Source organism: Acartia tonsa, chromosome 13 (assembly GCF_053477335.1).
Source record: "Acartia tonsa isolate MP-2025a chromosome 13, ASM5347733v1, whole genome shotgun sequence".
In the NCBI taxonomy this organism is placed as follows: Eukaryota; Metazoa; Arthropoda; class Copepoda; order Calanoida; family Acartiidae; genus Acartia; species Acartia tonsa.
The window spans coordinates 14,785,019-14,857,107 of NC_137272.1; the positions used below are offsets into that span (position 1 = coordinate 14,785,019).

The following is a 72,089-nucleotide window of genomic DNA, read 5'->3' on the forward strand; positions in this document are numbered from 1 at the left end:
AATTTAAAAATAGCTCTTTCAATATTTTCTATAATTTTCCATCGACAAATACAAATCTACTATGGAAATCAGTTTAGCCGTTTTCGGGATCTAAATGAAAAATATATTTTGTCGTTATAACAAAATTTGCTTATTATTTTTACGCAATTTTAAACGTAAAGTTATGTTTTTTAACGGATTTTTTTGATAAAAGTACCATAGGAGGGTTTTTGGGACCTCTCTCCTTTTGAAATATTTCCATTTTGAGATTAATCATTTGATCATGGAAAAAAGACGAGGTAGCGGTTTTCGTTGAATTTTCAAAGTAGCTTTTCTCCTATTTCTAGACCCTGTGGGTGGCTCTAACCCTGCTTGGCAATCATAAACGTATACCTAACCTAAAATAACCTATTAAAAGCTTCCGTTAAAATACGACGAAACCCTCTACTTCGTTATTTTCCATGATACTGTAATCTTTTTGCTACTTTTTACACAAACAGAAATCAGCTGTTTTGCAAGAATACTCTTACTGGGTGAATATTTGGTTGTGCTAGTGGTAAGAAAACCAGAAAGAAGTAAAGGTAGACTTGTAACGCTCTGCTTAGTCCTTATTCATATATACCTGCCCATTCAGTGCCCAATCATACGGCCTACAGTGGTGTACCCATTATAGTTGTATCAACATATAACTAACATATACTAATGTAAATACCCCGAAAAAAAGTGATTCATTAAGTGAATTAAAGAAAAAAACTGTGAAAAAATGGCATTTTTGTGCCCTGTTAGAATTAAAAGAAGCAAGAAAAAGAAACGTAAGTTTTGATTTTTTTTGTAGATTTTTTGATACTTTAGAAACAAATTATAAGTTTATATATTCAGTATTTAAAAAAATTGTATGTATAAAATACTCAAATTTTTTTTTTATGAATTCTCTTTAGAGACTTCTAAAGTAAATTGAAAAATAGCATAAAACATGCCTCGTTTTAGCTAATAAACCAACGCCCTCATAAACATCCAAATCAGGATGAGATGAGAAATTTATTTGGCTGTTTATTTATAAATCTTCCCTTGACCTATGAGAAGCTACTCTGTAAAAGAGAACCCGATCGGTCTAGCGGTTAGCGAGATCCTTCGCTACGAATAAACAGACAAACAAACAGACAGACATTACTTTGTACTACTTACTTTGTACTACTTTGTATTATAGATTACCAAAGTTTTAATATTTACCTAGTTTTCTTATCTTGTTGGCTTAACAACTTCTGGGACTTTTAATGAGCTTTGATTGGTTGCTTTAGTAAGTTGAGTGTCTTGACGTTTCATTCAACCACTAATTGTAATCTACAAAAGGGGTAATTTTGTGTATTAAATTGGGGATGTAGATTGATTTTTATCGTCTATTTATCACTTTAGATCCCTTCCAAAAACCTGTGCACGTTCTTATATCCTTTTATATAAAGTTGTATAGGTTTGTTTTGTTTCCTATAAGATCTCACAAACCACTCAATCCCTTTTAAAATTAGTATAGCACAAGGCAAAGACGTCCAAGCTTTTTTTTAGAGGGGGGTATTATATAATTAGGGATTTCAAAAGTTCAAGGGGGTAATCAAATGTTTTTTTTTTAATTTGAGGGGGGTGTAATGAGGATTTCAAAGTTTGGAGGGGGGGGGGGGGGGGTGGGGGGTAATAACACCCTATTACCCTCACCCTCTCCCTATGACGTCTATGCCTACAAAGTGGTTTAAGACTATATTTTTTTTTGATTGAAGTCTACGGACGTTTATTGACTATTTTATAACACCCCTCCTCTCCTTCTATTTTAAAATAATAGGGGCGAAGCCACTATCATTTGATGGTGTTAGGATATGCTTACAACAGACAGACAGACAGACAGACACAAACACATCTTATATCTAAATGTTAATAAAATGATAAAAATGTTAAGATATGTTTACGATAGCGTGTTTACGGCGTTAATTACACTTTTTTGCAATAGGGAGGAAGGGATCAGAATTCTGATAAATATTTCAGGGATCTAAATGGATAAGACAATGGCTGATAAATTGATGTATATACCCAATGATAATACACATAATTAATCCTTATGTAGATCAAAATTAGTGGTTGAAACGATTAAACACTCATCTTAATGAATCAAAATTCACTTAAGACCCCAATGTTGTTAAGCCAACAAATTAAACGTTATAAAACTTTGGGGACTAACAGCCCATTGACCCCCCCCCTCTCTCTCTATAAATACATATTTAGTACTACAATCATATTAAAAATGATTTTAGTATCCTATCAAATAAACTAGTAAGGTTTTTTTTGTTTGTAGCGAAGGATCTTGCTAACCGCTCAATTGATATGGTTCTCCTTTGTAGCTTCTCATAGATCCTGGGAAGAATTATAACTATTTTGTGGAAGGGTACCACCACCTTCCTAAGATAAATCGCCCCTAGTAATAAATAAAGTAACAGAAGGCCTGTGAGTGTCTGTTGCCTTACTAGCCTCTCAACTGTTATGGTTCTCCTTTACAATGAGGCTTGGAAAATCCCCTCCCCCTAATTTTTTTCTTCTTTTTTTCTGAAAACTAAATGATCGACCATTCATGTGTAAATAACATAGGATTGATTCTCTACTGCTAGCGTGTTTATGTTTTATAGGATCGTGCGTGTGTTTTTGTATTGGCCTGATGGTTGATTGGTTGGTTAATTCAGATGAGTGTTCAAACGTTTCAACCACTAGTTTGATTTACAGAAGGGGTAATTTTATAGGGTTATATACCTAGCATCTGCGCTACTTATCTCCAGCTAATCATTTTTGTGAACACTTTTCCCTATCTCGCCTGTTCTTTCAAATTTGTTTGTGTTAAATTCAAAAATAAAGACATTAACAATAAAAAAAATTAAGTTGAAAAAAATCGTCATAAACTGATAACGGCCAAACGGATGAATGATAAGATCCTGGGCGCGCGGATAAAGAAAACTCGCGTAAAATTCGTCTATCTTGTGCACAGAGAGAGGGAACAATGGGTTGTTTATTACACTAGTCCCCATAATTTTATAATAACCTTTTCTTATTCGTTGGCATAACATTTTTGGGGATAGTGAATTTTGATTGGTTGGTTAATTAAGTTGAGTGTTCAAACGTTTCAATCACTAATTGTAATCTACAGAAGGGGAAATTTAGTGCATCATCATTGGAGATGTTCATAAATTAATCAGTCATTGTCTTATCCCTATATATCCCTGATTAGTGTATGATATGAAAATTATTCCATATGGCAAATTTCACGCATTTATGCAGTCGGCAATTCATTTTAGCAAAAAAATTATTATTTTTTAGCAAATTCTTGTGTACCACAACGTTAAAAACACCAAAAGGACATCCAATAATATAAAGTTTTTTTAAAATCGAAGCTTTTCTATAATTAGGGTCGGTCCATCCGTACTTTCTGACACTATACAAGTGTTTATGTTCGTTTGTCTTACCGTTTCAGTGCTTCGCGTTTATTGATGTTGTCATCCTTGTTTTGTCTGTAGCTTAAGATTTCGATAACGAACGAACCGATTGAGTTCCCAATTTTATGGAAGCTTCTTATAGGTCCCAAGATGAATTTAGGCTATTTAATTTTTACATCTAAGTTTTATGCTTTTTCCTACTTTCTTATTATTTCGAATACAGAGCTCCTAGATGCTAGGAGCGCAGCCGCTAGTAAATTAAAAAATTATGTTTTCTTGCTTTTTTAAATTTTTAATTTGCATTAATGTATTTTAACTATTTATTGCAAATTATTCGTTACAAACAATTCTAGTTTTAGGACCTTCTATAAAGTGCTTAAAAATTATCAGTATTTTTAAAGCGCAGCAAATAAATAATACAAAGTAGCTTTATGACTGTCTGTCCGTCCCTTAAAATCTCGGTAATCACTTAACCGATCGGATTCTACTCTTCAGGGAATATACCTACTGGTCCTGTGGTAGGGTTTAAGCTATTTTCCTGGGGGGTGGGACACCCCCCCTCACCCCAAAAAATCCCCCTAATTTTTTAAAAGTATATTTATAAATTCCTGAATGATAACTTTTTGACGACTATTTTTATATTTTTAATGATTCTTTCAAACTATTTTATTATTAGATTTAAACTACGAAATATTGAAATTTGTTTATCATTATTGGGGTTGTATATCAATATGATATAGAAATTTTTAAAAATTACAACAATTTACAATTACATTTTGTAACAACCTTATAGTGTTTATAATTGATATATACATGTTTTTTGACGTTTTAGTAAACGGACTTACCGACCCTAATTAGTAATTATAAAAAGCTTCGCTTCTTCTAAAATTCTTTATTTATTTATTTATAATACATTTTAGATTACAATATAATAAATCATTTATTAAATTATGTGAAATATTTGTTGGTAGTTTTAGAAGCGTAGCTACCCTATAACTAGCTCTATTCGTCCACTTGTCCGTCCGTTTGTTCTAAGGAAGTAATATAGTGTTATTGGCTTCAATATAAGATAGATGATTGTATTTATTTTGACGATTCTCCCATTTAACAACTGAATTTGTCCGTTTGTCAAACTATCACATTCTTATGTATTTGTATTATAAATTTTTGTTCTGGGCTTTTCATGGATATTGCCTTCCTTGTTAAAAAAAATAATTTGCTTTTTCTAGTAGAGTTTTCTTAATGAAACAGCTATAAAAACAGGGATGACAACATCCATAAAACGAGGCTTAATAAAACAGAAATATAACAAGGTTTTTTTTTATGGCATGACCGACAGACCAACGGACCAAATAAGTTGTATACTTGATCTTGGATCTAAAGGCATAAGACAAAGGCTGATAAATTTATGTACATCCCCAATGATGATCTACAAAATAACTTTATCTGTGGATTACAATTAGCAGTTGAAACATTTAGACACTCCACTTAATGAACCAATCAATCGAAATTCAATAAAAGTCCCCCAAGTTGTTGAGCCAACGAATAATAAAACATTCTTATAAGACTTTGGGGATTAGTGTATTAAAAAGACCAACATTCCCTCCCTCCATGTTTTATTTATCTTCTATTATCCAATCCCTGCAATAAATAATTGCAAAAAAATGAAATGAAAAAATTAAATTTCTAGACTTGTTAATTATCCATGGCGTTAGGAATAAGACAATGGATGATAAATCAATCTTTCTCCAATTATTGAGTCATGAATTACAGAGGGAAAGTGGACAGTGGGCTGTTAATTACTCTAGTTTTCTTATTCGTTGGGTTAAAAACTTTGGGATCTTGGGTGAATTTTGATAAGTTGAGTATTCAAACGTGTCAACCACTAATTGTAATCTACAGAAGGCGTAATTTTGTGTATCATCAATGGGGATGTAAATCTATTTTTCGACTATTCTCTCATCCCTTCAGATCCTTGCTTTGATTAAGTCTTCGATAGCTGGTAATTTTAGTTAGCTAGAAGATTAATTTAAATCTCATTGTCCTCTCCCTTTCTGATAATTAGTAAAGAAAAACTAACTGCCGTTAACTCAGGGAGGGAGGGGACAATGGGCTGTAAATTACACTTGTATAATATCTTCCAATCAAACCTTTTTACCTATAGAAATAACATGTATCGAGACAAAATGTATTGTTGACAAGAAAGAAAATTTATAATGCTGCGAATTTTTTTGACATGATTGTATGTCCGTTTAGTATTTCATGAAATTTAATAATAAGAATATTATCAATAAATTGAAGTACATCCCCGATAAAGTTCTTAAGTCAACAAATAATAAAACGTTATTATAAAACTTTGGGGACTAATATAAAATAAACAGTCCATTGTTCTCCTCTCTCTGATTCCATGAAATTCCTAAGGGATTATTTTTCTAAAAAACAATTTTTTATTGTAATTGTTGGAATATCACAAGGATCTTAAGCGATAAGTCTATGGAAATAAATCAATTTACATCATGATAAACAAAATTAACTCTTCTCTAAGGTAAGATTATTGTTTGAAAAGCTTGACTACTACTAATGGAAGAACATGCTTTAAAATTAAGTTATCTTATTTTTTAGTTCCATCTAGCAGTGTCTAAACTTTTCAACCATTTCTTTAATCTACATAAGTTGTAATTTTGTTTATTGTCATTGGTGATGTACATCAATTCATCTTCCATTGTCTTATCCCTTAACATCCAACTCACGCATCAACTCAAGGTATCAACCAGTGTTTTTTCTTGTATAAACCCCTCCCTACAGTTGACACAAGGTGAAAGGTGTTTATGGAATTCATAGGATTAGCCAACAAGTATCAGCACATTCAAAACCGTTTAAAATTTAATATTTAGATTTTTCAATGAATATATATATATATATAAAGTAAAAAATATATTTTAGGGAGATTTCTCTAGGGAGGATGGAGGTTTCCTCCCTCCAAAATGATATACAAAACTACCCATTCTGTAGATTTCAATTAGGTGTTTAAACGTTTGGACACTCAATTTAATGAATCAACCAATCAAAATTGCGTAAGAGTCCTCAAAGTTGTTAAGAAAACGTCAGGTATTATTAAACTTTTGGGACTAGTGATACAGACAGCCTATTAAACCCTCTCTCTCTGCTGTATTGCATATTTTGCCGGCCAGTCAAAAATAAGTTTTAGAGTAGCTGCGCTTATATCGCTTGTTATTTTATTTATGTGACACCTTTAAGCAAAGCTAGACGTGTAAAATTGAGTGTGCAAACTAAACTTCAAGTCAGTATTTTTTAGCTACAACTAGCGGCTACGCCCAAAAGAAGACTCTAGAGGTACTAAAGGTGGGAGGGGGAAAATTCGACCTCTTCCCATTTTCAATTTGAGATTAAAAAGAAGTATTAAAGAAAATTTTTTTTTTGGAGTGTTCATTATTTTTAATCGGAGGCTGAAGATACCTCCCCCCCCCCTGGACCAAAAAAAAACTAGCTGTTTGTGAGATTTTGATGAACATACATACATTAGAATAAAACTGTGGAGGTGAAAGTGGTTAAATAACACGAGGACCCTGTGCAGAATTCAATTGGGTCCTTGAAAATCAACCAATAGGGTCGGGAATATTAACACAGCCAAGTCGCTACAAAGAGAAGAAAGCAATATACTAGCAGACGGAAAAGGTCTCTAATTGGGGCATCCAAGTAGTTGTCTGGTTATGCATATTTATTGATTTATTTGACATACATCCAGCTACTAAAGTATTTGTTTGCGTAATTGTATGGTAACTATTTAAGATTTCATAACATTATTATTTATGTTGACACATAGAATTTCTAGCCAGGGATCCAAAGGGATAAGACAATGGCCGATAAATTGGTATACATCCACAATGATGATACACAAATGTATATCTACTGAAGATTACAAATATAATTCATTGAAAGTCCCAAAGTTATTAAGCTTACGAATAAGAAAACGTTATTAAAAATTTTGGGGACTAGTGTAATAAACAGCCCTTAGTCCTCTTCCTTCCTGATTTCTAGGTGTGCATTCACCTTCACATATTATCCATATTATCCATATTCACACTATTTTGTCTGTCTGTGTGTAACAAAGGATCTTGCTAACCACTGAACCGATATGGTTATCTTTAAAATAGAAAGAGCCCCTAGAAGAAAAATACTCTACCCTATAATTTTACTTTAAAAATAAAATATAAGTGACCCTAGAGGCCTTTAGGGGCGTAGCCGTTAGTAAACAATATATGAGAGGCGATCTATAGACACGAATTATGCAAAATGGAATGGTTGTAATGATATGCGTTTTGGGTGATTTGATTGCACACCGAATTCCTTAACACTGTGCGGTTAATTTCATTATTTAGAGATGGTGCCTTGCTAACTTTTGTGCTGTTATTGAACAAACATAAGACTAGTCACATTGCTATGCAATATTTAGAAAAGCTTTGCACTGTAGAATGTTTAGTTTAGAGATTATTTTCTATGGCCGATTTCTCTTAGAATTGTGGTGGTACACTCTCTCAAAATAGTTTTAAACCATCAAAGGGCTTATGAGAAGCTATACTTTGTAAAGGAGAACTATATCGGTTCAGCGGTAAGCGAGATCCTTTGGTACATGCATACAGACAAGAACATCCTGTTACTTTTTAAAAAAAGAATAAAAAATAATCTTGTCCCCTGATGTGTGTAAAGGATCAAAGGGCAGAAAGAGAGTTATTTGAGTAATAGGGAGGTATAGTTTGTCTTTAAATTAAATGTAAAATTTGTCCATTTTTGGAATGTATTGTAATTGTAAATAAATCACTGGATATTAAGTATTTATCAAAAACATTTGTAAAATTACATTTTGAATTTTTATAAATCCGCCAACCAATAAAACACATGATGTAAAAGACAATTTTGAAGTAAGGCAACAAGTTATTTTGTAGTATAAAGATCCCTTCCATGCTTGAAAAAGGGTTTCAAATTTTGAAGGGGTCATTTTTAGTAAGTTTTTGCTGTAGTGGCCATTTAAATTTTAAATCGACATACATTTTAACTAAATATTTTAGATATTTGCTTCAAAATATAAAAGTTATTTACAGGACTGTTATAATTTAGTATATTTCTACCAAAGATAGTAGCAGCAATTATAATTTGTAAAGACAGTGACATACGTAGGGTGGGGTGGTAGGGTGGAAAACAAATTTTTAGGGTGCCTTACCCTATATATTTATGGAAACACATTGGATAACCCTACCCCCAATTTTACTCACTCCCTTTTATAGTTTTCAAAATTACTTTACTGTAGCATAAAACTAAGATTTTGAAGTTTTGTACTGATCAATCAAGCTATAATGTAAGCACCCAAAGTTTTTAAGCCAACAAATGAGAGTTCGTGTTTATATAAGTTAGGATAATAATTTACAGTATCTCTCCGCTATTTTGGAAGTTGTCATCCTTGTTCTTTTTCACAAACCGCGCATTCACGGCATTTTTGTTGTAATTTGTCACGAATTGTTTTTTTCCAACTAGCAAAGATATTCAGTTATTATTTGAATACTTAAGCTATACAAATAAACAAGGATGACGTTATTCACAATTGCAAAGGTTCACAAATCTGCTAGAGAGACAAACGAACATTAGGAAGCAAATATAGAGTAAATGTACTTTAAATATTGATCTTAAAGAAACATTATATCAAATTAGGTATGTTTAGCTGTTTTAAAAATGCCTAAATTAATTAGGTGCTTCCACATAACGCCCCTGTTAACCATTTATAAACCCCACTCCTTATTTTGATAATGAATTGAAATAAATGGGTAGTTTTTTTCCCTATGCCTGCTTAACCTCTGCAAGGGACCCTAACCCTGCTGGGAAACCAATTACCCAACACAACCTAACCTGACCTAACCTAAAGTGATTAACAAACAAACTAAAAACCACCCCTCTCTTATATTTTAATTAATTCCACAAATAAGGGAAGAATTTGGTTATGATACATAAAATTAACACTTCTATAGATAAAATTAGTGGTTAAAATGTTTAAGCACTCCACTTTTTGAACCAACCAATCAAAATTCAACAAAAGCTTCCAAAGTTGTTAAGGCGACGAATAAGAAAACGTTATTATAAAACTTTGGGGACTAGAATAATAAACAGCCCAGTGTCCCCTCTCTCTGTACTTAATGTGTAAGTGCCTCTAATTGATACCTGTTTAATTTATCTTGTTTTTGCTGCGCTACTTATGTATATTATTATCCTTGTATGTTTATATTTTGTATAAAAGCCCCATAACTCAAAAACAATGTTTCTTTTTGACTAATGCATCTTTCACAGGAGAATCAGGCATGGGTTAATGAACAATAAATTATTTCTCCCCAAAAAAGTCGTTTGAGGTAAAAGTCTGCTTAATGTAGACGGTAAATTTATGGGGGAAAGAAGAAATGTAAAGTGTATTTAGTCTTAAAAATAAAAAAAAATGTATGATCTTTTACAAAATGAGTTAAATGATATTTTGGAGATGCTTAATTTAAAGTAAGTTAGGTTAAAGAAAGGGGAAGTAGAACAAAGGAGGGATAGGGTTTTTGCAGGGTTAGAGACAAATTTTGGATGATTTTAAAAATTAAAATTATTTGAATTGTCAGAATACGTCTCTCCATGAGTATGCAACCAAACTGAATGGTAAAGAGACAAAGCGATGTCTTTTTTTGTTGAAAAGGAGCGCAGCTCCTCATCATATTTTTGTATTTTTCTCTCTCTCACTTTCTCACTTTCTCACTTTCTCTAGCTATATATCTCTCTTTCTCTTTTCTCTCTCTGTCTCTCTCTTCCTCTCATTCTCTCTCTGTCTATCTCTCACTCTCTCTACCTATCTATCTCTTTCTTTTCCTTTCTTTCTCTCTCTCTATATATCTCTCTCTATATCTCTCTATCTTTATCTCTCTCTTTCTCTCTCTTTCTCTTTATCTCTCTTTATCTCTCTCTCTCTTGCTCACTCTTGCTCACTCTTGCTCTCTCTTTCTCACTCTTTCTTACTCTCTCTAGCTATCTATCTCTTTCTTTTTCTTTCTCTCTCTCTCTTTCTCTCTCTCTCTATTTCTTTCTCTCTCTCTCCCTCTCTTCCCCCCCTTTCTCTAGCTATCTATCTCTTTCTTTCTCTCTCTATCTATCTATCTATCTCTCTTTCTTTCTCTCTCTCTTTAATTTTTCTATCTCTTATTATCGTTTCAAAATGCTTCGCCATTTCTTGATGTAATCGCACTTGTATTAAAAGCATGTCACTTTCCTTCAGAGAAGGAGGGGACATTAGGCTGTTTATTACACTAGTCCCTTGGCCTAAAAACTTAATGGACTTTTATTTAATTTTGGTTTGTTGGTTTACTAAGTTTAGTTTCCAAACGTTTTAACCAATAAATGTATAATACTGAAGGGGATATTTTGATTAATTATCATTGGGTAAGTTCATCAATTTATCGGCCTTTGTCATAACCCTTTAGATCCCTGACTACCCTTACTGCATTACTGCACGCGTCTTCTATCTTTTTAATGTAACCTGTTTTGTCACATTTTTTTTGGAAGAATCCCTCTAAGCGATGAATGGACCGCAACCCCCCTTCATTTACCTGTTGAAAAACTTCATTCTAGCCCCTGCTGAAAGATGTAACCCTACGTGGTTATCCAAAAAAATATCTTCACCTAATATTATTAAGAATGTTTTTTTACACAGCTTTCAGTTGGGGGAAAAAAAAATTATTTTAAAGTTGAAATACTTTTGTAAGCTTTGATACAAAGAATTTCTTAATTAGACAAAGTAAGGTCTATTTACTTTATTGTTCGTTTGAATATTTTTTTTTTTTTTAAAAAAGCATGTTTCCTTTCTTATGTAAAAGTTATAGGATGTCTCTGTGTTTGTACGTATGTTTTTTACAGAAGGTTCCCCTTTACAATGTAGCTTCTCATAGGTCCTGGGAATTTTATTAACTATTTTTTTTATATTTAATAACTAGGTATTTGTTGGAGATTACCACCAACCTCTGAAGATAAATTGCTCTGGAAAAAAATGATCCTCTTCCCATTTTTAAGAAAAAATGCACAAAAATGGTCGCTTATGATCGAAAATATAAATGCAAATATTTCTTTCCCAGGTGCTATATCCCTCTCAATCTTTATGCGTACGAACCAGGGATCTAAAGGGATTAGACAATGGCTGATAAATTTATGTACATCCACAATTTTGATACACAAAATTACCTCTTTTGTAAATTACAATTAGTACCTAGTTGAAACTTTGGTCAACCAACTAAATGAACCACCAACCAATCAAAGTCTAGTGAAAGTCCCCAAAGTTGTTGAGCCAGAGAAAAAGAAAACGTTATTATAAAACTTTGTAGACTAGTGGAAAAAACAGCTCAATGTCTCCTCTCTCCCTGGTACGAACACGCTTTGTTATGCGTCACTAAACAAGAACAAAGACACACATTCATGCGCAGCGTAGAAACTTTCTATTTAGTAGCGCAGGTACTCTTTACCTAGGGCATGTCCGTCGATGCAAGTTAGAAAAGAGGTGAGTTATACAATAATGGACGATAAATTGGTGTACGTAATCAATGCTGATAGACAAAATAACCCTTCTGTACATTTTAATAATTAGTTAAATAGATAGGACTCTGAAAGTTTAAATTAACCATTAAAATTTATCCAATGTGTTTAAGTTAAATATACATTCAAATGTCCTTATCCTCCTTGAGGGTACCAAAAGTTTTATAAATGCGTTATCTAATTCGTTGGCTTAAAAACTTTGGTGACTTGAGTAAGCTTTCACAAAACTATCTATATGTAAAAGAATGTCTATAATCTATATGCCAGTTAGGTAAAGCTTGGTAACTACTGGACCATTTGGGCTTAACTTTTCAGGGAAAAACTCCACTGGTCTATTTTCATATTTTAAAAAGTGAATTTATAATTTATTATTCCACCTAAAATTTTAATACAAATGACTTAAAGTCGAGCTTTATTCTGAAAAGGTGTTGGAAAAAATAATTTGTTGTTAAGGGGGGGGGGGGAAGTTTGTATAGTTATAGGAAATGAAATTCAGTACCAAATTTTGCCCTGGCCGTTTGGGCTTGTTTTTATAGTTATCAACCTAATTCTTTTTGTAAGCGCTCTTATATGATTGGATCTACCTGTAAAACTTTAAAAAATGAAATTTGGGACTTTCCCTTAAAGGGGCTAGTGGAGCAAAAGACCCCCAAACATTAAAATTTTAAGTTCTGAGCCTATTTTCAGAGATATTGAGACGATTTTTTTTAATGAAAACACTTTTTAACAAAACCGAACTAAGTAGCCAATACAAATTTCATTTTGGGACTTTCCTTCTAGGGGCTAGTAGAGCAAAAGGCCCCCAAACACTAAAATTTTAAGTTCTGAGCCTATTTTCAGAGATATTGTGACGATTTTTTTAATGAAAACATTTTTCACAAAAACGAACTAAGTAGCCAATACAAATTTCATTTTGGGACTTTCCTTCTATGGGCTAGTGGAGCAAAAGGCCCCCCAAACACTAAAATTTTAAGTTCTGAGCCTATTTTTAGAGATATTGAGACGATTTTTTTAATTAAAAAAATTTAAGAAAACCGAACTAAGTAGCCATTACAAATTTCATTTTGGGACTTTCCTTCTATGGGCTAGTTGAGCAAAAGACCCCCCAAACACTGAAATTTTAAGTTCTGAGCCTATTTTTAGAAATATTGAGACGATTTTTTTAATAAAAGCATTTTTAACAAAACCGAACTAAGTAGCCATTACAAATTTCATTTTGGGACTTTCCTTCTAGGGACTAGTGGAGCAAAAGACCCCAAAACACTAAAATTTTAAGTTCTGAGCCTATTTTTAGAGATATTGAGATGATTTTTTTAATGAAAACATTTTTAACAAAACCGATCTAAGTAGCCAATACAAATTTCATTTTGAAACTTTCCTTCCAAGGGCTAGTGGAGCAAAAGACCCCCAAACACTAAAATTTTATCTTCTGATTATTTATTTCAGTTATTTGAAAAAAAATTTCATTACAAAAATCAGCCATAATATCTTTAAAAATAAGCTCAGAACTTAAAATTCTAGTGTTTGGGGGTCTTTTGCTCCACTAGTCCCTAGAAGGAAAGTCCCAAAATGGAATTTGCAATGGCTACTTAGTTTGGTTTTGTTAAAAATATTTTCATTTAAAAAAATCATCTCAATATCTCTAAAAATAGGCTCAGAACTTAAAATTTTAGTGTTTGGGGGTCTTTTGCTCTACTAGCCCCTAGAAGGAAAGTCCCAAAATGAAATTTGCAATGGTTCCTTAATTCGGTTTTGTTAAAAATGTTTTCATTAAAAAAAGGATCTCATATCTCAAAATATAGGCTCAGAACTTAAAATTTTAGTGTTTGGGGGTCTTTTGCTCTACTAGCCCCTAGAAGGAAAGTCCCAAAATGAAATTTGCAATGGTTCCTTAATTCGGTTTTGTTAAAAATGTTTTCATTAAAAAAAGGATCTCATATCTCAAAATATAGGCTCAGAACTTAAAATTTTAGTGTTTGGGGGGTCTTTTGCTTAACTAGCCCCTAGAAGGAAAGTTCCAAAATGAAATTTGTAATGGCTACTTAGTTCGGTTTTGTTAAAAATATTTTCATTTTAAAAAATCATCTCAATATCTCTAAAAATATGCTCAGAACTTAAAATTTCAGTGTTTGGGGGGCCTTTTGCTCCACTAGCCCCAAGAAGGAAAGTCCCAAAATGAAATTTGTATTGGCTACTTAGTTCGGTTTTGTTAAAAAGTGTTTTCATTAAAAAAAATCGTCTCAATATCTCTGAAAATAGGCTCAGAATTTAAAATTTTAGTGTTTGGGGGTCTTTTGCTCCACTAGACCCTTTAAGGGAAAGTCTCAAAATGAAATTTGTAATGGCTACTTAGTTCGGTTTTGTGAAAAAAGTTTTCATAAAAAAAATCATCTCAATATCTCTGAAAATAGGCTCAGAACTTAAAATTTTAGTGTTTGGGGGGCCTTTTGCTCCACTAGCCCCTAGAAGGAAAGTCCCAAAATGAAATTTGTATTGGCTACTTAGTTCGGTTTTGTTAAAAAGTGTTTTCATTAAAAATCATAAAAATACATATATGCTTTGTTCGTTCATATGTTTCTTGATGACTTACTAGAATAGAGGGTTAGTGAATAGAGAGAGGGGACAATTGGCTGTTTATTACACTATTACCCAAAATGTTAAAATAACGTTATCTTATTGGTTGGCTTAATAAATCTGGGGACTTTAATGAATTTTGATTGGTTGGCTTATTAAGTTGGGTGTTCAAATGTTTTAACCACTAATCGAGCGCTAAAGAAGGGATAATATTGTGTATCATAATTGGTGATGTACATTTTTTTATCGACCTTTAGATTCCTGTCATACTTATATATAATAGAAAATTTCCTTGGATCTCAAGAGATATGTATAATTTATGTATACCCAATCATGATAAACACAAATACCCCTTTTCTAGATTAAAATTATTGGTGACAAAGCTTGGATACACTGTGGCAGATTTAATGAAAGTCTTCAAAGTTTTTAAGTCTACTAATAAACAAACTTTGGGGACCAGTATCATTACAGTTCATTACAGTCGTTACCCCTTCCTTTCTTAATTCTTTTACTATACAAATAAACCCCGAACTAAAAAGAGAGATAAAACAGATTTATGACACAAAGGGGTAGTTTCACGAAAGGCATTTGAACTTGATTTAGTGAACCGCATATTTTTTCCTGGTTAATTGGTTAAACTACATTTATATAGCATATATTTGAAAGAATTACGATTTTCTACAACGTAGTTTTTAAAATATCAAGACTTTAAAATCGTCTTTTAAATTGCATATATCACAAAAAGACGATTTTCCAGTCTTGATATTTTCAAAACTACGTGGTAGAAAATTAAAATTCTTTTAAATATATGCCATATAAATATAGTTTAACCCATTAACTAGCAAAAAATATGCGGTTCACTAAATTAAGTACTAATTCATTTCGTGAAACTACCCCTTTATATCCAATATCTTTATTATTTACGAGTGCTTATGAAAGATAGAGAGGGATGGGAAGAATGGATGAAAGGGTAATTCAGTGTTGAATTTTGTACTTTACATCATAGTATAGAGAAATATAAAGGAAAGGGGGAAAGAAACATCCGAGAAAAGAGATGGTGTATGGGGTATTTCCTGACGTTAATAGAGTATTTAGGCCAAAAGCAGTGCCATCTATCCCAATTTTGCTAGGGCACTATAGGCAGCCACAAACTTACATATACATAAACAATACATTCTTAGTCTTCTAGGTAATTGTAATCAAGGAGATATGTTAGGACATACAGAAATTGATTAGGCTCCAAAAAGGTGTCAGGTGTGCTTTGCGCACGCACATACACTCTATGAGCGCACATACATACTATGTACGGACATACAGACTATGATCGCACATACGCACTAAACTATGACACACACACACCGCCAGTGCTTTATGAGCTTTTATCTTCAGGGAAAAGGGATAGGCAGTGAGAGAGAGAGAGAGATGGGGAGGGGACAATGAGATGTCTATTACACTATACTAGTCCCCAAAGTTTATAGACATTTTATTGAATTTTGATTGTTTGATTTATGTGTTCAAACGTTTCAACCACTTATTTTAATCTGCAGTAATTTTGTGTTTCACCATTGCATTGGGGATGTACATCAATTTATCGGCTTGGGGATAGGACAACGATAATAAATCAATATACTTCCTAGTTTTATATCAATTAGCTTTTAGAAGATATTATAACAAACTTTGAGTTTATGAATTAATTTATTTTCCTGCCATTTATCTCTCACTCCCTGATATAAATTATTGTTTAATTAAACAAATATGAGGACAAGTTGGTTTTTGGGATGGGGTACTTTTCCAGAAAGTTACAGGATGTCTGTCTGTCTATACAAATATGTGTCCTTTTCTAGCCCATTAATAACTCTGGGTACTATGATCAAATATTGATTGGTTGTAACAAACTATTGTGATTGGTTGGTGCTAGTGCCCAAACTTTTTCACCAAATGGTTTGAATATACAAATGGGAGATTTATAGATTATTGTTTTGGGGTGTTCACATTAATTTATCGTACATTGTCTTATAACTTATGATTCCTGATTTTGCTACATTGGAGAATAACTTTTTTCGTGTGTAGGGGACAAAAAGGGGAATGTGCGATATCAATATCATATGATTTTTAGAGTTTGATAATCCAACCATTGCAGGACCGAAATGATTCTAATTTACAGTGAAGAATCTTAAGTTCCAGGGAATGTTAATAATTATTTTTTGGAGGGTACCGCAACCGTACCAAGAAAAATTGTCTGTAAGGGCGAAGATATTTGTTTTTGATATACTAATATCTCCAGAAGGGAGGGGACATTGGGCTGTTTATAACACTAGTCCACAAAGTTTTAAAGTTTTAAGGGATTTTAGTGAATTTTGATTGGTTGAGTTAAGTGTTCAAACGTTGCAACCACTAACTTTGAATTGCAGAAGGGGTACTTTTTGTATCATTATTGGGAATGTACATCTATTTATCGTCCATTGTATTATCCCTTTAGATCCCTGGGTTGATGAACAAATATCTGGCTATTTTGATATGAGCTGCTCTCGTCTTTTTATGGTTGTGATGACACACCATACAATTGATTTGAGTGATTATTAGGGAAGTTATATTTTGACAAAGAATTATTCTTTCAAGTTATTTTGTAGTTATGAAACTATTCTATAAATATCTGTATTTTCTTTTAAATTTGGTTCAATTTTTATTTTTTAAAAATTTAATTAATTTAAACCTAGCGAAAAGCTCTGAATTTGAGGATACCTTTTCATTTTGGTACTTTTCGAACTTTTACTTGACCTAACCTAATGAAGATTAACTTATTGTCAACAAACGTCAGAACGTGTTTACACCTTTGAGGGTAAGTATAATTTAGAGTTCAGTGTCCCTTCCCTTCATCCTCCAAACAAGTAGTTTTCAATTCTTAGGTGTACTATCACTTCCGCTTATTTTTATACAATATATCATAAATTTTCTAATAGGAAAAGAGTCCTATTTTAGTTTGAAAGGAGCACTAACCCTGCCAGGACCTAAGCTATGCTTATCCAACCTGAAAATAATAATGAAAATACGTCAAAGAAGATAAAGTATAGAATAGAATCCAGGTAGAAGATTCTGCCTGGCTAGCCTGAAGTAAAATTGGAACATTTGAAAGACCAAAACGGCTATTAGGCTCTTAGTAAATAACATGATTTCAGTAATCATTCAGAAAAAATATTTAAAATAAATTCCTTTTGCAATAATTTACTAAAAGCCTTGTAGCCAAGCTTTCAGCTTTCTCTTCCCTATTCACAATGGATTGAAAATGAATTTGATGTGCATTTTAAGCCTTAAAAAGTTTAATTATGTTAGAAAATTTACCAAAAATATTGGTCTCAGTATTTATATTATAAAACTAGGTTGCGCTCTTATGTATGTTTTTAAACAGCTAATTTGTACATGATAGCAACTACATCCATACATTAACTTGTGGTAGGGGGCATTAACTTGTGGTAGGAGGAGATGGGAGGAAGGGTCAGTACCCATTTAACTGACCCTTGAAAATTACAAATGTGGTCAATCGTACTTACCAAAATTAAAACACCATATCATAAGGGACTTTCCATCTTTGGATATTTATGTCAATGGGTAAATAATTACCTTCTGATTACAGATAATTATTTGAAATTGTTCTAAAGGCAAGCGTGTTACACTACAATACATAATGTTAAATCATGAAGATCAAAAAAAATTTTAACATTATATATTGGATTTTGCTTCAAATTAAATTTTTCTAATTTTGTCCAACTAGTCATTGTGATTTACATTTGTCTTTACTGCGCATGGCAAAGATTCCTTCTAATTTCCCAGAAACTTTTATGGTTTTCACTTCTATTCCTCCTTATTCTATGAAATACGTTTGACTGTGCAGGGGTACGTATTTTTGCGAATATGTCAATATGATATGCGTAAATTATAACACACAACCAGATTATTGACAGTCTTTGTATCTTTGCCAACTTCCAATAAACCAAGAAATTGGATATTATTATGTGTAATACAATTACATTATGAATAGACTCAGGGAATGGAAAGGACAACATATCCTACTTTAAAGAATTTTTGGAAAACGAAGTATTGGGTTTTGTCGTATTTTCACAGTAACTTTTGATAGGTTATTTTAGGTTAGGTAAATGTTAATGAATGCCCCGTATGGTTAGAAAATTAGCCCCGCATTAGCCGGATATATGACGAAACCCGCTACTTCGTTTTCTTTCCATGATCCAAATTTTGTAAGAAAGGTTAGGGGGGGGGGGATTCCTCTGACTAACCCTCCTGAGGTGTGTGGGGGGGGGGGTAGTTGAATTCGATAACCGTTTTTTTTTATTTATTTTATTGAAAAATAAAAAGTAAATAAATGATTTATAGGGAGATATTTTTTTTTTTTTTTTTTTTGGGGGGGGGGGGTAATTTATTTTTTTTAAGTGATTTCTCTTGGGAGGGTGATGGTACCTTTTCCTAAAATAGTTATAAACCCTCTCTATTTATCACGCTATTTCTTTCTTTATCTTTCTAACAACTTTTTATAAAACAAATTTTGGTTGGTCGTAATCATTGTAAAGGCATCATAAATCATTTAAAGTTTCTTTTAGTTTAACATATGGGCGACTTTCATTTTATGTACTCAAAACTGTAATTAATTCTCAACATTTTAACAAGGATGACAATATTCTTAAAGAGAAGCTCATAAATAATACATCCATATATTATTTGAGTGTCCTATCATTAAGGGGCTACACCCCTAGAGGCCTCTAGGGGCACTTGAGTTGAATTTGATAGCCTATTTTTTATTTTAGATTTAAAAAGAAAAAAACAGCAAATTTTTGGGGAGTGGGCCTTTTATCTTGGGTAGGTTGTTGTACTCTCCCCAAAAATAGTTATAAACTTTTCTAGGACCTGTAAGAAGCTACCCTGTAAATAAGAACCTTATTAGCGAGATCCTTTGGTACAAACATACAGACAAACACATTGTAAAGATACATGATATTTAACATTCCTCAACACCTGTAAGCAAAGCCCATTTCGGCTATGGGCGCAAGCCTTGCCTACATAAATAATTATTTTATTTTTAGAACAATATATAATCATATATATTATTAGTAGCGCAGCTACTCTTCTGTTTGTTTTTCCTTCAAAGATGCAATTATTTGTTATCAAACCTTTAAATTTAGCTGAGCTGGATCTTTAAATCATTTTAGTGGTGAGCAAGATCAGGGTGAGCCGAATTTCAGTTAATCATGGCGCGGCATTTCATAAAATGCTGTGATCTCATTGGTTGAAAGTTGGCTCACCCCGATCTGGCTCACTACTAAAATGATTTACAGATCCAGCCCTGTATTGTCATTTAAACATAATACTTACTTAACATACTATTATCTTTATTTTTACTGTATCATACTTTACTTAATCATCTTATTCATCAAATTGATATTTCAGCTTTTCCCTAACTATCCCCCTTATTTCAAAATAAATATCAAATAAAGGGGGGGGGGGGATTAAAATATGTAAGAATTGGCCTATTTATTTCAAACTTGACAGGATGGTTCATGTAACAGCTAGGTACAATTTAGAAAACATAGTAACTCTATTATTATTACTAGAAAACCCACAATTCAATTTGTTGAGCTATACTTTTATGGATGTGTCATCCTTGTTAATACTACATCAAGTATTTGGATTGCCAAAGAAATGTCTCTTATGAAAAAGCAGTACAAGAGACAGACCTTATCTATTTTTATATTTAGAAGCGCAGCTACTCTATAATTCACTTTGTCTGTTTGATAGTGACGATTTGAAGAAAATGTGATTTTCTTGGCTGCTATAGAAAACAGAAAACGAAAACTTTCAGTAACATGCGCAGCTTGTCTATATTTTGTCCATCTGTCTGTCTCTTCAAGAGACATAAAGATTCATTTTTAAAGATTTCATGGTTTTCATATTTTTTGCAATAGAATTATTAGATCTAGAAGCACAATGTAAAGTAAGACATTTGTCATAATTAACTATTAGATGGTTTCTTTATTAAGATTTTTTTTTACAGTTGAAACCTTATCAGAATCAGCTAATATCATGCAATTAAAAAACAAATAAAAAAACTGCTTAATTAAAAGGATTTAAAAATCATATATTCTTATTTTTTATGTTTTATTTAAAACTAAAATGTATTTTTTAGTCATCCAAGTTTCTTTTTATAGTAAGCTTCTTTGCCTATTAATATAAATTAGTGGTATACTAATTAAACATAGATTGCCAGACTTTATTTCCAGTATGACTTCAAACCGATTAATATCCGTTGGATTAGAACCAGTTCTCAGGCAAACTAAAAAAATCATGTATAGGATCATATTACAGACAATGTCCACGAATATTGAAATTAAAATATAAAACTGGTTTTTAATATATATATTTTTTTCATCTTATTATCCGTGGAAACTGTCTATAATATGACGCGATAAATGACTATTCTGATTTATAAAATATTTTAATTTTTTTTTTATTATAGGTAAGTTGTTTAGAAGAAATTTAGATATTGGACTAGATAACTGTCTGATGTTAAAAGTAAAGTGTTGATGTCATTGCTAGAAAAAACTGAATTTCAAAAGATATAAACGTAAAAATTCATGGTCTATCTTTTTCAGAACAATAAATTATCTGTTCATTTCAGGGGAGGGGGGTATTTTAGTGTAAATTGGTAACCAAAATCGTTAGCCCAAACACTTTTGGTTCTTTTTATAGAAATTTGATTTAAACAAGAAGTTTAAACTTTTACTTTAATCTACAGAAGGGTTAATATTGTTACGTGCATCAATATATAGTTCATTGTCGTATCTCTAAATTCCCTGCTTCATTTAAACTTATGGGGTTTAAAGGACCGAGATTTCAGTGAACGGCAAAAAAGTAATTGGTATTTTGTTAAACACCAAAAGAAACATCCTTGTGTCAATTAAATAGGATTTTTGCTGATTTTTCAAGACAAAGTTGTAATTAAACACATAATTATCCTAGTTTTTTAAGAAATCCGTCAAAAAGATTTATTTCTTATGATAAAATAAATATTGGACAATTTTTTAATAAGACAAAAGATAGTTTTTAATACTTTGAGCGGTGGTAAAATTGCCAAAGTTAGAGTTATGACCAAAGATTTTCTGGTCATACTTCAAATACAGTTACTGCTCTACTTAAAGACAAAAGATAATTTGGAGACTTTTAACGGTGGTAAAATTGGCAAATACCCAAGATTTTCTGGTCATAAAAACACTAAAATTACTGCTCAACTTATAGACAAACTAGTTCTTGTTTTTTAAAAGGACAAAAGATAGTTTTTAATACTTTTGACGGTGGGAAAATTGCCAGATTCTCAAAGTTAGTTACTGCTCTACTTATAGATAAACTTGTTCTTAGTTTTTAATAAGACAAAAGTTGGCATTCGTACTTTTGACGGTGGTAGAATTGACAAATACGCAAAGTTATAGTCATGACCAAAGATTTTCTGGTCATAATCACACTAATATTAATGTTCTATATATAGACACACTTGTCTTTGTTTTATAATAGGACAAAAGATAGTTTTTAATACTTTTGACGGTTATAAAATTGCCAAATAACCCAAAGTCCATTATGATTAAATTAGATATTTTAATAATAGTTACATTAATCTTGAGTTATGGTAATCTTTTTGTTTAAGTTTAAGTTTAAGTTTAAGTTATGAAGAAAGATTATCTGATCATAATCACACTAAAATTACTGCTCTACTTATAGACACACTTGTTCTTGTTTTTTAAAAGGACAAAAGATAGTTTTTAATACTTTTGACGGTGGGAAAATTGCCAGATTCTCAAAGTTAGTTACTGCTCTACTTATAGATAAACTTGTTCTTAGTTTTTAATAAGACAAAAGACGCCATTCGTACTTTTGACGGTGGTAAAATTGCCAAATTCGCAAAGTTAAAGTCATGACCAAAGATTTTCTGGTCATAAAAACACTGATCATAAGTATAATATTTCTAGGAATACATTCACTTCCTCACTTGTATCTAATGATCAAATTGTCAGAACCGCATATCAATACAAACTTTTGCTATAGTCATCATGGGGGTAAAGTGGTGATTACTCCCCAAAGGTATCTTTTTTTTAAGAGGGAGGGGGGAAATAGGATATAGTCTCTTCATTAAAAAAATACCCAATCCCCCCACGAGGCATTAAAAAAAAAACTAAGTATACCCCTCTCGCCACAACAAATTTTAATTACCTCCCTCATTAAGATTTGTACCCCCCTCTCTTCAATAAAAAATAAAAAGCTTGGACAATAACATCCTTGATTGGACTCAGACGAACTCAAATAATTTATATTCTATCTTTTTTGCTATTATAAAACACTATGCGAATGTTATAATATTCGGAAGTGAAGGCACGCCATATTATACACATTACATAAATGTAAAAGGATTTAAAAGCACGAATATTTTAAAAGCGCAGCTACTCTATAGTTAGTTTGATATGTCCTTAATAAACCTGAGATAAATAAAGCAAACCTTCCCAGGGTTAAAAAAGGAAAAATAGATTGGTCCAGATACACAGAAAAAAAATATTGATAAGATAACATTTTTGGTTTAGACTTTTAAAGGATCGTAAAGGACAGACATATGGACATAGACAATTAGGCGATAGACAAATTAACGATAGACAGAAAAAAAGACAGATAGAATCCTTTCGATTTGAATATTGAAAACTACTAAGATACCTAAAAAACTTGAAATTGTTAAATTATTCTTAAAATAATCTATTAAAAGCCTACTTGACCTTTCAAACAGGAAAGGTAAAATCTCTATAATTGACAACCAATACAATCCACTCCCCTAAAACTTTAATTTTGATATGCGGATTTTCTCCATAAGTGAACCCATCTGTTTGTCTGTTGGCCTTAATCTGTAATGCTGAATTTCTGTAAGTATCATATAATTTATAATTTTTTTCTGCATCCCTTTAATGCATGTGCAAAATTTTCTTTTTTAACTAAAGATGGAGGGGATATTGGACTGGTATTAAGCTATAAAAATTGAAAAGAATTTTAATGAATATAATAGATTTGAAATCTGCATAAAATTTTAAGGAATTTTTATAAAATTCGTTTTTTGTATAATTCTTTATCTATAAGCGCAAATACAAATTAAGTTAAATAATTTTGACATCTGTGATAGGTGGATTAAAAAATATCTGCGCCCTGATTGGAGAAGCTTAAGTGACGTACATCATTCAACCAATTAGAGCGCAGGTAGTTTCCAATCCACCTATCCTATTGGTCAAAATTTATTAACTTAAATTGGATTTGCGCTTTTAAATAATGAATTATATAAAAAACGAATTTTATAAAAAAAATCCTTAAAATTTTATGCAGATTTCAAATCTATTGTATTCATTAAAATTCTTTCCAATTTTTATAGCTTAACTGGTATCCCAAAATTTGTAAATTCATTCATTCTTTAAATCTTTATTGGTTGATTCAAACCATGACTGTCCAATCTTTTCAACCAATAAATTGAATATAATGCCCTAAGAGGTTAATTTTTTATTTCATCATTGTATATCAATGTATAGTCAATGGTTTTTAAGTTCAAGTTAATGATTTAATTTATTCAACTTTGCACAGTATTTTCTATATTTTTCTCGTATTCATTCGAATCCGGTGGATAAGAACCGGTTCTCATCCATACGAAAAAACTATGTCTAGCATCGTATTATATCCAGCTTTCTAAGAACATACAAATGTACAATCATAAGATTAAAACCAGTTTATGTAGCCCGTGCTATCGGCACCTCGGGGCCAAAAAAACTGGTTTTTATCTTTTAATTGTACATTTTATATCCGCGGAAAGCTGTTTATAATACGATGCGAAAAATAACTATTATTGTATTATTAATTGTCTAATCTTACTGCAAAAATAAAATAGAATTGGGATGTATATGGTCCACTAAAATTTAAAGGTAAATTGGCATGAGATTTTATCATAATTTCAATTAGCAATACCTTTAAAGTTGTGCATCACTTCCGTATACTATTACATTTACATTTAGTATATTTATTTTATTTTTTTAAAAAAAATTACAAGGTTTAACAGTAAGATTTTGGATTAGATTGACAAGATTAATATCTGGTGTTTTTAATTTGTAACAAAAAGGGTTGTAGAGTATTTATATTTATGGACCGTTAGTAAATCTTTCTCATTTAAATGTCTTTCAATTTAAAAATCAGATTCAAGCACTTTTAAAAGTCAGCCTTAAAAAAATGAGAAATTTCTTATAGAATTTAAAATATCTATCTTATACAACAGCCGAGTTAATTACATTATTCCTTGTAGATCCTTACTGGCAGACAGACGTGCTTATTAGACTATAGAATATTATCTTTAAGAAATATTCAAGTTTTTATTCTCTTGGATGTTGATATCAATGTTTTATTTAAATCCATATAGTTTAACCTTATAATTAAAAAGCCGACAGACAAATTTTCAAATCAAGAATCTTTTGACTTAACCCTATTTAAGGTGGTTCTGTTTTGGAGGGGTGGGGGGAGGGGGGTATAGGACCATTTGGGGAGCTTATTAAAAGCAATTTTTACCTATAAAACTTGAGATTTATAACACATTTTATTTTTTAAGGGGGGGGGGGGGGAATCAATAATCCCCCCATACAAATGGTTTTCATGACTTTTTGTGCCTCAAAGACATACATATGATTTCTTTTGAATATTTATTTCAGTAATACATACAACTAGAGTAATACGTATAGACCAATCAAAAAAGTTTCATACAAATGAAGTGATGAATGATAAGGTAATACAAAGGATGATGAGTTAATGTACATACATTAATTAGGATGATAAACAAAATTACCCCTTAAGCTTAAGTAGATTGAAACTAATAATTTGAAGGTCTGAACATTACTATTTTATACCGACAAATTAATATTTGATGAAAATACCCAAAGTTTTTAAATCCAACAAATGAAAGATATAACCAAATAAGGTTGTAACTGCATATATGTAAATGAGTTGCGCCTGTTGATGTGTCAAGACAATCAATCTTTCTGGGGGTAAAATTTATGAAATTTAATGAATAATCTATCCAAACAAACTCTATTGTAATGATAAATATATGGAATATGTCGCCAAAGGTCCCGGAGTTCTAGGGCAAAGTTAAAAGACTAAATTTAGACTTAACCTTCCCCGTTAGTTGTCGGGGAAATTTTGGCTGCGCCCCTGGCCTCAATAGTGCCTTATACAAGTTATTTATCGCATCGTATTATAGACAGTTTTCCGCAAATAGTAAAATTGATAGAAATTACAGGACTAATTCCAATTTTGTTTTCCCTAAAGCTTTTATTTTTTTCATGAAATTTGTCTATATATGATACGATAAATCGTTTTCCAGTATGGCTTTGAAACCGATTAATATCCGGTGGATTAGAATCAATTCTCAGCCATACTGAAAAATTATGCATAGCATCGTATTATATCCAGTTTTTTACGAACATAAAAATGTACAATCATAAGATTGAAACCAGTTTTAGGTTTTAATCTTTATATCCGCAGACAGCTGTTTATAATACGATGCGATGAATTACTATTTTAGCATAACTCAAAGCCGGTTTTAATCCAGCGGAAATTAATCGGATTTGGAGCCATAATAAAACGTACCAAGGACCAATATGAACCTTCCCGAATAATTAACTATTTTTGAGATTTTATTATATGAATACTTAACCCCATTTCAGGCTTTGGCCTTAAATTTGCATCTTGATGAAGAATAAATATATTCACGTGTCTTGAAATCTTTGCAAAACATCATTTGAGAAAAAAACTCTTCCAGGTTGTTTTTGTATCTAGAACTTTAAACACATCTTTCAGTTCAAAGGAGAGGGTTGGTTGAGTTTAATAATTTCCTTTGATATTTTAATAAGCTTTTATAGATTAAATTACAAAAATGTAATAAGAGAAAATATGATTTTTCTTGCTTTTGCCTAGACCTATATTTCACACATTTTTTAAACTACCACAAAACAGAGAGGAACATAGAAAGTATTTATAGGCCTAAAGATGTCAATGTTTTTTTTTTTTTTTTTTGGGGGGGGGGGTGTTTCAATTTTTTTGGGGTGACAATACTCCTTTACCCAATCCCATGTACGCGCCAAACAAATTTAGACTAATTTTCCATTCTACAGAAAGTTCAAAATTAAAAAAAAATTAGTCCTTGGTTTTCCCCTAGGGAGGGAGGAGACTTTGGGATGTTTATTACACTAGTTTTATAAGAATCATTTCTTATTCATTAGCTTAACAACTTTGGGGACTTTCAATGAATTTTGATTGGTTTGTTCATTAAGTTGAGTGTCCAAACGTTTCAACCACCCATCTACAGAATGGCTTAGTTTGTTTATAATAATTGGTGATGATCATAAATTAATCGGATATTGTCTTATCCCTTTAGATCCTTGGTTTACCCCACTTTGCACTGCAAGGATTGAAAGATAATTTTGATATATATTGCTAGCTCTGCGAATAACACAGGGTGGCAAGGATAGGACACTTGAAAGATTATTTTCCTCGAAAATTTCTCAATGACCTATATACAGAGAGAGAGGAGACAATGACAATAGTCCCTAAAGTTTTATATTAACGCTTTTTTATTCGTTGGCTTTACAACTTTGGTTTATTTTTGAAACGTTCCAACCACTAATTTTAACCTACAGAAGGTGTAATTTTATGTATCATCATTGATGATGTTCATCAATTTTTCCCTTTAGATCCCTGCCATGTATGCCTATTAAGGAAAGTTTGAGGGGAAATATTATTTTGTTGAGTTGGCATATCCCTAATCTCTGATACCATATAACATCGTGGACTTGGTACAATACACCTGATATACTTTTAAACGTTTATCCAACTAAAACAACCCAAAAAATAACATTTTGATTTTGTCCGTCTGCCCGCCATGGATTTATAAAATTGTCCTAACTATTTGAAACCTTGCATTACGGGTTCCTGTAAGAATTTGAAAAAATCTTAGTATTGTAGCAACTTTTTAGAAGGTTCTTTTAGTTTGATAGAATTGCCCCAAAATTTTGAAATCTTGGCGTTATCCTCTTTGGAATTTTTTCCTTCAATTTTTAAAAAAATTTATATACCCCCCCCCTCCCCGACTAAATGACTGGGTTAGGTTAGGCTAGGTTAGGTTATATGGCTAAGGGGCCGAGCGCCCGCGGCTATGCAGGCCGGGGGGGGGGGGGGGGGGGGAATAAAAATTGTCAAATTTTGAGAAAAATTTCCTAAGAGGATAATACCGAAATCTCATAGGCGATTTCTAGCAGCTAGGTAATTACGTCTTTTAATGCAAATAACTACGTAATTTTTAAAGACTTTTAAATATTACAATCTGTCGAGTCTCCTTTGAGTGGGGGGGGGGGGGACAGCTTGGTTTTAAATCCCTGAAAGCATAGGGGATAAGCTAAGATAATGGACGATAAATTATTGTACATCCCCATTGATGATGCACAAAATTACCCCTTAAAATTAATGATTGAAAAGTTTAGACAACCAAACAATATTCAAAAAATGAACCACATTTTTTAAAGCCAACGATTAAGATAACGTAGTTAAAAATGTAAAAACAGATATTCGTCCTTGTATATTATTTGGTGCTAGTGGATACACCTCTAGAAGCCTTTAGGGGCACTTATGGTGGGAGTGGGAAAAGACCCATTTACAATTAAAGTTTTAAAAAGAAAAAGGCATTTTGGGGGAGTAATTTTTTATTGGGAGGGTGGAGATACCCTTAAAAACCTTCCCTGGGCCTATAATAAGCTTCACTGTAAATAAGAACCATATGAGTTCAGCAGTTAGCGAGCACCTTTGTTACCTACAAAATACCTTACTACTTTATATGATGGATGATACGATATTAAATTACAATATATGAACACTGCATGTATGCATGTAAGGACATATGTACATGGGTAACATAGAAATACATAACACATATGTACATCTCGTGGTGTGGATTCATTTCAGCACATACTTACATACCACATCCAACTATTTGAACTAATCAGGAAGGTAGGAGACAATGGGTTATATATTACACTAGTCCCCAAAGTTTTATAGTAACGTTTTTTTATTCATTAGCTTCACAACTTTAGGGACTTTTACTGAGTAGATTTCAACCACTTGTTCTAATCTACAGAAAGGGTAATTTTGTGTATCATCATAGGGGAAGTATATCGATATTTATCGATATCGATATTTAGTCTTTAGATCCCTGTAGACCTCTTATTTTTAAAGTAATTTAGGTTTTAAAAAAAAATTAAGTCGATTTTAAGGTACTAAAACGCAACAAAAAAAAGGAAGAAAATGGCCATTATGTACAAAAATAGTAAGATCTTTAATTTTACACCTTACTTTTTGAATTTTGTCAGGTAGGTAATTATTGAAAAAATTAATTTTTTTAAACCCACGAGAATAAAAACTTTGAACTTAATTTTATCATTTCACAGGTAAAAAAAATATGGGTTCATATATATATACCTTTAGAATCAGAAAAATATTATGAATCCATTGTAAGCAAAATTGAAAAAAAGTAAAAAAATAAAAAATAAAAAAATGGCCTATTATATTTTTTTTGTTCAGGCAACACTTTCTTCATCCCCTCAATAATTACCTGACAGAATTGAAAAAGTAAGGTGTCAAATTAAAGATCTTACTATTTTTGTTCATAATGGCCATTTTCTTTCTTTTTTTTGTTGCATTTTAATACCTTAAAATTCGACTTAATTTTAAAAAAAACTTAAATTACTTAAAAAATAAGAGGTCTACAAAAAAACCGATTGCATATCTGAATTCTATTGAAAAATTTACATCTACTACTTACTAAAAGAACCGGCTAGCTATAAAAAAAGTTAAGACGGCTTCTTTTACTCTGTCTGTTAATCCGTCCGAAATGCTATGGAGGAAATATGAATTTCTCAGCTGCTAAATTTTTACTTGTGCAAATGAGCAAATTATTTGTTCCGTCTGTCAGCCTTCAAAAGACATAAATTTATTAAGACTTAATTTTCATAAAGGCTTAGTGATTTATCGCACTCTTTTATTTTATGACAACCGAAAACCTGCTCTATAATTCACTTTGTCTGTTTTTCAATCCATACTTTTTTGCAGGGATCTAAAGGTATAAGAGAATGGCAGATAAATTGATGTACATTCTCAATAATAATGCACCTAATTACCCCTTTTGTAGTGTAAAATTAGTTGTTGGAACGTTTAAACATTTAACTTAATAAACTAACCAATCAAAATTCACTAAAGTCCCCAAAATTGTTAAGCCAATGAATAAGACACCTTTATTACCTATAAAACTTTGGGGACTAGTGTAATAAACAGCCCAATGCCTCCACCCTCCCTGGAAAGCACACCATTTATAACACACATATGTATCTATATGGTTTGGGTTTATATCAGCTAAAACCATTTAAATTGAAGAAGGTAGGTATGGATTCAAAATTTCATTTTCATTTTTATGCTCTATAACCTTAGATATGTAGGAAACAATGGGCTGTTTATTATAATGGTCCCCATTTTTTCATATATCTTTTTCTTATTTGTTGGCTTAACAACTTTGGGGAATTTTGATTAGTTGATCCATTAAGTTGAGTGTTCAATCGTTTCAATCACCAATTTTAATCTACAGATGGGGTAATTTTGTTTTTATCATAAGGGATGTACATTAATTTATCTTCCATTGTCTTATCCCTTCAGATACCTGTGTAAATTAGTGTTTTTGCTGTGTAAAACCCAATGGCATGCATGTAACACTCTACCGTCTTCACATGCCTCAAATGTAAATAGGGTGTTTAATCACTTCTGCAAAAATCCAGGGATCTAAAGGGATAAGACAATGGCCGATAAATTACACTAAATCCCAAATGAAGATACATGAAATTAGTGGTTAAAACATTTGAACACTAAACTTAATGAATCAACCAATTAAAATTTATTAAAAGTCCACAAAGTTGTTAAGCCAACGAATAAGAAAACGTTATTATAAACCTTTGGGGACTAGTGTAATAAAAAATACATTGTCCCCTCTTTTTATGGAAAACACAAAAAAATACTGTTATTTTAACTTTAGCAGATGTGAGTGAACACCTATATGTAAATATTTTTGATGTGAGGGCGTTCATTCACTTCCGCTGATAAATCACAACATCAATAAATCAGAATCGTTATTATTATCGTTTGCTCTTCGGGCCTATCTATAGGTGGGGGAGGGGGGAGTTAACCCCTTCCACCCATTTTATGTTTTAATTTCATCAGGGAATTTTTTGGGTGGGCTTGCATTTTCTAGGGAGGTTACTTTTACCCTCCACGAAAATGGTTATAAATCTTCATGAAATTATGCGAAGCCACATTGTAAAGGAGAACCATATCGGTTCAATGGTCAGAGTTAACCTTTGGTACAGACAGACACACATATAGACATCCTGTTACATTTATATTAGGAAGAGTACAAAATAATCTCCTTTCTCTTTTGTGAATTTTGCGATTTTGATCATCTTGTAAATATTTTGATATGCGGCAGTGAAAGGACACCAAATGTGAAATATGGCACATTGCAGGGACAGAGACATGGTATCTCAACAAAAACTTAATTGTTGTTGCCATCTCGTTATCAGGGATCTAAAGTGCTAGGACAATGGCCGATTAATTGTAGTACATCCCCAACGATGATTCACAAAATTATCCCTACTGTAGATTACAATAAGTGGATGAAACGTTTTATCACTCAACTTGATGAAAGAATTAATCAAAATTCACGAAAGTCTCTGGAGTTGTTAATCCAACAAATTTAAAAAGGGATAAAAAAGGACATTGGGGACTAGTGTAATAAACAGCCCATTGTCCCCTTTCTCTCTGTCTGTTATACTTTACTAAATTGGACTTTATTGTACTTTTTTGTCATAGATTTTTTTACAAATATATTTTTTTAAAGATTTAGAGATTTAAATCACTAAAAAATTTAACTATGCATTAGGTTATAGGATGTTTTTACAACTTACCATTTTTTGTCTTTAATTCTCAAAATAGTAAACCGTGCTCTTGTAACATAAACGATGTATGGGTTAATAGGGTTGATATAGATAACATTAATAAATGACTGTTACCATTCATGCCTAACATTTTATTTATTTATGGTTTGTCTGTCCGTCAATTAGGACTATCTTTTTATTAGGTAAGAGCGGCTTTTCCCCTAGAGGCCTCTAGGAGCACTTGAGGGAAGGGCTAGGGGGGGGGGGAGATGATCCTCCACTTTCAATTTAGTTACCCCCCCCCCCCCACAAAATATTTAAAAACTTTCCCTGGACAGTTGGAAAGCTTCACTGTAACGAAAGTTACCGAGATCCTTTTATAAACACAGACAAACAGCCTGTCACTTTTATGTAAGGATAAAATATCATATTAAGTGTTTTATTTCAGAGAGAGAGATAGGGGACAATGGGCTGTTTATTATACTAGTCCCCAAAGTTTTATAGTAACATTTTCTTATTTGTTGGCTTACCAACTTTGGTAACTTTTATTGAATTTTGACTCTTTGGTTCATTAAGTTGATTGTTCAAACATTTTAACCACATATTTTAATCTTCATAAGGGGTAATTTTGTTTTATAATTGGGGATGTAATTCAATTTATCGGCCATTGTCCTATCCCTTTAGATCCCTGGTTATTATATTTACTTATCCTTGACCTTATAAAGCTTGAAAAATGGTCAACATAAAGAAGATTTGGAACTCGAGAATATTTTCAAGATTACAGGGATTGGGTGAAGATAAACAAAATTACCCTTTGTGTGGAATAAAATTATTACTTGAAAAGTTTAGACACTACTAATTTGAACCAATCCATCAAAATTTTATTAAAGTACCAAAAGTTTTTGAAAATAACTTTCTAAAAATTCTTGGTACCAATGTAATCTACAGTCCATTGTCCCCTCCTCTTGGGATAGAACATTGGACAATAAGTATATATTTCTCTAATTATGATAAACAAAATTACCCCTTTCTGTGGATTAAAATTATTAGTTGTAAAGTTTAGACGCTACTTATTTGAACCAATCCATCAAAATTCTATTAAAGTAACAGGTATAAACTTTTGGTACCAGTGTAATTTACAGTCCATTGTCCTCTGCCTCCCTGAATAGAAAATAGGACAATAAATATACATTTCTCTAATAATGAAAAAAATTATTACCCCTTTAGTTGATTAAATTAAGGGGAGAAAAATTTGGAAGATATTTTGTTCTCTTCATATCTTTCCCTCCAACGATATTAAACTACCAAAAGCAGAAACTAATTTATAAATTTTTGGGGAAGATTGTTTTATTGTCCATTGTCCTCTCTCTGTCAAAATGGTCAACTTAATAAGATTTGTTACTCTAGACTCTTTTTAGGAATGCAGGGATTGGATAATAGATGATAAATTAATCTTCTGCCATGTATATTTATATTTGAAATCCAGGGATCTAAAAGAATAAGACAATGGCCAATAAATTAATGATACAAAACAAATACGCCTTCTGTAGATTAAAATTTGTAGTTGAAACGTTTGAACTCTCGACTTTATGAACTAACCAATCTAAATTAACTAAATTCCCCAAAGTTGTTAAGCCGACGAATATGAAATCGATATTATAAAACTTTGGGGACTAGTAATAAACAGCCCATTGTTTCCTCTCTGATTTTTAATACTGTAGGAGATAAGCTTATGATCAATGTGTTGAATAAAGTGTTGTAGATTGATTTCTTTGTCCTCTTCCTTCCCTGATTTTTTTGTAACTCTAGAATTAGGTCAAATTTAACATTTTAAGTCAGATGATATTTTAAGATGTACTCCTTAATATAAAATATCAGGAAGAGAGCGAACATTGGGCTGTTTATTACAACTGTCCCCTAAGTCTTATGATAACAATTTCATATTCGTTGGCTCAACAACTTTGGGGACTTTTGAATTTTGATGGATGTTTTCATAAAACATTGGGGACTTGTGTAATAAACAGCCCATTGTCCCCTCTATCTCTAGATTTAAATTAATTTATTGTTTTTTGTTTAGAAGATGAAGAAAGTATACGAGGGCCAACTATGGGAAGAATAACTGGTTCTGCTTCCATTGAAACTTTAGTTAGAGTCGGCATAGAAAAGGTAAAACTAGAAAAGATAGAACGGCATAGAAAAATTAATATAGATCTTTAATGATTTATTCGCATTTCAAGTTTAAGTCAATTGGGACATTTTAACACGTAGCTCCTAAACTCTGCAGAGCACATTATTAGTTCTTATGTTTTCAAAAACTAGAGATTATTGCGATTCCAATGGTATGCGTTACAATTTTGGTGGTGCTACAAAATTATATATATTTAGGAAGCTGATATGTCTATATATAGTAAGATAGTGGTGCTACAAAATTATATATATTTAGAAAGCTGGTATGTCTATACATAGTAAGATAGTGGTGATGCATAATTATGTATATTTAGGAAGCTGGTATGTCTATATATAGTAAGATAGTGGTGCTACAAAATTATATATATTTAGGAAGCTGGTATGTCTATTTATAGTAAGATAGTGGTGCTACAAAATTATATATATTTAGGAAGCTGGTATGTCTATATATAGTAAGATAGTGGTGCTACAAAATTACAAATATTTAGGAAGCTGGTTTGTCTCCAGAGAGTAAGATGGTGGTGCTACATGATTTTAGTCCGTGTGTCGACGATGAACTTGAAGTCAAGCGGGGTCAGGTAAAAATTTATCTAAAAGAATGCAAAAAAATGTAATAGCATTGCAATGGTTTGGTGTATTACATTAATAAATCCGGATATGTTAGAATTCTGCGTGTTATACAAACTACGTAAGTTTTGTAATTTTCTATCCATTATAAAACATCGAAAATTTCTATTTTCATTGCATTACTGATGCTCTAAGAAGCATTTTTACTTTACAATTCCGTCTGTCTGTAATAAATTGTGTTAAGAAAACGTGATTTTCTCGACTGCTATTCATGAAAGTCTACTGTTTTTTTTTTGTAAAGACAGGATGTTTCAGTTTATAATTTAATTTGTTCGTCGGTCTGTCGGTTATACTACAGAAGACCAAAACACATTTTTAAACTAAAGTTTTGTTATTTATACAAAGTTAAATATGACTATATTTGTTTATTTGGCGTTTTAATCCTTGTTTAATTGTAGATAGTGCATGTGCTATATCAAGAGAATGACTGGGTGTATGTCATATCAGATGCCAACAGGGAGGGGTTTATACCTCATAGTTATACAGCCCAGTTTGGGTCTCAGGTATATCATATTCAGGGATCTAAAGGGATAAGACAATGGCTGGGTGTATGTCATATCAGATGCCAACAGGGAGGGGTTTATACCCCATTGTTATACAGCCCAGTTTGGGTCTCAGGTAAGTCATATAAGTTGCTAACTGGGAGGGTTAAAGTGATAAGACAATGGCTGATAAATTGAAATGAGTCGACCCTTAACTAAACATTCTAGTTTGAGAATTTTTTTTTTGTTGATTGGGTAATTTCTTTCCAGGGGCGATTTCTCTTGGGAGGTTGGTGGTACCCTTCCCTAAAATAGTTGTAAACCTTCACAGACCTCTGAAAAGCTATCTTGTAAAGGAGAACCCCATCGGATCAGTGAATAGCGAGATCCTTCTGTACACACACACAGACAGACAAATAAACATCCAGTTACTTTATTACAAGGATTTAATATTTTTAGTTGGCGGATTTGGCATTGAAAGTGAAAAAGAAAATGAATCGAGATCCAGGTAAACTAATTTCTCGTATTTTTTCGAAACCGATTATTAACCGGTGAATTAGAACCGGTTCTCATCCAATCAAAAAAAATATTTCTAGCATCGTATTATATCCAGTTTTCTATGAATATAAAAATTTATAATCAAAAAATTAAAACCATTTTTTTAGCCCGTGCCTTCGGCTGTTTATAATACGATGCGATAAATAACTATTATTTAATCATCTATTCTTAAGCTCTGGGTTCTCCTTAGGTAAACATAATATAGGGAACCCTTGGGCATAATTCCCTTGTGTAGGATGCGATTTTATAATGCCTACTTTAGGATATTATGCTTAACAATGAATTGTCACAAATTGAGAAAAAAAACGTTACTAATTCCACAATACTAATCAGTTGGTCAAAATTATTGTATGCTTGTAAAAAATTGATTGAAATCTACACTTCTTTTGACCTTCTACCTTTTGATTAAGGTGTTGAAGACCAAGGAGGAGGTCAGGGTCAAGGACCTGGTCAAGGTCAACATAACTCAGGTAAGGACAAATATGCTCTCTCCTGCACTGTATGAAAACAATTAAAGGGATAGTTTCACGAAGTGCATTTTAAAAAAAAATAGTGAACTGTAAGTTTTTTCTATTTTAAATAACGTAGTAGTGCATAATATAAAGTTATTGATTAAAATTAAAAGATTTGACCAGGGATTTTCCTTAAAAAATGATTTTCAACTTCGTTGCATGTTATATATGGCAAATTTTTTTTGTCATAAATACAACTTTAGATAGCATTTACTAGTTAATAGAACTTCAAACTTTTTATACAACAAAATACACAGAACAACAAAGAATGACCAATAAAATACTTAGCATAGTACTTAGAGTAGTGATCTTTTTATGTCTTAGTAGAATATATTAGGCATTGGATAGATATGATTGTGATAAAGAATTTTAACATTGACCTGACTGAACATTTTTTATTTGACAATATCTAAAAAAGTTAGTGATTTGCAACATAAATTACATGAGAATATATATATATATATATGTTGTATGGTTATTTGGTATTTCCGCGTGAGATAATGTGTATATTGTAAGTAAACATAACGTTTTTTTTAATTTTTTTAAAAAGAATCTATAGAAAACCTGTCCTATAATGAATCGGACGTTATTTTTTATGTTTTTTAAGTAACTTGTCCCAAGGGGAACCCCTGTTCAATTTTTTTATAACTCTTGTGAAATATGTTGAAAAAGATTCTCTGATATTGGTGTTTTGGCTATACATATTTGGAAAAAATAGACCATTCTCATGTAATTTGTGTGGCAAATCACTTTAACTTTTTTAGATATTGTCAAATAAAAAAAGTTTGGTCTGGTCAATGTTAAAAATTCTTTAACATACAATCATATCTATCCAATGCCTAATATATATTATACTAAGACATATAAAAGTTCACTACTCTAAGTACCTTAACTCTTTAAATACACTTCGTAGAACTATCCCTTTATTTGTATTGAATCTTGAATGGAAGGGTCAATTAGCAGTGTTCCAAATATATTTTTATTTAAAGCTAGTTTCGTTTCACAAATTACCGTCTATTTTCTTATTCCTGTGTAACCCATCTCGTATCTCTATCTCTCATTGTATGCCACTTTGCTGAGCAAATCAAACAGATTCGTTGCAAATAATATCTATAATACAAAGTAGAACGATGTCTGTCCGTCTGAAGCTTAAGATCTCAGTAACTACTGAACCGATTGGGCTCTACTCTTCAGGGAATATACCTACTGGTCCTGTGATGGTTTTAAGCTATTTTCTTGGGGGGTGGGACACCCCCAACCCCCCAAAAAATAAAAATACCCCCCCCCAAAAAAAAAATAAAAAAAATTTTTTTTTACTTTTTCTTTTTAAATCTAAAATACGAAAAATTAAGTTGATCAAACCTCTTGGGGCAAAGCCCCTAGAGGCTAGGGGCGAAGCCGCTAGTATCTAATATAATATTAATTTTAGTTAATACTGGATTGGATTTCAGTGATTCTGATAGTTTACAGGTATTTCATTTAAGTTTTTTTGGCTGTATTTTTTGCTAATTATATTCAATGGTAATTTTTTTTTACATGTCTTCAACGTCAGTCTGCTCTAATAATTTTGAAATTATTTTAAATGTCTTTTCAGTATGGCTTCGAATCGCTTAATATCCATTAGATTAGTACCGGTTTTCAGCCATTCCGAAAAATCGTGTATAGCATCGTATAATAGACAATTTTCCACGAATATTCAATTACAAATCATAAGATTATTGCCAGTTCTGTTAGTCTGAGCCATCGGCACTCGGTGCCAACAAAACTGGTTTTAATCTTAAAAATCTTTTTTTTCGATCTATTAAAACGTTTTATTATGGTTTCAAATAATTTGTATTGCTAATGAAAGAGTTCCTAAAAGTCAGTCTGACAAATAATATGAAATTTTGCATATATTAGCCGTTTTTCGTTCGTTTTTTTGCTGGTTAAAAGTAATAGAATGTCTCTCCTACACAACGAGCAGTCAGCCTTTTATTATAAAGTTTTCAGAAAAACAAATCTTTTTCTTTGTTAAAAATTCCGCAATTAAGGTTCACTACTCTTTTGTATAAAGTTGAATGGTTAATTTAATTAAAAATTTGTATAGATATTTTTAAATGAAATTATTCGTAGAAATGTTAACCTGTTAAAATTTAGTGTGTAATTGCTTTCTAATTAAAAAGGAAACTTTAAAAAGATTTTTTAGATATTTTTTTTTATGGAGGGGTCATTACAAAAGCACAAATAAATTCATTTTTTTTTTGGAGGGGGGGGGTTGAGTGGTTGTTACTCTATCCCCTGAGAGTCCTTTCCTTTTCCATTTGTCTGTAGCATAAGATTTCGAAAGCAAAGAGTTAATCATTAATATTATAGGGAAGCTTTACATTAGTCAAGTCATAGATGGTTTTAGGCTCTTCTTTTTAGATTTAAGTCTTAGGTTGGTTCTAGGCTATAATTACCCAGCCCCCCTTAATTAAAGAGCTTTCTAATGTTATGGACACATCCGCAAGTCTTTAAATTCTTGAAAATCTGTTATCAACAAAATGAAAAATAGTTCCAAAATGTAAGTCATGGAGTCTACTTTTAACATTCTAATTCCCATTAAATGTGATCTGTAATTCTTTTATTTTATCTTAAATTTTCGTATTTACATTATCTTTTTAATAAAGTAAAAGGATGTTTGTTTGTCTGTTTTTACCGGAGAATCTCGCTAACTGCTGAACCGATCGGGTTCTCCTTAATAGGGTAGCTTCTCATATGTCCGAGGAAGGTTTAAACTTTTTTTTCGGGGAGGGTACCATCACCCTCCCAAGAAAAATCGGCCCTAAATGTCCTACTATACAAATTATCAATGTTTGGCCAGTATACATTTTACCGTTGGTCATTTGCAATGTATACTGGCCTATCATTGGTTAATGTCATTTGTATTGTATGACGTAATTTTTTATTAATGAAATACCTTTTTCTTTGCCTGCATCTCACTTTTTGAAACTTGACAAGATGTCTTTTTCACTGCAATGCTGCATGAAATACGAGTTTGAACTTTGCTATTTGTGACATAGAATAGTTTTTGTTATTAAAAACAAATATTTTCATAAGACCTTATAATATCAAATTTAATTTTAAGATTGTTTTTAACCTCTGTGAGTTGCTGAGTTTGAATATCACTTAAAATAAATACTTTTAAAAAGTTGAAAAATACAGATATAAAAATAATGCTTTACTAAAATATTTTAAACTCATTTACAAAGATTTACATCCCCTAATCTCTAGTTTGTAAACCTAATCTGTCCCAATTAACAGAGTTCAAACTCTGCAACCAAAGAGCAGTGACTAGTGATTTATAGACTAAGTTTAAATAGAAAAGTTTAAAACAGAATAGATAGACAGGGAACAAAATAAGTAACATTCTTTCAGTTTCTCGTAAAGAAATATAATATATGGATAAAACCTTAATAAAGATTTATTGAGGTTTTTTAAAAGTAGGTAGGGACTTCCAAAGTGGGTGTGTGTTTGTGGGGGGTAATACCAGCCCCCCCCCCACTTATTTTTACTTGAAAAATATCTTAGATTTTGCCCCTACCCCAAAACCTCTAAAACCTCTCAAAAATATTCTTAAGGTTTTTACTAATAAAGTAATTCATTTTGCAATTTCATGCCTAGATTAAGGGTTATTACCCTCTCCAAAAACTTTTAATGGGGAGCACTCAATAAAATTAAATGTTTGGACGTCCCTGGAGAGGGGAATTTTATTAAATAAACTTCAGCTTAATCTAAGATAACAGACATGCCTATCTTTACATAGGTAAACCCTCAAAGGTATGTCAAGAGTCTGTGATATGAATTTTTATATAGATACTATTCATATAAAAAGGAGTTTTGAATTAATTTGATATTTTAACAATTTATCCCTTAGTTTTAGGAAACTATTTTGCATAAGAAGACATATTGAAAAAAGGATGCATAGATTAAGATCTAGAATTTTAGGAAAAGCTACTCTGAAGTTTTTTTTTGTAGATTTTTTTGTCTTCCAAAGCCCAGTTCTATCTGGGATCTAAAGGGATAAGGAAATGGCCGATAAATGGATGTACATCCCCAATTACACACAGAATTACCCCTTCTTCAGAAACGTTTGGACACTTAACTAAATCAACCAACCTATTAAAATTCAATAAAAGTCCCCAAAGTTGTTAAGCCAACAAATAAGAGAACGCTATTAAAAACTTTGGGGACTAGAGTAATAAATAGCCCATTGTTCCCTCTCTCTGGAAAGAAAGAGCTGTATTTAATGTGACAGATAAAAACTTTGACGCAGTGTCGATATTTATACTTTATAAAGACACTGCAGTGGCTTGTCCCCTAGCATCCAGGTTCTATACACCAAAAGATAGGAGAACCCCAATCAAAATATTGAATCCCTATTAATATTTTTTTTTAACAATAAGAAACAATATGACCTATTTTATTTCTAGTAGCGACGCTACTCTATAACTCACTTTGTCTGTCCACTAGTTAGGGGGGAATTGTGATTTTCTAAGCTGCCATCGAAGATAGACAGCTGAAATTTCATATGTCATATTCGCAACTTAGTTGATTAATCGTTTTCTCCGATTGTATGTCAGTAATTCTTCAAAAGATGTAAAACTTTTTAAAAGGATTTGTGATTTTATTTCAGTTTTTGCATATTTTTTCTCTTTTCTTTGTTATGACAACTGAGCATCTGCTCTATAACACACTTTGTCTGTTTGTCAATCCACTTTATGAATTTTTGTGCTTTGCTACTAATGGTTAATTGAGGATATGTGAAAAGATATTGGTCGCAAGAGAAAAGAAGTTGGTTACCCTGGAATTCAAAACCAGTTGCATATTGTAGTTGGTAACCCTCGTTAATGATCTAGGACATGAGGTCACCCTGGAATTTAAAACCAGTTGCAAATAGTAGTTGGCAACCCTTGTTTTACGATTTAGGACATGAAAAAGAATTTGGTTAACCTGGAATTTGAAACGAGTCGAATATAGTAGATAGTAACCCTTGTTTTATGATTTAGGAAATGAGAACAGAAGTTGGTCACCCTAAAATTTAAAATCAGTTGCATATTGTAGCTGGTAAACCTTGTTAATTATTTAGGACATAAGAAAAGAAGTTGGTCACCCTTATATTTGAAACCAGTTGCATTTTGTAGTTAGTAACCCTTGTTATATGAATTAAGGTATGATAAAAGAAGTTGGCCAACCTGTTTTTCAAAATCAGTCACCCATAGTAGTTGGTAACCCTTGTTTATGATTTAGGACATGAGAAAAGAAGTTGGCCACCCTGTTTTTCTAAATCAGTCGTGCACTCCCTCATAAATGGATTTTCAACCAGTTATATTTAGTAGTTGATATTCCTTTTTTATGATTTAGGACATGAGAAAAGAAGTTGGTCACCCTGGAATTCAGAACCAGTCGCGCACTTCCTCTCTTCTTTCTGAGTCATCTTCACAGCCCGAAGTTCACCCTTTCTATAAGGTATGAAATACATTGACGTGCACAGGGTTGCTTACAGAGAAACCTTGCTTCTAGCCTAGACTACGAAATTTTAAAGGATTTTCCTCACGATGACACAGCTATGTTCTAATAATTGTACCAAATATGGAACGTTAGCTCATCTTTTAACACAAAATTTGATTAAAATAATGAAAAAGTATAAATGCTTAAATGTATGGTTTAAAATTACTTTTTAGCAAAGAATTGAACATTTCTTGCTTTTTTATATTAAGGATGGAACGATAGCTCATCATTATTTAATTATGATTACATTCTAACTTAGGATTCGTATGGGAAGTACATAGTTCTGTACAAGTATTCAGCCCAAGATGAGAATGACCTATCTGTGGAGAGGGGACAGTGTGTTTCTGTTCTTAATAAGGTAATTTACGCAAAGTTTTAAGCCAACCAATAAAAAAACTTATTTATAAAACATTGGGTAACTTATCAGGGGGTTAATTGGCGGTAAATTTTTTTTTCTAGATTAAGTATATTCTATTTAGACTATATACATTCATATATATTTGTTCTAAAAGCTATTCCAAGTTCGTGACAAGTTATTCTTACACTTGTGATAGACTTGTTCTACACAGGATCTAAAGGGATAAGACAATAGCCGATAAATTGATGTACATCTCCTATGATGATACAAAAATTTACCCCTCTATAGATTACAATTTGTGGATGAAACGTTTGGACACTCAACTTTATTAAGCAACCAATTTAAAGTCCCCCAAAGTTGATTAGGTAACACATATTATAAAACTTTGGGGACTAGTGTAAACAACAGTCCATTGTCCCATCCCTCCCTGTGTCCTACATCTCACAAACTTTATTCTGATAAGGACCAAACTTTTACACTAACAAATGTCAGAGAGGGAGAGGACATTGGACTGTGAATTGCACTGATATCCAAAGTTGTATAGCCATGTTTTCTTATTGGTTTGCTCAAATACTTTGGACGAAAACTTTCTTAGAAATAAAACTGTTCTTTTTAAGCCTTAGATTTTCACAACGCTGAAAAATCGTATTTTTTTTATAATATGATTGACATTTTATTAATTGGACCTTTTTTCAACATTAATTTGGAGAGCAATAAAAATTGGTTTTATAATTCTATTGATTTTTATATTTATTTTAATAATATAATTCCTAAAAACTCCTACTTTCAAATGATATGTCAATCTTAGTCTTTTTGATAAAATAAATTTAATTTCTACAGAAAAAATTCAGAGAAAGGGATAAATATGAGACACATTCACTGGTTTTAAACTTTGGGTACTTGATTGGTTGGTTCCAACTAGCTGTCTATAATCTTAATTAAATTAATTTAATTATAGTCTAACTCTACATAATGTTTATTGTTTAATCATATGTACAACATTGAAATGGTTCATTTGCTAATATGTTAAACTAGAGTTGGCTCGATGTAACTATCTCGCTATTGGCTAGTTTTCTATAAGTACATATCTATTTATATATTTTTCAATAAATCAATTTTTCTCCCCCGCCATTACTATCTAAAATAAAGATGTAAAATATTCAATAATTTAAATGATTTTAAAAAGATTTTTTTTCCAATTATATTTGTTTTTACATTACCATCACCAAAGGGTTAATATGATTAAAATTTTAGTTTTAATATTTGAACACACAAAAGAAGTGTCGCCACAATCGAATTCTTTTAAAACAGAGTTTTCTTAAATTTACTATATTATGATCACATATTTTTTTCTTTATTAAATAAAGATTAAATACTTAAATGTAATTCATAAATATCAACATGAAGTGAAAAACTTAATTCAGTCTTTAAACAAATAGAATGAAGGTCTTATTGCTTTGGTCAATGAGAGTTTAATCAGGATTATCAAAGCACTATGAGTATTAAACACTCTACCATTGGAAGATTCGAGCTCATTTATAGACGTTTATTTCCTATATAGATCTGTCATGGATCTTGATGCAATAATTCAAGCCGTTTATAAAAAATCAGTCAAAAATATTTCATAAGGTAAAAAATTGAAAAAGTTGTCGCTCATATAGGTATAGAATAAAACAATAGAAAGAGTAGGTAAAATATATTGTTCCTAGAACAAGCGCATTAAAATGTTGTGCAATAAAAAGGTTGGTACCCCTAAAAGCATTTATTTATTAAAATGTAAATCCCTGCTTCAGCATATTCATATTGATCTCTTATAAAACTAGCCTTTAATAATATTCAGTGCTAAATATTTTTTTATAAAAAAAATTTCCCCAAAAAGTAATGATCATGAGAAAAGAATATTAAATTTTTAAACTAGTACTCAATATCATGTTTAATATTTATAGGTTGAAAGTTTTTAATCTACTGTAAGAGCATTAAAAAGAATATTAAATAGTTTTAGTTTATTCTTTTTTTGTGTCATTAGTTGTGATAATCCTCTAGAAAGAGCAACACAATTATAAATGCATACACTTAGCTTTAAGGATATTTAAAATCAGTACAATAAATTAAAAGCTTTTCAAGAACTACAAATTTAATATTTTTTAAGAATGGAATTTGATTGTGTATTATATACATTTGTTATGTAAAATTAGTTAATTTTTAAAACTTAAAATGGGTATAAAATTACTTTCAGTGATTTCAGTGATCTTGACATTCTTACTGCCAGTCAGTAATAGCTATATCAGCATGGTTGTCCTTAGTATATTCTTCTTCGTTGGCTTGTTCAGCCTTTACTACCTATTCATGTACTTTTACACAATACCAGTAAGCAAACAAAGTATCTTAATTTTTCTTACGCAATTACTTATTATTGCACATGGATTAGTGCTGATATACAGATTTCTCTTTGAAACTTTGATACATTGCTTCATAACTGAACTGGCTTCTTTTGTTGATGATAACTTAGAACTGGTTTGTTATCTGAGGCAAACATTTAATCTGGGAATTCCATGGCTGATAATCATTCTTGAGATAATGGTGTGCAGATGTGTTTTGAAGATGGCTCCTGTTGTCTTTCTGGGCATGAATGTATTTAAAGTCAAACTTGTTTGTGCTTTAATCCCTGTGATCATATTTTCTTGTGTAGGAATGCTTAACCAATCCTGCAATATGAGTTTTATGGTTGAGTTAATTGACTATTCAGTACCTATATCAGAAAAAACTAAGAGTCATATTTCCATGAAGTCTCAACAATCTTTTCCTCTAGCTATTGGTCTTGCTGTTCTGTTATTGATACTAGAATTGTTTAATACTTTTCTATGTGGTATGATTTCATCATTATATAAGAAATCTAAAGTAAGTCCTGGAAATCCAGTGGTTGCAGTGACAAAAATTGAAAGAGATACAGAGGAAGCTGATGAAAACATTGAACATTGTGATGAACATGATTTTCATTTAGAAAGTGTAGCTCATGCCTCAAAAGAAGACAATTATGAGGAAGAAAAAGAAGATCAATTTGAATTCAAAAGAGATCAGCAAACAAATCCATTTAACTGTAATGAATGTTCATCTGGTGTTGATAATAAGCAGGAAAATGATACCCGTAAAGCTGCTAAAAAGATGGATGTTGAAAATATTGATAATACACCTTTTACTCATAAAGTTGGTGCCCTTGATATTGATATTAAGGAGGGAAATCTTACTAGTAAAGCTACTGTAAAGATGGATGATGAAACTATTGAAAATACATCTTTTACTCATGAAGATGGGGCTTCTGAGATTACTGAAAATGTTGATAATAAAGAATTAAATCCTGACAAAAAAGATAATCCTACCAAAGAAATTGAACAAACCAAGAAGCAGTCTAATGTTATAAACTTGTCAAAATCTAACACTTTATTCAGCAAAATCAAAGTAAATATAATTCCAACAAAATTAAAGTTTAAGACACCAGTTTCATATGGTTTTGTCCTGATGATGGCAATACTGCTTGGTCTGAACATTCTACTAAAATATATCAATACCAAACTTGATGGGAACATGGTAGTGAACAGAATAGCCATGGCAAATTTCAGAATTATGGTTTTCAATAGCCCTTTTCTCTGGATATTAAGCCACCCAGGGGCTAAAAAGTTTGCAATTCACAGACTTAAGAGAAACATTGTAAATGTAATGTAAATAATAATAATATCCATCTGTCAAATCATTTAAAGTTAAATGAACAATTTTTTTACTAAAGTGCCTTGAGTGAAAGTTTTTTTTTTAACCATCTAGTTTAAAGGTAAAATCACAAAGAGGGTAATTTTTTTTCGCGTATTTCTGTTTGGTGTTGGGGTTTAATCTAATGCACTCATTAAGTATGACCAAATGTATAAATATAATTAAACAGCTTGACTCAATAAGAGCATTTGACTAAACCCCAACTTTACAGAAAATACACAAAAAAAATGAGATTTTTTCTAACTTTTTGCCTATTGCAACAGATTATACTGTTGATATACCATAAACACACAAAATCCTTATTATTCCTTAGATTTTCATAGTAGGGTTGGGCCGGACACATATTTGGCAAGATACAGGATATCCGGTCAATTCTTAATGCCGGATATCCGGCCGAATAAATGAATATTGTAATAAATTTCTTCCACGACATATCAAATTTTCATAAAAATCTGTCGCCATTTACCCGCTGACCGCCAGCCGTGGCGGCTGGCAGATATCAAGTACTGCTGTCGCTGCTAAAATTTATGTTTTGAGACTGTTAATATAAAATTTACGTGAAGATTAACATTTTCTGAAAAAATATTATATTATACTATTATTTTTCTAGGATGATCCTGAATGGTTTTGGGTACAGAAATCTGATGGGGAGGAGGGATTTGTCCCGGCTGGATTTATTTATCCTCTGGATGCATTACAAAAACAACGTAAGCTCTAAATTAGGTTGATTATAGATTTATAATGCAAGGGGTTGAGCTACAACCACAGGTAGAAGAATAGTTTTGGTGAGTATGGGCTCTTCGTCAATATAACAGATCTATGGTATTTATGTATAATGTATAGATAACTACCCCACTCACTTTTTGAATGACCCTTTTTGTTTGCTAGCAACTTGTTTTCTGGAACTTGGCTGTGCTAATAACTGATAACCGACACCATTGGTTGATTTTCAATAACCCAACTAAGAGTCGATACAAGGATAATTGTCCATATAGTTTAATGCTTATACATAAAGATCTTGATTTGTAAATTAAGTAAACTTTTACAAAATTTTGTTCCCTAAATTTTCACCTGCTAACACACTATTAAAGAGTAGCTGTAATAAAAACTAATAAATATTTTTTTTTTAGAAACGATGTCAGGAGGATTATTCCAGACCAGCCAACCCTTGCCACCTGTCCCAACCTCATTAGGCACACAACATTATTATAACCTCCAGGTTTTTACGTGTAAACAAGCTGGGCAAACCAGGAAGGGAGGGGAAATTGTATTCTTTCTTACATAGTTTAAACTAAGGTTTACTTAGTTAGCTTAATATCTTTGGGGACTTTAATCGATGTTTGTTTGGTGGGTTCATTAAGATGAGTGTCCAAACGTTTTAACCCTCAACTGTAATTTACAGAAGGGTTGATTTTGTTTATTGTCATTTGGGATGTAGATCAACTTATTGGCCATCACTTCAGAATATGTCTCAAATCACCACAATGACATTTTATCTAGTCAAGCTACAACTATCCTTTATTTTGAAATACAGGTGGGGGTTATTTTTTGTTTGTTTATGTTTTACTTTAGGTCAGGTTAGGTTAAGTTATATTGGCTAGGGTTCAAAGAATAGGCATGAAGAAAAAAACTAATAAAAAACACCTAAATCTTGGATTTTCTTATTCCTTAGCTATCTAATATTGCATGTATGGTTATATTGGATTTCCCCGTAGAATGAGGACTCCCACAGGTATCAAGCATAAGGGAAAAACTTAAACTACTATCCCAGATTTTCAATCAATTCGAAAAATATGAGGGTGAGGGGATCCGTGCTTGATGTCTACATCAAGGGAAAGCACAAGAAAGGGATATGATTTGGAAAGGTCAACCTGGTGGTCGTTAATGTTACCTGTGACTAGGAACCATAGCAACAACTGGAGGCAACCACAACAACAACCATCTGCAACATCTTAGTCAACAGTCACACCAGCAGCATAATAACCATAATCAACATCAATCTGGAGTTCCAATAAGCTCTAGCTCTGGCGGTGGTCATAATGATACAGGAAGGGTTCAAGTTTAAAAAAAATAGACATAATCGAAGCAGCTTAAAGTGCCTAATAAAAATGGTCATACAATACAAATGACCGATGATAGGCTGGGTATACATTGAAATTGACCAATGGTAAAATGTAGACCGGCCTATCATTGGTCATTTTTTTAGTATAACGCTTCGGATCTAGCAATTCGTATCAACAATTTCTTAAAAATATTATTATCAATTATTGCAGTTATCATCCAGATTACTAGTGGCTGCGCCCCTAGCATCAAGGGGCTCTGTAAATAAAGGGATAAATTTGACCCCCTAAAAAATCAGGTAACGGACACGTAGGAGGAAGAGCCACTTTCCTGGCAACGCCAACCTTGGCTTCACCTGTAGCACAACAATTTAGCCAGCTTAGCATTAGTCCTCAACAGGTATGTGACACCTTAGTAGTAGCGCAGCTACTCTATATTTCATGCTTCAAAAATTTAACCGATAGGATATGTAAATATGTGATTCAACCCCTCGTACTACAGACTACAGAACCTCCCTTCTTCGCAAAAAAGTTTTTTATTGTTTTTTCTCGATTAAGTACAACTAGATGCTTGGCCACTAGCCACCTAAAAAAATGGATTGGATGGTTTGAAAATAGCCAAAAACCATCCCTAGACATGTATAAAGATTCCCTGGAGAGTTATCTAATTTAAACCAGCATTTTCTGAGATATTTAGCTTCAGACACTAAAACCTTGCTATTTTGCATAACAGGATAAATAAATTTGAATTCTTTTTTTAAAATTTACTTTTAATATTTTTAGATTTCCAGTGGTCCCATGAGCAATATGAGCAGCCTGTCCGCGCCACTCAGCTCAATATCTGGTCACGTCAGCCTACCTGGATCATTGCAGACCAGCCTGCCAGGAGCCACCAACCAGCAACATGGCCTGCCCAGCTCTGGCCACCAGAGCCTGCCAGGCCAACATGGCCTTTCGGGCATTTTAAACGGCAACCATGCGTCCACAAGTCCTGATATTATAAGCTCAACAACTGGTGGCTTTGGAAACAATCAAAAGTCGTCCTCCCTGCACAATATGTCGGCTTCCTCGCATCAAATGTCGGTATCCTCGCACCAAATGTCGTCTGCACATTCTGTCGTCATGACGTCACTGGGAGATCAGCAGCAGATGAACAGTCTCACTTCAACCGTCAGTGGAATCAGGTTCGAACATATTTCTATACTAAAATGAAAAAAAAAAAATAAAGCTAAAAAAAATCTTATTTATGAAGTTATACACAAAAAATGTTTTAGTTTAACTAAAAAAAATCCCATCTTTTTCATAAATTGTCCCAAAGACCTTTTTTTTGAATATACTGTCCCAAACACCTCTAGCACAACAGTCTCGAAACAGTCTGTCTTATCAAACTTTTTGTGATTTTTAGCTATAAGTATAATAAACCATTGTATAGTGTTTATATTAAGTAGTAAGGTTTTTTCCCCCTTATTTTTATCCTAATTATATATATTAATGTCCAGTCATAAGAAACAATCAGATTTTTACAACTTATTATAGGTCTTCTGGGAGTGTAACAACTGGGTCGACAGCAAACTCTGGCCCCAACAGCTTATCACCTGGCACTGCTAATGGCCTTCCCCCACCTCCTTCCTCACAAGGGGGCGGCGGGGGAGGTGGAGGAGGTAGCGGACGGTCATCTCAGCTGGGAGGTGGGGGTAGTCAGAGCGGAGGGGAGACTAGATACGGCGGCACTGAGCTTGTTATGCTTTATGACTACAAGGTAAAGGATTCGAACTTTTTTACATTTTGTAGTCTTAATGGTATATTTTTAAAACTTTAAGAGTATAAAAGAAAGTTGGATTATAAAAGGGATAAAAGTAGAGAATTTCGCTTTCAATTTACTAAAAATAAACATAAATTACTTTTTTTAATTTACTGTTACTGTTGAAGCTTTACAAAGAATCTAAAAAAAATCAGCCATGTGACGTTATAAAAATAAAGGATGAGAGGAGAAGTGGGAAAGAAAACCCCCCAAAAAAGAGATGGATAATCCCTCATTCATATGACGTTATAACTTTATAAAGCTAAGTTACTGTTTTTGCTGCTCTACTAATGTCCTGAATTTTACATTATTGTTTATTTCCACAGGCACAAGCACCGGACGACCTGTCCGTCCGCCGCGGGGACTGGATCTACGCCGACCTGCAGAACCAGACTGTGGACGGCTGGCTGTGGGCCTATGCTCCTAAAACCCGGAAATATGGTTTCATCCCGAAGGCTTATGCTAGGTAATTCACTTACATGCAAACACACACTGCAAGGTATATTTAAACAGGGAGGGAGGGGACACTGGGCTGTTTTTTTTATTGATGTTTGATTGGTTGGTTTACTCAAGTTAAATGTTTAAACGTTTCAACTACAGAAGGGTAATTTTGTATTTTTTATTTTTGAGCAAAGGTTTAAACTGATAATGGAATGGTTAATTTTATTTTGGTACCATATTGCATAGTTCAAAAATTGTCGCTATAAGAATTATCTATTATTTAACGGATATTTTATGATTTAGTACCCAAAGTTTTATATAAATGTGTCTTCATTCGCAGGCTTAAAAGCTTTGAGTACTTTTATTAAATCTTGATTTTTGGCAAAAAATAGCAATGTCTAAACTTTTCACCCAATATTTAGATTATTATGTCAATCATTTTATCGCCCATTTTCATGTCCCTTAAGTTCCCATGAATATTACAACTACTGAAGTAATTGTTATGTTTATTTAGGCCCCCAGCAATGACAAACTTATGACAAGACGGCAGATGAATAATTCAAAAAGAAAACATATTTTATTGAATCATTATTAAATTTTGTTAGCATAGCAGTTATTCTATAATTTTTGGAATGTCTTTATGTCTGGCCGATTGTGTTAATAGAAAGTAACTTAGGTACTTGTTTATTGCCAGATTTCGAAAATTTTACCTTATAAATTGCCCATATCATAAAAGCCACCCAATAAAAATAACATATTCATTGATTTTTTTTTCACACTAGTATTATTATAATTAATTTAAACTACCTGACCCAAGTTGTGGGGACCCTTTTCGTCTACAAGCAATTTTTTGAGTGAATTTCCTATATTATTAACAGATTGAAAATCGGCACAGGGTCCCCACCCCATAGAGTGCGTGCACCATCTATTCTTTTACTTTAATATTATTATACAGTATACTTCAAAAAATGCGCTACTTATGAACTTAATTCAATTATGAATGATGAAAATATATAATAAATGTTTATTTGTCAACAAATATGAAATATAGATTTTCACTTCACATTTAAAATGATAAAAATGTAAATTTAATTGAACTGAACATTTACTCAGAAGCTATTTAAATAATTTAGTTTCAAGTATTTTGCCATTTAAAATTTTATATAATTCAATTAATACCCTTGTACCCAGGGAGGAAGGGAGGGGACAATGGATCGAATAATCAATATTTTAGGGTCTCAAACCTTGGGGACCAGCTTAAAGTGTTCGTGAAGTATTTAGACTAAATTTGGGGACTTTGGGGACTTGCGGCGTAATTTGTTATGAATCCAGCAGACAAAAATAAAAAACAAATAATTAACACATTATCTAGCAGACAAAACATTTATATAGTATAAAAATATTTCGGCTGGTTCTAACAAATATTTTTTTCCTCATGAAAATGTCATTTCATGTCTTGAAACTGTACAGTGATATTTGTGTAATAAACAATCTTAGAACCCTTCGTTTTATCCTGAATTTTGGTGGAAGATAATAATAAGGAAAAGGGATACAGACGTTGAAAAGAGCGATTTTTCTAGTGAACAATTACAGAATGTTTACTCCATTGTGATATACTGGTAACCTAATTTATAAGTAGATGTTTTTTTTCTTAGAACCCTCTAATCATTTTGAGTTTCCTATTTTTAATAACCATAAACACTTTACAAATTTCTGGATATTTTCAGGATAAATCTGGTTTTCATGGCAATTCAGGGAAAACTCTTAAATGGAATTAATTGCCCATTGTCCCCTCCCTTCCTCCCTGGCTTTTACCGGAGCTGAGACAAAAGACTTCAACATATAAGATTTAACATGTATTTTGTTAGTGTTTTACTTTAGGTTAGGTTCTATTGGCTATAGGGTAGATTCGGAGGTTTAAGGCCTCCCGCAGTGGTTAGGCATATTAAAAAAAATGTTCGGCCTTTTGTCCATAAGATCTTATGTCTTTAGGTCCTTTGTCCTAACGCCGTAAATTACCATTAAAACAGAAAAATAGACGATAAATCTTTAAAATACTTATTTTTAAAAATTATACACTTGGTTGTTTTAAAGTTTTGGGAGAAGAAATGGTTGTAGATTATTTTGTCCATCTCTTAAAATAATATTATTAATTGTTGTGATAAAATATTATTAATTGTTGATAACTTATTGTAATTATTTTATTAATAAAAATTTGTCTATAAAATAACCAATTTTTCAATGGAATATATTATGTATCAGATAAACATTATTTTACTTAGAAGCGAAGCTATTTATATTTAACTTGTATGTCTGTCGGTTCCTTTATATTCATTAAATTTTTAGGATGGGAAAGGACAAAGAAAATTAAATCATTTTTTAAGCCTTTCTATCTCTATCCTTATACTAAAGTAACAGGATGTCTGTTTGTCAGATTAAATAGATCACTAGCAGAAAAATTGCTAACTTTGAAGAGGTCTTAAGTCTAGCTAGAGAGAGAGAGAGAGAGATGAATGGAGAAAGTTCATATGGAGGCTGATACCAGACGGACCATAGTCTTCCTGGCGTACTGGTGAAAAAAAAAGTCTTTAGGGACTTTTAAAGAATTTGATTGGTTGGTTCATGAAGTTGAGTGTCCACATATTTCAACCTCTATTTGTAATCTACAAAAGGGGTAATTATGTGTATCATCATTGGGTAAGCACATTAATTTATTGGCCAAAGTCTCATCTCTTTGGATCCCTGTAATCATGTATTTATTGTAAGTTTGACTTCAACAAAGATTGTGATGCAAAATTAATAAAAATTTATTATATAATAACTAATAATACCTCCTAATTAAAATTAAGCATCTTGAGATTATGAAATTTTCATTATTATTTTAATTATATAATTATCATTTCATTATTATTTACTAGATGCTGCGCCCCTAGAGTCCTCTAGGGCCACTTTATGTTAAAATTTTATTTAAAAAATAAAAACTTAAAATCTTATTTTTTATGGGGAGGGGAGTATGTTTTCTTAGAGCGGTTTCTCTTGGGTACTCTTCCCCAAAGTAGCTATGAGACCTATGAGAAGAAACATTGCAAATGAGAACCACATCGGTTTAGTTGTTAGCGACAGTCAGAAATCATCCTGTTACTTTTATAAAAGGATAGTGTCTACTTTATAAAAAGAACGAGTAAAAAAAATTGGAAGGCAAATTTTTTTCCAGGATCAATTTCTTTTGCGAGGGTGGAGGTACCATCCCCCCAAAAAATAAACATTTCGTAGACCTATGATAAGTTTCACTTTAAGTGAAGAACCATATAGGTCCAGCGGTTAGCGAGATCCTACGGTATAAACAAACGAACATTCTGTTTAAATTTAAGGATTACATTTCCATTAATAGGTTGCGTGACTATTATATGAATTTTAATTTTTATCTTTTCAATTACTCCAGTTTTAATTTTTCATCTTATTCAACACTAGCGGCTTTGCCCCTAGTCTCTAGAGGCTCGGCACCAAGAGGTTTACTCAACCTAATTTTTCGTATTTTAGATTTAAAAGTCGACACCACTATTTTAATTTTAGTTTTAAAAAGAAAATATTTTTTTTTAGGGGGGGGGGGTTGGGGGTGTCCCACTCCCCAAGAAAATAGTTATAAACCTTCCCGGGACCTATGAGAAGCTACCCTGTTATAGAGAACCTGACCGGTTCAGCAGTTAGCGATATCCTTCGTTACAAACAGACAGCCAGACATCGTTTTACTTTGTATTATAGACGTCAGTTTGTTTTTATAATTTCAGCTACTAGCTGAGAAACCTTAATTTTTATAAAAAGTCACTGTACAATATCGAAAAGTAAAAAAAAATATAAGTAATGTGTCAAAATTCCCAATTTGTGCAATTGGATCACCGTTATCAAAGGACCATGATACAACAATCTTAAATTGTCGTTAGTTTGTCAGAGTAGATTTGGGGTGAAACATGATTTGGAATTCAACTAGGATTCCTGTGGCGATCAAGCACAATATTATGGGCTAGAGAGAGAGTGAACATTGGGCTGTTTATTCTGTGGTCCCCAAAGTTTTATAATAACGTTTCTTATTTGTTTGCTTAACATCTTTGGGGACTTTAGAGAATTTTGATTGGTTGGTTTATTAAGTTGATTATTTAAATGTTTCAACCACTAATTTGAATTTACAGAGGAGGTGCTCATAATGACCCACACTGTTGCAAAAATTGATTTGGCCCCCAAATGTGTTGAATTACTTTTGGTATATTTAGTTGAAAAGTAATAATTACACTGTCAACTACATAATCATGGGAGAGGAGAGACATTGGGATGTAAATTATACTGGTACCCAAAGTTCTTTCGTTCGTTAGTTTAAAAACTTTGGGTACTTTTATTAATTCTTGATTAACTTCATCATTTTAATTTTTATAGGGGATAATTTGTCATTGTGGTTGTGCAAAACCGACCAGGTTCTACGTAACAGGGTAGATTCTCATAGGTCCCGGGAAGGTTTATAACTATTTTGGGAAATCACAAAAAAATCTACATTTTTTGTACGTTTCTCGATTTAACAAAGAGAATTCAACCAAAAATAACATCAAACGCAAGATAGACATATCTAAATATAAAAAAAACATTTAAAGTGCCACTAGAGGTCTCTAGGGGCGTATCCGCTAGTTGATTTAATCTTGATTGTCCACTCCCTCTATACACTTATATACTATATACATACAGGGAGGGAGGTGAAATTGGGCTGTATATTACACTATTCCCCATAGTTTTGTATTATCGGTTTCTTATTCGTTGGCCCAACAACTTTGGGAACTTTTTATTGAATCTTATTGGTTAATTATGTAAATTGTCCAAACGTTTCAACCACTAATTGTAATCTACAGAAGGTGTATTTGTGTATTATAATGGGAGATTTACATAAAATTTTCGGCCATATTCTCTGATATATGGCATATATTATAAGGGTACTCACATAGCATATGTATACTCTAAAAACAACATACAACTTTCCTATTGGAAGGAGTGAGTCAGTCAGTGAGGGAAGCTAATATTTATAGAAATGCTTTGCATCTAAAAAATGAGAAATCTCAGAATCTAGATGACGCACAGTTTTCTCATTAATTTCAATCGCAACAGAGGATCTTTTTGTAAACATAAATAACATTTTTATAAGGTACTTTTAAAGCTAGATTTGACAGAATTAGATGGTTTCCCCTTAAATTGTCTAGTCGAGCACTAAAACCCTCCCCCTTATTTTGAAATAAATTGAAATTATAGGAGAAATGATAATTTTTTTTTTACTTTAGGCCATCAGGTTAGGTAGGTAATTTTGGTTTCTGTGTTGCTTTGCAGAGTTAGGGCCCGCCCCTGCAGGGTATTACATTTAAATGATAAAACTACCAAGTACAGCTGCAACCGTCGAAATGTTTGTCTTGAAATTTCTAATATTAATTTTACATAAAGTTAAATTTTTTTAAAATATTGTTCAAAAATAAGAAAATTATTGCCGTTTAAAATCTTAATTAAAAATGTACCTAAAAACTAGGTTATTAAATAAAGGAAGCGAAAAATGACGGTGACTGACTTATAGTCGGTAATTCTTTATAAAACAGAGGACATGCACAATTATTTTTAGCCCTCTAGATCTAATAGGAGCTGAGATAATAGGGGGCGCCCAATTAAGGTCTGAAATGGGGCCCGACTTTTAAGGGTTAAGTAAATTATTATTCAAAAGAAGAAAAAAACAATTTTAGTTTACAAAAAAGTATGATGTATTCAAAATTATACGTATTGGTGGTAACTATCATTATATTAAATTACAATTCTTTTCATAAACATCATTTATAATATTGAAAACATTAATAATATTTATAGCATACCATCCTAAAGGTGTTATAAAAAAAACAAGACAATTATATTATTCAGCAAATCTATTTTACAGCTAGTGAATTTAAGTTCTTCTTCAGTTCATCATTAATTCATTGTAAAAATTAGTAACTTTGTTGAAAGGAGATATACCATCAACCTCTGAACCATGAAAATCAGAGGATTTACGACTATGTGGTCGACATATTATTCTATACTTTTTTAACTAACTTGATCATAAATTTTTTAAAAACAAAACAACTTTTTTCTTGTTTTCATGATTAGAGCCGGTTCTCATCCATACGAAAAAATTAAGTCCAGCATCATATTATATCCAGTTTTCTATGAATATAAAAATATAAGATTAAAACCAGTTTTTTAGCCCCTCGATGCCGAAGGCACAGGCTAAAAAACTGGTTTTAATCTTATAATTGTATATTTTATAACCGCGGAAAACTGTTGTAATATGATGCAAAAAATAACATAATAAATATTAAATGTTTTGTTTACTTTACCCATGAAGAAAAAGTTCTTGTTTTTAAATATATGCACTTGGTAAGCCAGTCAATAACAAAATTACTATGAAAGAAAAAGGACATAAATTAAAATGTTTTGTCACTTTTCTTCTATTTATTCTGAAAATTGTAGCAGGTATAACTTTTTTGTTTTTGATTTTAATTTTAAAAATTAAATTAATTTGAGTGTTTCTAAAGCATTTTAAATTCATCTTCATTATTAAATCTGAATTAATAAAGGCTTAAAGAAATACAACGTTGTAACTGATGAAAGACTGCCACAAGTAGGCCAATTCCGCAAATTTGAAGCCTCTAGCTTCAATAACAAAAAAATGATAAACATTTCAAAATTAAATGTTAGGTATATGAAAATTTTGCATATAGCTTTTGAAAGAAAATGTGTTCTAAGAATAATCTCCCACACGGCTGTCCTGATTGCACGGAATGCGACCATTTATGAATTTCTTATTATGTTCGTATTTTTCAAGTCAAACAGTTTTCATCTTCAAATAAAACATTTGTAAACTTCTGCGTTATATATCCGTCGGACAGCAGTATTAGGGTGATTATCTGTCAGCAGATTAGACTTGAACAAAGATCTTGATTTTTGGTTACATGCCGAAACAGGCTATATTAATCAAGATTAACTTATTTTTTTTATGGCGTTTGTAAGGATAAATTCATGCAACATCTATATTTTTTTATTGGTATTTACTTTTTAATTTGAAATTCTGTTGGTGATTGGTTTAGGTGCTTTGTTATTGTTCTGGAATTTTATAATTTCTTGTAAAATAGCCTTGTATTTGCCGATACAATACTCCTTATTCCAAACCTATATGAGTGACTATTTTTCTAATTTTTACCTTATGAATTATTTTCGACAGATTTTTTATAAAACGGCTTGCTTTTTTGCATCAAGATCCATGACAGCTCTATATAAGAAATATACGTCTATAAATAAGCTTGAGTCTTCCAATAGTAGAGTGTTTATTACTCATAGTGCTCCAATAATCCATAATAAACTCTCATTGACCAGAACAATAAGACCCATTATTTTACTCAAAGAAGAATAAATTCTTTTTCTATTTTATGTTGCTATTTGAATTATACAAAAGTATTAAATTTCTATTCATAAAACAGAAAATTTAGATTTATAAAATAGTAAATCAAAGAAAACTAGCAACGCGTCTGTAATGTGTTCAGATATTAAACTAAAATTTAACATTTAACTAAACATTTTACCCCTTTTCAGGACGATAATTTGAACCTAAAATATTTTAAAGAAAGAGAAACAAAATTAAATACGTTTTTAAATAAAAATAATGAAATTGAAAAAAAGACGAAAGGAAAGGGAAGTGAGAGAGAGGGACATTTAATCTTTAAAAAATCTAAAGTTGTAGTAATCTTTATGTGTAGTAACTTTTTTGTAGTTGGGTTGATATTCAGGGATTGGACAATGGAAGAAAAAGATTAATATTCAGGGATAGGACAATGGAAGAAAAAGATTAATATTCAGAGATAGGCCAATGGAAGAAAACGATTAATATTCAATCTAGCCAATAGTGAGCTAATTTTAGAATGCCGCCTCTAGTCTTCTATTATTTGTTGGTTTTTGACCCCTATACAATATAGTCAACACTTGTATAAGAATTTCCATAAAACAATGTACAACTTTGATGTTTTGATGAATTTTGACTTACATTACAACTATTTAATAATTATTTTATTATATTTATATTGCACTTATTGAATGTTGTAGAACATGAGTACATTAAATTTTTTTTCTATTTTGCAGCTATTGAAGATAATACAGATAAAAAGATAATCTACTGGACAACAGAATTTCATCCATCTCCACCAGAGGGAATTCCACTTTACCTTTCTCAAAATATTTCAAGTTTTACATTTTGTCTAGGTAAACAATTGAAATGAGAAAATTGTAGTCTGTTCTTCATTTGTTAATTATGATCACTAAAACCAAGTTCCAAGCAATAATATAATTTGTAAAGTATTCAAGAGATGTCTAAGAATTTCTAGCTGCTCAATCTTTAAAATCAAAAAGAAATAATTTCAACAATTATATTTTTTTAGGTTCATGCTTGAAGCATATCATGAAGAAAACATTTTAAGGAATGATTTTTAAAATAAAATTCGGGTATAGTCCTTTCCACGACATCCCTCCATAAGGAGCGATTCTTCGTATTTTTAAAATGGCTTTTTATAGGTTATTTTAGGTTAGGGGCTAGAAATAGGAGAAAAGCTACTGTGAAAAATACGAAGAATCGCTCCTTATGGAGGGATGTCGTGGAAAGGGCTATACCCTAAAATTCTATACCAAGAAGAAAAATATAAAACAATAACTATATAATACATATTTGTTATACAGTGTGTTTTTTTATCAGAACTTTTTTAAAAGTACGCTGTAATTTGCTTAATAAAATTTTGTAAACAAGTTTGGGACATCTTGGTGGAAAACAACTCATATACATGAACCAAATATTAGAATATGATTTTGAAAAATACATGGTGGTAGTGTTTGGTCAGGTGAATAATTTTTTTCATAAATTAACTGTCATGTACAGGTTTATTATACATTCTTTGAAAAATGGTTATATTTAGGCCAGTTTTATGAAAAAGAATATGGAACCCCACCAGTGCAGTGGCATAGTATTTTTGTAGTAACAGGAATATTTGAAACAGATTCTGATATTTTAATTTGTGTGAGCTGTAAAAATTTCAGAAAATTTAATCGTTTTCAAAAAAAATTCTAAACATCCCAGGATATAATAATTTTACATCAAGTTCTGTTGTTTTTATTGTACAATTTGTAGCAAAAGATTTCAAGGATTTTATCATGAGCCAAATTAATTTAGCATTTTTTAGCATAACTTCTAGAAATGACTAATTTATATATTAAATAAAAAACTTAAAAACATTTATAATTTGTATTCATTACTAATTAAAATATTTCCTATTCATTGTCAAGAAAAAATATATTTCACATTGTCTAACATTAAGTTTTTAAATGGCTGGTACAAAGTATTATTCTCCTTTTCATTACAGAGTCTAGATAAAATATTAAACATTAAATGTATGAGTTTAAGTTTGTTTACAAATTTAGGAACAATATTTATCATTTGGAAATGTAACAAATAAAAAAAATTATCCATGTCTTTAGTGACCAGGGCTAAAGGGTAAAATAAGTTACAATTTACAGGAAAAATCAATATATTTGAAAATTCAACCAACAGTTGGCCTATGTATACTGCGGCATATAGTTCAATAGCTTTTAAAACAATGACATTTTATAATCCTATTATATTTACACTCAACAGATAACTTATTTTCTCAAACCTTTAAATATGGGTATTTAAAAGGATCAGATACATCTAGAACCAATACTAAGCTGATCTGAAAAATTAATTTTGCTAGCCTGATTAAAAAAATTTTATCCAATGCTCTAACCCCTCCACAACCCATAAATTGTTGTTACCTACAAAAAATTATTGATTAGCAATGGAGAAAAATGCCTTGATACTAGTAACTATGCTCTGAGTAATGTTACAAGCTTTAGTCTTAAGGAAGCTTCTTTTTTTCCTGTTGTTGTAGAAAATGGTCGTATTTCTGATGTTCAACTATGGGATAAAACCCTATCAGGTTGAAGACTTTCAAATTTAAAAGAAATTTGTCTGAATAGATTGCTTACTATGGTTATACAATCAAAAAAATCAGATCTAAATATGTCACCTGTCCCTGTAACATGAGTGTATTAATAAAGATTTTTTAATTTTCTAACTCACATCCTAATGATGGGTGTGATGTACTTAACTTCATATGATTAGATTTATTATTACTAGATGAAGAAAATGTTATGTGGACTAAGTGTGGAAATAGAAGTGAAGGAAACGTAGCAGCCTGGCCATTTGTCTCATCTTATGAAAAGTTACTGAAACTGGAAATGAACCAAAAGCAATTGTGTTTACATAACACAATTGGACCTGTAATGATACCATCTGTTTATACTTTTCAAGAAGCAATTACTGCATGTCAACAACTAAAATCTGTTATTCATGTTTATAAAGATTCAATATCTAAGTCTTTACCACTGCCCCAAGAATACAAACCAAATTATGTGTGGTCTGGACATAAAAGAGATAATTTAACAGGGGAGTTCAAATCTATTTTAGACCACTCACTTCTTAATGCTACAAATCTTATGTGGTTATGGGGCCAGCCAAATGGGGGAGATCTTGAGGAATGTTCGATTTTAAATAAAGGTTATTCTACTTATTCAAATCAAATATATATGTGATTGACATTTAGAAGGTTAAATAGATAGAGAGGCTTTTACCAGACAAAAACAATAATTCACACTGTTGGTTACATTTTCTTACTATATATAACATATAATTCAGGAGTGAACTCTACACAAATGAAAGATACCAGCTGCTTTAATAGATTTAAAGCAACTTGTGACATTGCCGATCAACTGACCCTTAACCTTCAAACCAATAATATTGAACTAATGAAAATCAAGAGTCCAAAATTTGTGTTTGTTCCAAATTTTACGCATCCAGATAGTTCCAGGTTTAAATGTTATAGTGGGGAGGTGCTCAGCTTTAATTGGAATGGAACTAATAAATGGTGGAGTATTAAAACTGTACCTGGTCAACTTATTTACTACACAGAAAACTCAGGATTGCCTCTTGGAAAGAATAATTGGTATAACTCACAAGGTATCTTTTATAATAATACAAGAACAGCTTTAAAAAAAAAAATTTTTCTTCAAAATCTAATATATATTTTTTGTTAAAAATTGGTATTAAATTTTGGTAAAGACATCAAACAATCAAAATGTCTCTTCTCTTAGGATCCACAGAATTTATCAACATAAATTCATGCTATGCTGAAGAGTTTGGATGTGATAATGGGATTTGCATACCAAGATTTCATAGGTGTGATCAAAAATCTCAATGTCTTCATGGAGAGGATGAGCTTGGCTGTGAAATGATAGAATTACCAGAAGGTTTATTAAACATATTCATTTTATTTAAAAATATATACAAAAATGTTAATACTCTTTTAAATTAAGATTATTATTCTATTAGGTTATAACAACTTGGTCCCAGTATCTTCAGATGAGAACAACATGGAATTAAAAATATTAATTAATATATTCAAGCTGCTTGATATGAACCTAGATGAATCAACATTTACTTTGTTATTTAGACTTGAAATGGAATGGATAGATAACAGACTTAGGTAAACATTTGATCATTGATATTTTTTATTTTTGAGGTAATATTTTATTGCAGCATTAAATCATGGTAGTCTATGACAAAAAAACCATATCAATTTATGTTAGTAATTCAAAGAACCTCAAAAATTCAGATCTTTAAGAAATTTACTTGTTAATATCAGTGCTATGACAGATTTAATATCTGAGAGACATTAAATGATTTTGATTAGGTACAAAAATCTACAAACAGGAGATAACACAGTAAAATATCTTGAATGGAATAATATATGGATTCCTGATATTGTAATTTGGAACTCCAAGGAACAGGCTCATACTGCACACAGGTTTACTTAATAGTGAAAAATTTTTCACAGTAGCTTTTCTCCTATTTCTAGCCCCTGCGGGGCTAATTACCTAACCCTGTGGGGCAATCACTTAATCCAATATAACCTAACCTAACCTAAAATAACCTATAAAAAGCCATTTTAAAAATATGACGAATCGCCCCTTATGGGGCGATGTTACGAAAGGGACTATTCCCGAATTTTCTAAACATTTTCAAATGTAAAGTATAGTGATTATGTAATTTACCTAATTCATAGTTCATTAGGAAATCTCCAATATTTTATTTTTATTGACATTGTACATGTATTAAATACACAATACTACTGTTTAGGTCAGATGAGAAGTACAGTGTAGTGAGGTTAAATCTGGTGAATGACACAATATTCAATTCTGAATATTCTGGTCATTACAACGATTTTATTTATGATGGAGTTAATGTCAAAATTGTAAAGACAAACACATATACCTACACATTTCTATGTGATTACAATTGGAAAGATTACCCATTTGATACACAAAATTGTAATATGCAGCTACTTATTGATCCTGAAAAACCAATGTCTAAGATGATCAAAGTAAGTTTTTCATTTATCATTTTTATATTTGATTTAATTATTCTATTTGTAATGTAAATTAAATTCACAGCTTTGACAGAGGAATCGGAGATTGGATTTATTATTTCTTGTTAAATTTTAGGCTATACTGGAGACAAAAAGCACCCTCAAAGAATACTCCACTTTTTCTGTTAACATGACAAGCTCTGAAGTTATTCTTGGTGATGCTAATATTCTCAAAGTCAGCATCAAGCTTAAGAGGGACTTCACTCCTCTTGTACTCAACACTTTCCTACCCACATTTATCTTGACCGTTATCAACCAGTTGACCAATTACTTCATTGGATATGAGATGTTTGAAGGCATCATAGCCATCAATGCTACCGTGCTGATGACTCTGGCATCTATTTTCATTTCAGTATTCAACTCAATGCCCCAGTCTACTTACATAAAGATGATGGATATCTGGATGATTGTCACCTTTGTTTATCCTTTCATAATCATCTTTGTGCACACAATTGTGCATGTCCTGCACAAGAGTGGAAAGCAGAAAAGGGAGAGTAATAAGATCAAGTATTTGCTGAAACTGAGTCAATTTCTTCTACCTTTGCTTTTTCTTGCATTTTCCTTAATCTATTGGATTGTAGGAATCACTATATATGTCAACTAATGCCCTTTGTCGGTTAAAAGTGTTACAAAGTAAGTTTGAAAACAACAACTTTTAAGAAATTAAAATTTTTTAGTTTTTTTATTTGATCACAATTAAATGAAATCTAAATTTTGATATCACAATGTTTTTTCTTTTTGTTACAAACTGAAATAAAGTTATTCATTATGGATTTATAGAAACAATCTTGTATTAAATTGATCACCTATGTTTCAAAAATAAGTAAAAACTTCTATTAGGTTAATTAAGTTATCAGTAAGTATAATAGTTAGTCATATATAATTTGTATGATATTGTAAAAAATATTGCATAAAATTTTTTGTATAACTTGGTTTTTATGTGTGTTTGTGTTTTGATCTAATAAAGATATAAAAAATCTAAGTTATTTTGGAGTGAAGTTGAGGTTATTCAAATCATAACATTTCTGATAATTTGTTTGTCCTGTCTAAAACTTTTTTTTTCAAAAATATGTACATGTCGCTGAATTTAGCTTTTATGTGATGAAAAGTTTCAATAAAGTTGAAACTTACTCGAGGCCCCTCCCTTCAGAGGTCTACAAAACTATTTCCAAGATATAAATAGTATATCACAAAACAAAAAAATGATTACAACTAAAATAATTAAATAGATTAAATTGGAAAATAATTATAAAGTTTATTCTATATACATTGATACAAGGATGACAACATCCATAAAATTAAAGATGAGACTGTAGGACAAATAAACATTATTAAGTGTCAGAATTAGATAATAATTATTATAGAGATGCTTCACGTTTTTAAACATTGTTCTTGCAATGATTTAGGAGTAGGCTACAATTCTAAGTTGGAAAACATATTGTATATAATTAGGAAGTTATAATTGGCATCCACCTTAAACATACTCAAATATAACTTTGTTTGTACTACAGAAACAAAGAGATATTGTCAAATAGATAGATAGAAAATAAGAAAAAAAAGGATGACAACATCTATAAAAGCGATTCTATGAAATAGTTGTACAATATTAAAACTTGTAGAGTGACAGAACTAAATAATCAGAATGCAAATGCATAAAAGTTGAAACAAAATTGTAAGAAAAACTTGTTGAAAAAACTACTTAAATACAAGATGTTTAATGACATGATTATATTTGTAGGACTTGATTATAATATTGTACTTTGTTATCTCACTCAAATATTTGTTGCCAAAAAAGTTAAAAATTGACATGTTTAAAATGATCGTATGGACTTTCTAGTAACAATTATATAGAGTTACTACGCTTTGAAGTTTGAAGTTGATAGGACAATTATAAAATGTCTAAATTCACGAAAGAGCTAATCGTTACGGACGGACGTACGGACGTACGGAAGGGTTTACATCTATTTTGGGGAGGCTACCCACAGTGCGTCCGAAGGTGCTTTGACTTTTGTGTCAGAACCTAAATTGGGACATAGTGCATTTCATTACCCTAGGTTAGGTAACTTCATTTCACTTTTCAATAAAATCTGAAATGCAGCCGTTTTTGAGAAAATTAGATTTAAAAATTTCAAGTTCAAATTTCATCTCCTAGTAGTTACCGCATAATCATGACAAGAAAAGCAAAGATTATTTATTTAAAATTTTGAACAAGTTTGTTTTTATAAAGTTCTTCATAAAACCACTCCTGGAGTAAGTTTATTCATGGCCATTTTTATCAGTTGCTTTGCTAAGGTCATGGAAATTCAGCTTTAAATAAACCATATATAGAGAGGTTTTATTAAAGACTTTATAAAAGCAAACTTGTTCAAAATTGAACTTGAAATTTTCAAATCTAATTTTCTCAAAAACGGCTGCATTTTAGATTTTATTAAAAAGTAAAATAATTTTACCTAACCTAGGGTAATGAAATTCACTATGTCCCAATTTAGGTTCTGACACAAAAGTCAAAGCACCTTCGAACGCACTGTGACGGTACGTGTTGTAAAGATATTAAAATATGTGATACTATTTGAAGGAATATCTAAATTTAATAAGACAGATAGAATGAGAAAGTTAAAAGTATAAAGTTAGAGAGAGAGAGAATGAGATAAGGAGATGTAAAGAGAGAGAGAGAGAGAGAGAGAGAGAGAGAGAAATGTTAAAATCATCTCGAACTGTAAGCCTACATAGTGTTGAACCTTTGATGTGCGATCACTTACGCAAAATTTCATCACTAGAACCGCTAATTATTACTACAGCTCAAAATTCACTTTTGCTTCATCCTTATGAATTAATATCCCACCTAAAATATGTTTATTTGATACTTTTGTCAAGTTTTTTTTTTAGGAGGGGGGTTCTTTCTCTGGACTATTTCTATTGAGGGGTGATACTTCCCAAAAATTGTCATCAACCTTGCCTGGACCTATGAGAAGCTTTACTGTAAAGTAGAATCATATAAGTTTATCGGTTAGCCAGATCATTCGCTACACACAGACAGATAGACATCCTGTTACTTTTATATAAGGTTATGATAGTTTCTTTATTTGAATTCAAAACCCATTGTGGATATGATAGAGCACCTGAACCTTTATACAATATATACTATATATATGTATTTCTTTCTTCATAAAAGTTTTCGCTATTGTGTATGTGAGAGAGAGTGTGTACTGTGAATTTATTTCATGCAGTTAAACCATTTCCTAGTGGATTTTATAAAATCAAGGATGACAACATCAATAAAAGCAAAGCACTTAAGCAACAAAACTACATAACTAAAGGATACTGTTTAAGGGCATACTTACATTTTTAGGACTCAATTATAGAGACGCTATGCTTATAGCATTATACCTTTTTGTAATTGGAATCGGTGTTATAAAAATCAGATGAGAAGAATAATTATATCACACAAAAATCAACAAGATAAAGGACCTTTTGGTAACGATTATAGAGTTGCTACGCTTTCTAAATCGTACCTTACTTTATAGGAATCATTGATATTGATAGAACAATTATAACATGTTTAGATTAATAAAAAAATTCAAAATTATGTGAAATTCAATGTATTGTTTGAAATCAATTTACAATTTAGCATTGAAATTGAAAGTTTATTAGGGTATTAGATAGAAATTGAATGTATAATTGTGTGTACATGTAATTATGTATACAAATTGCAACATTTAGAGATTATACATTAGATTTTTAAAAATGGACATTGTGATAGATTCTCGCATAATATACCTAAGCCCCCTCCCCCTTATGACTTTACCCTGCGTATTGACCATTATATGAGGGCTAGATTTGCAACCTAAATTGATGACAAAAATTCCCCTCTCACAATACCAATATTCATTGTTATAAAGTTTTTAAAAATCATATTTTTATAAATGTCGCTTCCTTTACAGTACTTTGGGCGGATGCACTAACAGAGTAAGTATTTGTTGAAAGTAAAAAAAATATTTTAACTCCCCTTTCCTTCATATTTTTTACTCCGACCCTCCCCCCCTGACAAAAAAAAATAAATTTCCATGGATTTATTGTCAGGACAAAAAAAAGAGTCATTCTAATTAATCTCTTTTCTCTGTGAATTAGTTTGGCTTAAAACCATGAAATGCAAGTAAATTTAATTTCAATACAAATACAGGAAGGTTTAAGGTCAGTTTAATTGATCTACAACCATGTCATCCCCCTGAATAATTTTTAGATGCCAAAGGAATATATTATTATCAATGTATTTTAGATGAAAACTACGTCTCCAAATTCTTGAAATATGTATTGCTGGTAAGGTACATAACTTAATTCGTAGATTTCTGTAATTTAAACGATTTTTAGAATATTACACAATTGCCGCTAAAAGATTAAAAGTACATGAACTTATCATTAAAAACGACGCTTTGCTATAATTAGGGTATTTCCGTATGTCAGTTCGTAGGTAACAATTAGCTCTTATCGTTAACTTGGGTATTAGGGTGTCCAAAAAAGAAATTTTTTAAACACACTAATGTAAACCATTTCATTACTCATTACAAGACCACTGGTACCTTTAAAAATGTTCAAATACTTTTAATTCAGCTTTAAGTAAATTTCCATTTTTGACTTACCCCCCACGCCCTCCTTATGGGGGTCAAAATTTTATTGCATCAGAATTATGGCTTCAAGGTGCTCACAGAAAAGGTTTTAGGAAGGCACTATCATATTTCAATAGACAAGCTCAAAGGAAATTCAGTTGTATAGTTGAAGAAATAATTTCTGAGATGGGTTTTTGAGAGAAGAATGCGCGTTTTTTCGACATTTTTAGACATATCGAAAAAACAGAACATACAACTATTTATTTAATTATTACGCTTTTGTTGGTACGGCCTTCATAGAAGCAAAGCATTCTCTAATACAGCTTTAAAGATGCATTAATTAATATGCAGCAAAATGGATTTAAGATAATTTGTCTATAAAATGTCGAAATGTTGTCAATTTAGAATTGTCTTTTTGAGTTCAAACTTTCATGTACACACAATGTAGAAAACCTAGGAACTCTATAATCAAAACCAAAAAAAGATTAGTTAAAAGTTCATGAGTGAAGTATCTCTATAAAAATCCTAAATTTTAATATGCCATTATCTTTAAATAACAAATTTTTGATAATGTACAAGTAATATACATATTTTTTTTTGCAATTTACATCTGTAATTGACGAACATTGAGATTCAAAATTAAATGCGGATTTTTTGCGGCTATCTTAATGAAAGTTTGATTGCCGAGCACTTCTTATTCCAATGGGTACAATCAAAATAAAGAAAGGCTCACTGCATTAGAACAAGACAGCGCCTATCCATAACACATAAAGCTTAATAAATGAAAAGCTATTTCAAGTGACTGTCGAGCACTGAACGCAGCCCTTTTAAAAAAGTAAACAAAAACTAAAAAGGTTTAGAACAAATTTAAGAAGGAAGTAAGTAACTAGGAGGACAACATCCACAAAAGCGAACAAAAGAACTCTACGAAATAGTAACTGCACGTTTCTTATTCAACATTATCTAGAAACGTCAACAAAAATTAATTAAAAATATGTAACAAAATTAGATTTAGACATATTTACAATTTAGGACCTAATTATAGGGATGCTTTACTTATAACACTGTGTCTGATAATGCTTAAAATCAATATTAAAAAAGTTTATAGGATGATTATATCATCAAGTCTATCAAAAAAACTAAAGAATTATTAGGAAAGCAATGATCTTTAGAACAGATTGTGCATGTTAAAAATTTATAAAACCAAGGGCATGTATATGAATATGCTCCTCTGCAAGCAAATTTAATTAATTTCAAGTAATAAAAACAAATAAATGAAAAGGTTAGAATGGAAAGTGCATATTGCCTCGGATCTCAAGGGATTAGACAATGGCCGATACATTTATGTATATCCGCAATTATGATACACAAATTCTCACCTTATGTAGTGGTTGAAACATTTGGACACTCAACGTAACGAACCAACCAACGAATCAAAATAGATTAGAAGTCTTCATAGTTGATAAGCCAACAAACAGAAAAAGGTTATTATAAAACTTTGGGGTCTAGTGTAACAATCAGCCCACTGTCCCCTCCTTCCATTGCATATTGCATATGCAATAAATAAGGTACATCTAGATCCTTAAATAGTAAATTGGACCAATCAGATGGAACACTCCGGTCTTCATTTCATCCATAAAGAGTTGAATTTCTTGAGATAAAGTTAGTTTTCTGATAATTTTATTGTTCAAAAATTTTGTATGATCAGTATGAACCATATGTGACTAAACAAATTTAGTCTGCTAAATATTCCTTTCTGTTCATCTAGGGTTTTAAATCTATTGCTTATATACTAGATTACAATGTTAACACGGACAATTATAGTTAAAAGTAACGTAGCAACAATATAACAACCAATTATCAAGATTAAAAACAAGAATGACAGTATCAATAAACAGCATAAAAATGGAGCAACATTCCTTGGGGGGCCGAGTTAAGTTTTATTAAAGACCTTCAGTGAACCAAAATTAAGCTAAACTGTGAAGGAGAACCATATCGGTTCAGCTGTTAGTAAGATCCATCGCTACACATGGACAGCCAGAAATCCTGTTACAAGTGACGGAACCTTTACCCTAAATAGTTTTAAACCTTCCAGGACCTATGAAAACTACACTGTAAAGGACAACCATATCGGGTTAACTGTTAGCAAGATCATTCGCTACACATTGACAAGAAGAAATCCTGTTACAAGTAAAAGGTAGTGCCCCCCTCCCCCTCTAAATATTTATAAACATTCCCAGGACCTGTGAAAGCTGTGAAAGTTGGTATTTGAATCTTGCATAGCTGGGTTCGCCCCCTGTAGCTGTAGGCTCGAGTCCCTTGGTGTGGATGCCACAGTTACTTTATAAATCCATCCCAGGATAAATATATACTTAAAGTATCAGTTATAATATTATTGCTTGCTTTATCATAGTATGTATAAATAAAGTTGATCAACTAATCAAAGTGAAGTTTATTAATGGTAAGAATAGCGAAGCTTATCTATAATTAGCTATTGTCTGCTATACGTCAATAATACAAAAATATAGATGTAGAAAAATCAAAACAAATTATAAGTAAATTTGTTGAAAAACTGCTTAAATAAATACATGATATTGTTTAAGGACATACTTAAATTTTTATGACTTGATCATAGAGATGCTTTGCTTATAGCAATGTACTTTGCTGTCCTAGGAATCAGTATTTCAAAAATCAGATGAATAGGATAATTTTATCACATAAAATTTGTTGTTGAAAAGTTAAAAATCAACATGTTTAATTAAAATGGACGAATGGGCATTCTGGTAACACTAAAAGAGTTGATAGGCTTACTAAATTGTACCTAACTACTACAGGAATCCCCATGCAGTTTGGAATTGAAAGAACAATTCTAACATACCTAAATTAACAAAAAGAACTAACTGTCATATTGACAGATCCTAATTATAGAAAAGACTCGCTTTGAAAACAAGAGATTTTGTTTATGTTTTAAATTTTGAATGCTTTTCAATCTATGTTAAAAAAATTACACTATTTTAAGACATATCAATCATTTTCAATGCATTTTTGTCTCATTTAGAAGTTAATATAGCAAACTTAGCTTGTTCGTTTTAGATTTTGTTTATAATTTACTAAAGTTTTTTTGTTTGTTTGACATTTAAAGATTTAGAAAAATTTTATAGAATAGATATGCATAGGTTTCTAAGATGCATTTTACTGTTTTTGTTGTATTCCATTTATTCAGACAAATGGGATAAGAAAATGAACAAGTATACACCCCCAATGATGATAAACAAAATTATTTATTGAAAAGTTTATACACTTCTTGTTCAGAAGCAATCAAATTATTTTTTACTTTTTTCTAGTGGGATGCTTCTAGCCCCCACCCAAAATGCACAATCCCTGCATTTAACAAGATTTTCGGGGGCATGAGGTGCTGATTTTGGGGGATAAAATTTACTGATTACATGGGGGAGGGTTATTGGGTGCAAACAAGAGTGTGTGTGTGTGTGTGCGTGTGTGTGTGTGTATGGGTTTAGATTAGGTGTGGGCACTCGTAATCGGGCCAGCATAACTTTTATTAAATTCTTTCATCCGCCCTTCATACTTATTCTATATCAGATGTATCTGTCTATCTTCATCTCTCTCTCTCTCTCTCTCTCTCTCTCTCTCTCTCTCTCTCTCTCTCTCTCTCTTTCTATCTCTCTCTATCTCTCTCTCTCTATCTCTCTCTCTGTAGTTTCCACTGTTCATAGCATATCCTTATGTAAAACAAATATAGAAATGATTTATGATTATGCAATGAAAAAACAACAAAAAAAAGACAGACAGACAAAGATAGTCACAGAGTAAAGTCTCTATCAGTTAGAAGATATTGTATAACTTGAAATACTCGACCTAAGGCAGGTCTTTTGGCCGAAGTTAAGCTTCAGGTTCTCCAGCCCTTTTATTGTCTCCAATCTTGTGTCCGAAAATAGGTTCTTCACCAAGGATATCTTTGGCCGTCCTCTGCTCCGTCTCCCATCACTTGGCTCCAACAGAAGTACTGTTCTGTGATGGAATTGCACTTTTAAAAAGATAAAGGCTTTATCATCATTGAATTTTTAATTTAAACTTGCGGCTACGCCCCTAGAGGTCTCTGGGGGATCTTTATTTATATTTATTTTTGATATGAAAGGAAATGTTTTCTAATGGCGATTTCTCTTGGGAGGGTGGTGGTGCCTTCCCCCAAATTAGTTATAATGCGATTTAACCTTACGTCTCAGCGGTTAGCGAGATCCTTCAGTACAAACAAACAGACAGAGAGACATCCTGTTACTTTATTATAAGGATATTCTATTAGTCTCAAATTCTAAGAACACAGGTCTCTGGTCGGAGCAATGTATCTATCTATCACTACTCCGTCAGAATAGCTCTGCTGCAAGATCCGTCTCAAAACAAAATCTCCGACATCGGAGAACCAAAGAGAAAAAGGTTACACACACACAAACACACACAAACACACACACACACACACACAGATGAAATGATTTGGGTGGATTTTTTCCGAACCTTTTACCGACCTTGGTTTCAGTAGTTGATTGGATATCGCAGAGTGAAAAGAACATATTGTTGATTTTTTCTTCTACTTATTACAAATGTTATTATTAGAATAACGTTATTTGGCATATATAAGTTTTCTTTAATGTCGATAGAACTTTAAATTAAATTTGACAAAGAAGTGAGATTATATTAGTTTTTCGAAAGCTTTTTTATAAATTGAAATAAATAAGACAATTTTAGATTGAATCCATAATATAAAGAAGTAAAATTATTTTCGTTAAAGTTTAAGATCTCAGAAATATCTAGTACTATTGGTTTATGCTTTTCATGGAAT

The 72,089-nt window shown here is 31.6% G+C and overlaps 2 protein-coding genes across 2 annotated transcripts; both read left to right on the forward strand.

Moving 5' to 3' along the window:
• Positions 1 to 531: 531 nt before the first annotated feature.
• Dlish (Dachs ligand with SH3s) lies at positions 532 to 51,118 on the forward strand. Its single transcript, XM_080146579.1, has 17 exons — positions 532 to 791; positions 33,798 to 33,886; positions 34,396 to 34,485; positions 34,933 to 35,037; positions 35,476 to 35,524; positions 35,985 to 36,044; positions 37,516 to 37,556; positions 41,469 to 41,573; positions 41,875 to 41,973; positions 46,346 to 46,442; positions 46,866 to 46,928; positions 47,637 to 47,780; positions 48,092 to 48,195; positions 48,579 to 48,979; positions 49,332 to 49,554; positions 49,923 to 50,062; positions 50,552 to 51,118. The coding sequence occupies exons 1-17, from the start codon at positions 743 to 745 to the stop codon at positions 50,574 to 50,576; spliced, it is 1,884 nt and encodes a 627-aa protein (XP_080002705.1). The 5' UTR covers positions 532 to 742; the 3' UTR covers positions 50,577 to 51,118.
• An 8,836-nt stretch (positions 51,119 to 59,954) lies between these two features.
• Positions 59,955 to 63,327, forward strand: LOC145335169 (uncharacterized). The gene is made up of 8 exons (XM_080180899.1): positions 59,955 to 60,083; positions 60,284 to 60,703; positions 60,842 to 61,162; positions 61,297 to 61,452; positions 61,535 to 61,688; positions 61,896 to 62,009; positions 62,342 to 62,585; positions 62,707 to 63,327. The coding sequence occupies exons 2-8, from the start codon at positions 60,298 to 60,300 to the stop codon at positions 63,232 to 63,234; spliced, it is 1,923 nt and encodes a 640-aa protein (XP_080037025.1). The 5' UTR covers positions 59,955 to 60,083; positions 60,284 to 60,297; the 3' UTR covers positions 63,235 to 63,327.
• Positions 63,328 to 72,089: the final 8,762 nt, after the last annotated feature.

Bases quoted from the DNA above. Each gene is read 5' to 3' on its own strand.
- Dlish (XM_080146579.1), top strand. From the start codon at position 743: ATGGCATTTTTGTGCCCTGTTAGAATTAAAAGAAGCAAGAAAAAGAAA. The intron at 33,887-34,395 runs GTAAAACTAGAA...ACAAATATTTAG, and splicing joins TTAGAGTCGGCATAGAAAAG to GAAGCTGGTTTGTCTCCAGA. The intron at 47,781-48,091 runs CAGGAAGGGTTC...CCCCTAAAAAAT, and splicing joins TGGCGGTGGTCATAATGATA to CAGGTAACGGACACGTAGGA.
- LOC145335169 (XM_080180899.1), top strand. From the start codon at position 60,298: ATGTGGACTAAGTGTGGAAATAGAAGTGAAGGAAACGTAGCAGCCTGG. The intron at 61,453-61,534 runs GTTTATTAAACA...TTATTCTATTAG, and splicing joins AATGATAGAATTACCAGAAG to GTTATAACAACTTGGTCCCA. The intron at 62,586-62,706 runs GTAAGTTTTTCA...GTTAAATTTTAG, and splicing joins CAATGTCTAAGATGATCAAA to GCTATACTGGAGACAAAAAG.